The sequence below is a fragment of the Oncorhynchus gorbuscha genome, linkage group LG22 (genome assembly GCF_021184085.1).
Source record: "Oncorhynchus gorbuscha isolate QuinsamMale2020 ecotype Even-year linkage group LG22, OgorEven_v1.0, whole genome shotgun sequence".
Lineage (NCBI taxonomy): Eukaryota > Metazoa > Chordata > Actinopteri > Salmoniformes > Salmonidae > Oncorhynchus > Oncorhynchus gorbuscha.
The window spans coordinates 49,526,976-49,599,064 of record NC_060194.1 but is presented as its reverse complement, the minus strand read 5'-3'; the positions used below and the strand labels follow the sequence as shown (position 1 = coordinate 49,599,064).

General features: G+C 44.5%; 2 protein-coding genes across 3 annotated transcripts; both read left to right on the top strand.

Moving 5' to 3' along the window:
* The first annotated feature begins 8,955 nt into the window (after window positions 1-8,955).
* On the top strand, window positions 8,956-22,516 carry LOC124009750 (uridylate-specific endoribonuclease C-like). Its single transcript, XM_046321895.1, has 8 exons — window positions 8,956-9,093; window positions 13,204-13,303; window positions 16,069-16,180; window positions 16,678-16,799; window positions 18,354-18,466; window positions 19,670-19,823; window positions 20,662-20,802; window positions 22,303-22,516. The coding sequence occupies exons 1-8, from the start codon at window positions 9,083-9,085 to the stop codon at window positions 22,420-22,422; spliced, it is 873 nt and encodes a 290-aa protein (XP_046177851.1). The 5' UTR covers window positions 8,956-9,082; the 3' UTR covers window positions 22,423-22,516.
* Window positions 22,517-39,535: 17,019 nt separating this feature from the next.
* On the top strand, window positions 39,536-62,271 carry pak1ip1 (PAK1 interacting protein 1). Of its 2 annotated transcripts, XM_046322461.1 has the most exons (10): window positions 39,536-39,850; window positions 40,359-40,521; window positions 41,522-41,642; window positions 43,803-43,877; window positions 43,974-44,026; window positions 45,380-45,525; window positions 46,040-46,137; window positions 46,285-46,381; window positions 48,577-48,706; window positions 61,369-62,271. In XM_046322461.1, the coding sequence occupies exons 1-10, from the start codon at window positions 39,773-39,775 to the stop codon at window positions 61,497-61,499; spliced, it is 1,092 nt and encodes a 363-aa protein (XP_046178417.1). In that variant the 5' UTR covers window positions 39,536-39,772; the 3' UTR covers window positions 61,500-62,271. The 2 variants fall into 2 exon arrangements, with proteins under 2 accessions (XP_046178417.1, XP_046178418.1); XM_046322462.1 differs by lacking the exons at window positions 39,536-39,850; window positions 40,359-40,521 and adding an exon at window positions 40,929-40,993.
* The last annotated feature ends 9,818 nt before the right edge of the window (window positions 62,272-72,089 follow it).

The window sequence follows — 72,089 nt, the reverse complement described above, 5'->3', positions numbered from 1 at the left end:
ACCGACACCCCTATCAGACCACAGTCAGCCCACTGACACCCCTATCAGACCACAGTCAGCCCACCCCTATCAGACCACAGTCATTCCACTGACACCCCTATCAGATCACAGTCAGCCCACTGACACCCCTATCAGACCACAGTCAGCCCACTGACACCCCTATCAGACCACAGTCAGCCCACTGACACCCCTATCAGATCACAGTCAGCCCACTGACACCCCTATCAGACCACAGTCAGCCCACTGACACCCCTATCAGACCACAGTCAGCCCACCCCTATCAGACCACAGTCAGTCCACTGACACCCCTATCAGATCACAGTCAGCCCACTGACACCCCTATCAGACCACAGTCAGCCCACTGACACCCCTATCAGATCACAGTCAGCCCACTGACACCCCTATCAGACCACAGTCAGCCCACCCCTATCAGACCACAGTCAGTCCACTGACACCCCTATCAGATCACAGTCAGCCCACTGACACCCCTATCAGATCACAGTCAGCCCACTGACACCCCTATCAGACCACAGTCAGCCCACTGACACCCCTATCAGACCACAGTCAGCCCACTGACACCCCTATCAGACCACAGTCAGTCCACTGACACCCCTATCAGATCACAGTCAGCCCACTGACACCCCTATCAGATCACAGTCAGCCCACTGACACCCCTATCAGACCACAGCAAAATCACAGGCTACTTGAACAGAGCAATACTCAATCATGAGGCATCAAAGCCAAAGGAACTGAATAATATCAAGAAATGCTATAGATAGAAGGAAAGTAGTGTGGAAACCAAAACACAATTAGGCAACAACAAATTCAATCCCTTTTAGACAACTTCCTGGGTAAAACATTCCACTGTAATAGTGAAGGTGTAAACTTGGCAGTAGAAAACCTAAACAGTATATTTGACCTCTCAGCTTCCCTATCAAAGCAGACAACCTAAGAAAATTAACATCAATGACAAATGGTTTGATGAAGAATGCAAAAAGCCTAAGAAAGAAATTGAGAATCCTGTCCAACCAAAAACATAAACCCAGAGAGTCTACGCCTTCATTATAGTGAATCACTAAAAATATAACCCCTTTGGGAAAATTGGAAAACACTAAACAAACAACAACATGGAGAGTTATCTACACCTCCCTCACTGTGTCTACCTCTCTCTATATCCTGTCTTTCTCTCCATGCTAACAACATTTGCACAAGTAATGCAAATTTCCATGGAGGCTGCTGGCTAAATATGGAAATGAGCGCAAAGGAAAATAAATGAATTGCAAAGACAGGCAGTCTTAAAGTTATACATCTATAGGTATGAGATACCGAATGTTATTTTTTGGTGAGTTTAGACATTTTACAAGCGAATGTGAACGAGAGACATTATGCAAATTACCAAAGTTTTGAAGGAAGAACAGTACTGGCTCTGGAGGACACGCTGTGTGTGTGTGTCGAGTCGCTATGGCAACAAGCCTGCTCTGAGAAGAGGGCGGAGGAGCAGAGAACGGAAAGGAGAAAAAAACACGGAAGTAAACGGATAACAGCTGCACAGATAACCAATCCGAAGGGCTTTGACTTCTCAAACACGGCAGGAAGCTAACGCAACATGATGCCCCATCACCTTATTAATTCAGCCACTTAAACTAGATAGAAAGTTCAACGTAGGGGTCGTGTTAATGCAGAAACTGCGTTATCTTACGCAGGAAATATGGTAAAACACAAAATACATTTCTTGCTGCGTTTTGTAAACGCAGATCTTAAAAGCGTCTTATTGTAATTTCTGCTCGGTTTCAGACTGATTTTGTGCTTCAGTAGCACTTCTCCACTCAGATGGCAATTCATGAACAATCATTTTCTCAGCAGACAGACTGATGTGGAGCTACTGTTCTCCATCATTTTCTCAGCAGACAGCGCTCTGAATGATGTGGAGATACTTGTTCTTTTCTCCTGTAAAATGCACTCCATTCACCTGGTATATACAGTATACCACCCAAACCTACTCCCTTCACCTGGTATATACAGTATACCACCCAAACGTACTCCCTTCACCTGGTATATACAGTATACCACCCAAACCTACTCCCTTCACCTGGTATATACAGTATACCACCCAAACCTACTCCCGTCACCTGGTATATACAGTATACCACCCAAACCTACTCCCTTCACCTGGTATATACAGTACACCACCCAAACCTACTCCCTTCACCTGGTATATAGAGTATACCACCTAAATGTACTCCCATCCCATACTGTATCTCTGTCTCTCCGGGTTGTGTTCAGTTGGGCACAAATTATTCTTTTTTACAAATGTATTTTACTTTTATTTAACTAGGCAAGTCAGTTAAGAACAACTTCTTTTTTACAATGACGGCCTTCCCCGGCCAAACTCCGGTAACGCTGGGCCAATTGTGAATCGCCCTATGGGACTCCCAATCGCGGCCGGATGTGATACAGCCTGGATTTGAACCAGAGACTGTAGCGACGCCTCTTACACTAAGATGCAGTGCCTTAGACTGATGCGTCTCTGTATTCTGGTCTAGGTGGAGGTCACCAGTCCTGATGTGTCTCTGTCCTCTCACTGGTCTAGATGGAGGTCACCAGTCCTGATGTGTCTCTGTATTCTGGTCTAGGTGGAGGTCACCAGTCCTGATGTGTCTCTGTATTCTGGTCTAGGTGGAGGTCACCAGTCCTGATGCGTCTCTGTATTCTGGTCTAGATGGAAGTCACCAGTCCTGATGTCTCTGTATTCTGGTCTAGATGGAGGTCACCAGTCCTGATGTGTCTCTATTCTGGTCTAGGTGGAGGTCACCAGTCCTGATGTGTCTCTGTATTCTGGTCTAGATGGAGGTCACCAGTCCTGATGTGCCTCTGTATTCTGGTCTAGGTGGAGGTCACCAGTCCTGATGTGTCTCTGACCTCTCACTGGTCTAGATGGAGGTCACCAGTCCTGATGTATCTCTGACCTCTCACTGGTCTAGGTGGAGGTCACCAGTCCTGATGTGTCTCTGTATTCTGGTCTAGGTGGAGGTCACCAGTCCTGATGTGTCTCTGTATTCTGGTCTAGATGGAGGTCACCAGTCCTGATGTGTCTCTGTATTCTGGTCTAGATGGAGGTCACCAGTCCTGATGTGTCTCTGTATTCTGGTCTAGGTGGAGGTCACCAGTACTGATGTGTCTCTGTTTTCTGGTCTAGGTGGAGGTCACCAGTCCTGATGCGTCTCTGTATTCTGGTCTAGGTGGAGGTCACCAGTCCTGATGTGTCTCTGTATTCTGGTCTAGGTGGAAGTCACCAGTCCTGATGTGTCTCTGTATTCTGGTCTAGATGGAGGTCACCAGTCCTGATGTGTCTCTGTATTCTGGTCTAGATGGAGGTCACCAGTCCTGATGCGTCTCTGTATTCTGGTCTAGATGGAGGTCACCAGTCCTGATGCGTCTCTGTATTCTGGTCTAGATGGAGGTCACCAGTCCTGATGTGTCTCTGTTTTCTGGTCTAGGTGGAGGTCACCAGTCCTGATGTGTCTCTGTATTCTGGTCTAGATGGAGGTCACCAGTCCTGATGTGTCTCTGTATTCTGGTCTAGATGGAGGTCACCAGTCCTGATGCGTCTCTGTATTCTGGTCTAGATGGAGGTCACCAGTCCTGATGCGTCTCTGTATTCTGGTCTAGGTGGAGGTCACCAGTCCTGATGTGTCTCTGTCCTCTCACTGGTCTAGATGGAGGTCACCAGTCCTGATGTGTCTCTGTATTCTGGTCTAGGTGGAGGTCACCAGTCCTGATGCGTCTCTGTATTCTGGTCTAGGTGGAGGTCACCAGTCCTGATGCGTCTCTGTATTCTGGTCTAGGTGGAGATCACCAGTCCTGTGTGAAATAAACATATTGACACCTAAGTACACCACACCTCCAGTCTTTTTAGTCCAAACCTGAAAGTTGCTGAATTAGCAAACAACAAGATGGAGGTGTATTTAGGTCAGATATCAGCTCTTAGGATCTGGATAATTTAACTTCCTTAACACCAACTGTTGTCAGTAGGTCAACCATGTCAAACAGTGTCAATATGTTTATTTCACACTTTGCTTCCTCAGCAAACATAACGGTGGACGTGTCGCGTGTCCCATTAGAGAAAACATATGGTAACATATTTGTCAAGTAATGTTGCAATAAGGGTTTGGAAACAGGAATTGACCAGCTGTCTGTATAGATTCCCAATGAAGCTCGACACGGTATGTGTCTGGTCATACTGCCCCCCCTGACTGGAGTATTGGTCGTCACCCCCCGACCCTACCCTCTGCTTCATGGTCGGGGATGTTGTTCTTCAGCTTGCAAGCCTCCCCCTTTTTCCTCCAAACATAACGATGGTCATTATGGCCAAACAGTTCTATTTTTGTTTCATCAGACCAGAGGACATTTATCCAAAAAGTATCATCTTTGTCCCCATGTGCAGTTGCAAACCGTAGTCTGGCTTTTTTATGGTGGTTTTGGAGCAGTGGCTTCTTCCTTGCTGAGTGGCCTTTCAGGTTCCGTTGATATAGGACTCATTTTACTGTGGATATAGATACTTTTGTACCTGTTTCCTCCAGCATCTTCACAAGGTCCTTTGCTGTTGTTCTGGGATTGATTTGCACTTTTCACACCAAATTACGAACGCGTCTCCTTCCTGAGCGGTATGACGGCTGCGTGGTCCCATGGTGTTTATACTTGCTTAGTATTGTTTGTACAGATGAACGTGGTACCTTCAGGCATTTGGACATTTCTCCCAAGGATGAACCAGACTTGTGGAGGTCTACAATTTGTTTTCAGAGGTCTTGGCTGATTTCTTTGGATTTTCCAATGATGTCAATCAAAGAGGCACTGAGTTTGAAGGTGGACCTTGAAATGCATCCACAGGTACACTCCAAATGGACTCAAATGATGTCAATTAGCCTATCAGAAGCTTCTAAAGCCATGCCATCATTTTCTGGAATTTTCCAAAGCTGTTTAAAGGCACAGTCAACTTAGTGTATGTAAACTTCTGAACCACTGGAATTCTGATGCAGTGAATTATAAGTGAAATAATCTGTCTGTAAACAATTGTTGGAAAAATGACTTGTGTCATGCACAAAGTAGATGTCCTAATCGATTTGCCAAAACTATAGTTTCTTCACAAGAAATTTGTGAAGTGGTTGAAAAACGAGTTTTAATGACTCCAACATAAGTGTTTGTAAACTTCCGACTTCAACTGTATACAATACAACTACATGCCATAAAGCCAGTCACAGGACCAGGTAATGACTTCCCTCAGGCCTACAACAGCACAGGCATACATTTTCTACTTACATTCTTGTTTTTACATGTCTAGTGATTAACTCCATGTTGACCCAGCTCTCATTCACCTGAGCTCAGCCTTTATTCTGCTTGCACATGTCTCTAAATTAACCTTATGTTGATTCTGCTTACTACTTCTGGGAGAACAGTCTAGATACAGGAAAAATCACCCATAAGTCATGAATTTTCTCCTACAATATGCTACATGCTTTACGGGCACACACACACACACGCGCACACACACACAGCACCAAGAATAGCTGCTCCTCCTCTCATTAAAACTCCCAGAATGCATCATCTCTGTGCTAACAGGCTGCAGACACTGGTCAATCAGAGGGCTATAAATGTGAAGATTTTTTTTTTTTTTAAACTACAAAAAAAATGTGTTGTTTTAACAAATACATGTGAATCACATTTTCATTTGGCCTACCCCCAACGGCTTTGTGCGTACCCCTGGGGGGAAATACCTGCCCTAGAGCACACAAACTATACATACCTCGGCCTAAACATCAACTCCACACGTAACTTCCACAAAGCTGTGAACAATCTGAGAGGCAAGGCAAGAAGCTTTCAAAAGGAACATAAAATTCAACATATCAATTAGGATCTGGCTAAAAAAATACTGGAATCAGTTATAGAACCGATTGCCCTTTATGGTTGTGAGGTCTGGGGTCCGCTCACCAACCATAAATTCACAAAATGGGACAAACACCAAATTGAGACTGTGTGTACAATGTAAAACACCAAATAATGCATGCAGAGCAGAATTAAGCTGATACCTGCTAATTATCAAAATCCAGAAAAGAGTCGTTAAATTCTACAACCACCTAAAAGGAAGCGATTCCCAAACCTTCCATAACAAAGTCATTACCTGCAGAGAGATGAACCTGGAGAAGAGTCCCCTAAGCAAGCTGGTCCTGGGGCTCTGTTCACAAACGAATCAAAATGTATTGGTCACATACACATGGTTAGCAGATGTTAATGCGAGTGTAGTGAAATGCTTGTGCTTCTAGTTCCGACCATGAAGTAATATCTAACAATTTTACAACAACTACCTTATACACACAAGTGTAAAGGAATGAATAAGAATATGTACTTATAAATATATGGATGAGTGATGCCGAACGGCATAGGCAAGATGCAGTAGATGGTATAGAGTACAGTATATACATATGAGATGAGTAATGTAGGGCATGTAAACATTATATAAAGTGGCATTGTTTAAAGTGACTCGTGATTTAATACATCCAATTTTTTATTATTAAATTGGCTAGAGATTTGAGTCAGTATGTTGTCATCAGCCACTCAATGTTAGTGGTGGCTGTTTAACAGTCTGATGGCCTTGAGATAGAAGCTGTTTTTCAGTCTCTCGGTCCCAGCTTTGATGCACCTGTACTGACCTCGCCTTCTGGATGATAGCGGGGTGAACAGGCAGTGGCTCGGGTGGTTGATGTCCTTGATGATCTTTATGGCCTTCCTGTAACATCGAGTGGTGTAGGTGTCCTGGAGGGCAGGTAGTTTGCCCCCGGTGATGCGTTGGGCAGACCTCACTACCCTCTGGAGAGCCTTACGGTTGTGGGCGGAGCAGTTGCCGTACCAGGCGGTGATACAGCCCGACAGGATGCTCTCGATTGTGCATCTGTAAAAGTTTGTGAGTGCTTTTGTTGACAAGCCGAATTTCTTCAGCCTCCTGAGGTTGAACTCGCACACCGAATCAGCTGCTGCGCTTTCTTCACCACACTGTCTGTGTGGTGGACCATTTCAGTTTGTCGTTGATGTGTACGCCGAGGAGCTTAACTTGCTGTCCCGTCGTTGTGGATTGGGGGGTGTTCCCTCTGCTGTTTCCTGAAGTCCACGATCATCTCCTTTGTTTTGTTGACGTTGAGTGTGAGGTTATTTTCATAACACCACACTCAGAGTGCTCTCGTCGTTCGTTGTTGTTGGTAATCAAGCCTACCACTGTAGTGTCGTCTGCAAACTTGATGATTGAGTTGGAGGCGTGCGTGGCCACGCAGTCGTGGGTGAACAGGGAGTACAGGAGAGGGCTGAGAACGCACCCTTGTGGGGCCCCAGTGTTGAGGATCAGTGGGGTGGAGATGTTGTTTCCTACCCTCACCACCTGGGGGCGGCCCGTCAGGAAGTCCAGGACCCAGTTGCACAGGGTGGGGTTGAGACCCAGGGCCCTGAGCTTAATGATGAGTTTGGAGGGTACTATGGTGTTGAATGCTGAGCTGTAGTCGATGAACAGCATTCTCACATAGGTATTCCTCTTGTCCAGATGGGTTAGTGTGCAGTGCGATGGCGATTGCATCGTCTGTGGATCTATTGGGGCTGTAAGCCAATTGAAGTGGGTCTAGGGTGTCAGGTAAGGTAGAGGTGATATGATCCTTGACTAGCCTAAAACCCCAAACAGCAAACTCAAAGCACTTCAAAATAGGAAGAAATGACGGAAGTGAGTGCGGGTAGAGATTATAACAGAACATGGGCAAATGTTCATAAATGACCAGCAGTAATAAGGCAGAACAGTTTAGCTCAAACAGACCCCACAGAGCCCCAGGATAGAAAACACAATTAGACCCAACCAAATAATGAGAAAACAAAAAGAGAATTACTTGACACATTGGAAATAATTAACAAAAAAACAGAGCAAACTAGAATGCTATTTGGCCCTAAACAGAGAGTACACAGCGGCAGAATACCTGACCACTGTGACTGACCCAAAATGAAGGAAATCTTACTGAGCTGCAGTTCCTAACCTCTTGCCAAATGTATAACCATATTAGAGGCACATATTTCCCCCAGATTACACATACCCACAAATAATTTGAAAACAAACCCAATTTTGATAAACTCCCATATCTATTGGGTGAAGTACCACAGTGTTCCATCACAGCAGCAAGATCTGTTGCCACAAGAAAAGAAAAAAAGAAAAGAAAAGGGCAACCAGTGAAGAACAAACACCATTGTAAACACAACCCATAATTTAGGTCGATTTATTTTCCCTTTTGTGCTTGAACTATTTGTACATTGTTACAACACTGTATATAGTAATAATATGACATTTGAAATGTGTCTATTCCTTTGGATCTTTTGTGAGTGAAATGTTTACTGTACATTTTGTATTGTTTATTTCACTTTTGTTTATCTATTTCACTTGCTTTGGCAATTTAAACATGTTTCCCATGCTCTTGAATGGATTTGTACCCACCGTTAAAGCGGAGAGTATTTCCTCACAGCCGTTCCTCCTCAAACCGAACAGTGTCACGTGATCAGGCCTATACGTTCTGCAGGGAGCGGATTAGGTTCATCTGGCTCGGGCGCCCGTGGAGGCGGGTTTTGCACCAGGTGAACATTGATTGCATTCGTTTTGGAATAAAAAAAGAAATATATATTATTTAAAATAGAAGTTATATTTGTTGCTGAAAAATGCACCATGCCTTATTGATAACATGACCGAGCAGCGCAGATGACTGTTCGCTTTGAGAGGGTGTTCCTCCCTCACCGTTTCTTTCCCCGCGGATCAGCACAATCAAATTCGCCCAATGCCTGGTGCACAAGGTAGATGGAGACTTCACTTAAGGACCAATGGAATGGTCTACAATGTGCAAACCCCGCCTCCACGCCCCGCCCAGACGCGTTTTCATATGTCTGTCATGTTATTGGACAAACATCAGGGACTTTTTGGCCGACAGCTCAGATAACCGTCTTCATGCAAACTGTTTATTGCTGAAGAAGGGATGCGAGGTCGGAAGTAACTTTACTTACTGAAGAATTAACTATGGCACGGAGGTGAGTTACATTTTAGCCTAAATTCTCGCATACATGCTGTTGAATTATAGTGATCAACCGCAAATAATGATAGATTTACTTTTGGCAACAAAAAAATATATAGTTTTAGTGCATGTTGATTGCTCAATTGTATCTTTTTTTGTGATGTTATTTTTGTGTTTGATCTTTAAATCAAACAGCCTGCTACGAAAAATATTAGTTAGTTGAACACTAATGTAAATCAAATTTGATTTGTCACATGCGCCGAATACAGCAGGTGGAGACCTTACAGCACATGTTTTTTAAAGTGCAAAGGTTGTTATTTTAATTGTAAAATGGATTCCTGATTAATAACGGCAGGCAGGGTAGCCTAGTGGTTTGAGCGTTGGGACAGTAACTGAAAGGTTGCTAGATTGAATCCCCGAGCTGACAAGGTACAAATCTATCATTCTGCCCCTGAACAAGGCAGTTAACCCACTGTTCCCAGGCCGTCAATGAAAATAAGAATTTGTTCTTATTAACTGAATTGCCTAGTTAAATAAAATAACAACAGGATCAGAAATGACGGTGATGGTACTGTTATTGAGTCTTTAAATAGAAGCCTGGATCTTTGGAAATGTTTCTTTGAAATGTGACTGTTTTTGTTTGTAGGGACCCGTTAGTGAAACTAACAGCATGACATGTAATTTCCTCCTGTTGAACTAAAACTGTTGGCGGACATGCAATGCAAGTGGTACGTGGAGTTTTATAACCGCAGGAACCATATACCGAATATTGACCTTGCGTCTCCATATGCAAACGTCATGTCAACTGCCACTACGTCTCCAAACGTCATGTCAACTGCCACTACGTCTCCAAACGTCATGTCAACTGCCACTACGTCTCCAAACGTCATGTCAACTGCCACTACGTCTCCAAACGTCATGTCAACTGCCACTACGTCTCCAAACGTCATGTCAACTGCCACTACGTCTCCAAACGTCATGTCAACTGCCACTACGTCTCCAAACGTCATGTCAACTGCCACTACTGACGTGGTTTTTATCTGGATCTGTCTTGGTTTCTGTTGACGCATCCTCCTGAATACTCAACAAAGGGTCTTGATTAGATACAGACAAAGACACATTCGCGACTATTATGCACGTGTGACAAATACAATTTGATTTGAATTCATCTCATACTATATAATTAATATTAGTCACAGCATGCTATGTTTTGATTGAAAGATCAAAACTCAAAAATAATAACATCACAAAAAAAACAGATAAAGTTGAGCAATCAACATGCACTAAAACGATAGTTTTTCTGCCAAACAACTGTTCTTTGCTAATTACTGAGTCAGCTAATTGTTGAAAAGTCCTTTTGATGTTCCAAGATGAAACAGCAGCAGGATATGGGGATGATATTCATTAGCTCACCAAACTACACTTCTGAAACCAACACAGGAAGTAGATCAGCTCAGGCCGCTGTCTGGCCCCGTTGGCTGTTCGCTGTCTGGCCCCAAAATTCTTATTTTCAATGACGGCCTAGGAATGAATGGTGGGTTAACTGCCTTGTTCAGGGGCAGAACGACAGATTTTCACCTTGTCAGCTCGGGGGACCCAATCGTGCAAACTTACAGTTAACTAGTCCAATGCTCTAACCACCTGATTACATTGCACTCCACGAGCAGCCTGCCTGTTACGCGAATGCAGTAAGCCAAGGTAAGTTGCTAGCTCGCATTAAACTTATCTTATAAAAAACAATCAATCAATCATAATCACTAGTTATAACTACACATGGTTGATATTACTAGTTTATCTAGCGTGTCCTGCGTTGCATATAATCGATGTGGTGCGTATCGTTGCTCCAATGTGTCCCTAACCATAAACATCAATGCCTTTCTTAAAATCAATACACAGAAGTATATATTTTTAACCCTGCATATTTAGCTAAAATAAATCCAGGTTAGCAGGCAATATTAACCAGGTGAAATTGTGTCACTTCTCTTGGGTTCATTGCACACAGAGTCAGTGTCTGCAACAGCAACAGTTTGGACTGCCTAATTTACCAAAATTTTACGTAATTATGACATAACATTGAAGGTTGTGCAATGTAACAGCAATATTTAGACTTAGGGACGCCACCTGTTAGATAAAATACGGAACGGTTCCGCATTTCACTGAAAGAATAAACATTTTGTTTTCTAAAAGGATAGTTTCCGGATTCGACCATATTAATGACATAAGGCTCGTATTTCTATGTGTTATTATGTTATAACTAAGTCTATGATTTGATAGAGCAGTCTGACTGAGCAGCAGCAGGCTCGTAAGCATTCATTCAAACAGCACCTTTGTGTGTTTTGCCAGCAGCTCTTCGTTGTGCGTCAAGCTTTGCGCTATTTATGACTTCAAGCCTATCAACTCCCGAGGTGGGGCTGGTGTAACCGATGTGAAATGGCTAGCTAGTTAGCGGGGTGCGCGCTAATAGCGTTTCAAACGTCACTCGCTCTGAGCCTTGGCGTGGTTGTTTCCCTTGCTCTGCATGGGTAACGCTGCTTCGAGGGTGGCTGTTGTCGATGTGTTCCTGGTTCGAGCTCAGGGAGGAGCGAGGAGAGGGACGGAAGCTATACTGTTACACTGGCAATACTAAAGTGCCTATAAGAACATCCAATAGTCAAAGGTTAATGAAATACAAATGGTAAAGAGAGAAATAGTCCTATAATTCCAATAATAACTACAACCTAAAACTTCTTACCTGGGAATATTGAAGACTCATGCTTCTACACCTGCATTGCTTGCTGTTTGGGGTTTTAGGCTGGGTTTCTGTACAGCACTTTGAGTTATCAGCTGATGTACGAAGGGCTATATAAATAAATTTGATTTGATTTGAAAAGGAACCACCAGCTTTCATATGTTCTCATGTTCTGAGCAAGGAACTGGAACGTTAGCTTTCTTACATGGCACATATTGCACTTTTACTTTCTTCTCCAACACTTTGTTCTTGCATTATTTAAACCAAATTGAACATGTTTCATTATTTATTTTAGGCTAAATTGATTTTATTGATGTATTATATTAAGTTAAAATAAGTGTTCATTCAGTATTGTTGTAATTGTCGTTATTACAAATAGCACAAAATAAATGGCCGATTAATCGATATCGGCTTTTTTTTGGTCCTCCAATAATCGGTATCGTCGTTGAAAAATCCTAATCGGTCGACCTCTATTCTGTAGTTATATTTGGTAGATGGTTTCCTGTCACAAGCGATTTCACAATATTTTGTGCCCCTGTTCTATCTGGGTTGTTTTAGACACTGAGGTTACGGGGTCCCCTGGTGAGGGGTTAAGAGTGACTCAAATAGCACCCGAATCAAAAACTCTTGGGCACTGGTCTTTTCTATGAGAATGAATAGTTACTTTTTTTTAAAGTGTCCCAGATGTTGTTATTTTAAGGGAAGTGAAGGCCACAGTGGTAACTGGCTGTGGCTATTAACAGGAAGTTAACATATCCACGGGCTATTGGTTTATCAAACCTCCACGGTATTGTCTCTGTTATAGTAGCCTCTGTCTCGGTCCCCAACAACCGGATTTTCCAGTTTTGGACATATTAACAAGACAACACTCCATCTCAACTCCTTCTCTAGTTTCAGGCGTTTTCTTTGTACGCCTGCTACATTAGGTTACCATTATAGCAATGCAGAGGCACCAGCTGAGTATCAACATAGATCTATGTAGGTTAATGGAAAGAGATGAACATAGATCCCTGTAGGTTAATGGAAAGAGATAATAATAATAATAATAATAATAATAATAATATAATAATAATAATAATAATAATAATAATAATAATAATAATAATATATGCCATTTAGCAGACGCTTTTGATGAACATAGATCTCTAGGTTACTGGAAAGAGATGAACATAGATCTCTAGGTTACTGGAAAGAGATGAACATAGATCTCTAGGTTACTGGAAAGAGATTAACATATATCTCCCTAGCAGTATCTCTATGCTTTTTGTGTCCCCCCCCCCCCCCCCCCCCAACAATTTTATACTGTAGCATTATATCTATAGCAAGGGTATTTTTCTTGCATTGCAATGTGAAAGAATGAGTTCATATCGATGTGTCTATTGCCTGTCTGTGTATTAGTCAAGGTGTGAACCACGAGCTCTCTGAGGTTCTGAACCAGCTGTGGAGTCGGGATACAAACCGTCTCAAACCTGGGACTGACTACACCATCTCCCTACAGGTACGGATGTCAGGGTTACCGTACTACGAATTGGCTTGTTAATGGTCTCTATCTGCAAAGCACTCTGGTAGAGAGAGAATGGCAACAGGAAACACACCTAGGACCCGATTCAGACTTAGGAGCAGGATACACACCTAGGACCCGATTCAGACATAGGAGCAGGATACACACCTCGGGACCCGATTCAGACATAGGAGCAGGATACACACCTAGGACCCGATTCAGACATAGGAGCAGGATACACACCTAGGACCCGATTCAGACATAGGAGCAGGATACACACCTCGGGACCCGATTCAGACATAGGAGCAGGATACACACCTAGGACCCGATTCAGACATAGGAGCAGGATACACACCTCGGGACCCGATTCAGACATAGGAGTAGGATACACACCTAGGACCCGATTCAGACATAGGAGCAGGATACACACCTAGGACCCGATTCAGACTTAGGAGCAGGATACACACCTAGGACCCGATTCAGACTTAGGAGCAGGATACACACCTAGGACCCGATTCAGACTTAGGAGCAGGATACACACCTAGGACCCGATTCAGACATAGGAGCAGGATAGGACCCATTCAGACTTAGGAGCAGGATACACACCGGACCCGATTCAGACATAGGAGCAGGATACACACCTAGGACCCGATTCAGACATAGGAGCAGGATACACACCTAGGACCCGATTCAGACTTAGGAGCAGGATACACACCTAGGACCCGATTCAGACTTAGGACATTTTTTCCTACGTGTTTTGATGTAAGCTCTTCTCAGTATTTGGTATTCAGATTTACCTTGTGCAGGTGATCAACCATCTCTATAGGAATGGTTACCTCAAGCACACATTTAATGAAACCACCAAACCCTCCCACTTGATTCAGTTTTTGTAAACTGGGGGTTCAGTACTTTAATCTAAAGCCACCCCTTTAAATACGGTGTACCTTATTTAATTCAAACTTTGTCGACAGACTATATACTATATCAAGAGAACAGGTTCAGAATATTAGGGATCCATGAAAGGAAGACATCAAAATACTGTATAAGCATATCTCAGTTTCAGCACCAATTGGTGGTTTAAAAAAAAAATCTGATTTTGTAGATTATTAAGGGGTAGGAATGTAACAACTGCCTGAAAGGCCCTAGAGGGTTCCCTAACAACCGTCTGAAATGCCCTACAGGGTTCCCTAACAACTGTCTGTAATGCCCTAGAGGGCTCCCTAACAACCGTCTGTAATGCCCTAGAGGGTTCCCTAACAACCGTCTGTAATGCCCTAGAGGGTAATGCCCTACAGGGTCCCCTAACAACCGTCTGTAATGCCCTAGAGGGCTCCCTAACAACCGTCTGTAATGCCCTAGAGGGTTCCCTAACAACCGTCTGTAATGCCCTAGAGGGTCCCCTAACAACCGTCTGTAATGCCCTACAGGGTTCCCTAACAACCGTCTGTAATGCCCTAGAGGGCTCCCTAACAACCGTCTGTAATGCCCTAGAGGGCTCCCTAACAAACGTCTGTAATGCCCTACAGGGTTCCCTAACAACCGTCTGTAATGCCCTAGAGGGCTCCCTAACAACCGTCTGTAATGCCCTAGAGGGCTCCCTAACAAACGTCTGTAATGCCCTACAGGGTTCCCTAACAACCGTCTGAAATGCCCTAGAGGGTTCCCTAACAACCGTCTGAAAGGCGCTAGAGGGTCCCCTAACAAACGTCTGAAATGCCCTACAGGGTTCCCTAACAACCGTCTGAAATGCCCTAGAGGGTTCCCTAACAACCGTCTGAAAGGCGCTAGAGGGCTCCCTAACAAACGTCTGTAATGCCCTAGAGGGCTCCCTAACAACCGTCTGTAATGCCCTAGAGGGCTCCCTAACAAACGTCTGTAATGCCCTAGAGGGCTCCCTAACAAACGTCTGTAATGCCCTACAGGGTTCCCTAACAACCGTCTGAAATGCCCTAGAGGGTTCCCTAACAACCGTCTGAAAGGCGCTAGAGGGTTCCCTAACAACCGTCTGTAATGCCCTACAGGGTTCCCTAACAACCATCTGAAATGCCCTAGAGGGCTCCCTAACAAACGTCTGTAATGCCCTACAGGGTTCCCTAACAACCGTCTGGGTTCCCTAACAACCTGAAATCTACAGGGAAATGTCTGAAAGGCGCTAGAGGGCTCCCTAACAAACGCCTGTAATGCCCTAGAGGGCTCCCTAACAACCGTCTGTAATGCCCTACAGGGTTCCCTAACAACCATCTGAAATGCCCTAGAGGGCTCCCTAACAAACGTCTGAAATGCCCTACAGGGTTCCCTAACAACCGTCTGAAATGCCTAGAGGGTTCCCTAACAACCGTCTGAAAGGCGCTAGAGGGTCCCCTAACAACCGTCTGAAAGGCGCTAGAGGGTCCCCTAACAACCGTCTGCTTTTGTGGAGCGATGGGTAACGATGCTTCGTGGGTGACTGTTGTTGATGTGAGCAGAGGGTCCCTGGTTCGCGCCCGGGTATGGGCGAGGGGGCGGTCTAAAGTTATACTGTTACACATGCTTCAGTTCAAGGTCAGAATACCCATAGAAAGGTTAACGAAGTTGCCACTACGTGTAACTCTGGTCTGACTCCCCCCTAGAGAGGCAGGTAACGTGACTGAGAGCTAGCTATCCAAATAAAGACAGGAAGGAATTTAGCTTATTCAGGGTTGAGGTCAGGCCCACAGAGTAGTTTTCATGGTGTTGTTGGGAGATGTGATGGTCTTATTCATATAGTATGTTTGTCTATCCAGGGAAAGGCAGGTTACGTGGCCCAGGGTAGTAACACTGCCAGAGACATGGCTAGGGCTCCTCTGTTCGCCTATGTCAACGAGGGAAAACTGAAAAACATCAAGACCTACGCCTGTAAGTCCTTTCTCCCTCCACTCCTCCCTTCCTTCAGTCCTCCCTTCCTTCACTCCTCCCTTCCTTCACTCCGCCCTTCCTTCAGTCCTCCCTTCCTTCACGCCGCCCTTCCTTCACTCCTCCTTTCCTTCACTCCTCCTTTCCTTCACTCCTCCTTTCCTTCACTCCTCCTTTCCTTCACTCCTCCCTTCCTTCACTCCTCCCTTCCTTCACTCCTCCCTTCCTTCACTCCTCCTTTCCTTCACTCCTCCCTTCCTTCACTCCTCCCTTCCTTCACTCCTCCCTTCCTTCACTCCTCCCTTCCTTCACTCCTCCCTTCCTCCACTCTCTCTACCTCCTCTCCTCTCTTCCTGTTATTCGAGGCATTACCTCCTCTCCTCTCTTCCTGTTATTGAAGACATATTCTGTCGACCTCCTCTCCTCTCTTCCTGTTATTGAAGGCATAGCCAGTATTTCACAAAGCATTCTTCAGAGTGATATATGCTTCTTGTGTGCAGTGTTCATGCGTCTCCTGGACAACTATGAGATGTCTACAGGCGTGTCGGAGACCGTCACCTCTGAGGAGCTGATAGAGAACGATCTCTTCCTCAATGCCATTCTGGAGACCGAGGTCATGAAGGTAGTGTGTGTGTGTGTGTGTGATCTGTCTCTGTGTGTCCACAGGTAAAAGTGTGGGTTATAGTCCTTATTGCTTGGTTGAGCACATTTAGCTATGTTCTGTCGTCATTTAGATCCATAGGCCCTTAACCTGTCTGTTCTGGAGACAGGCCCTTGACCTGTCTGTTCTGGAGACAGGCCCTTGACCTGTCTGTTCTGGAGACAGGCCCTTGACCTGTCTGTTCTGGAGACAGGCCCTTGACCTGTCTGTTCTGGAGACAGGCCCTTGACCTGTCTGTTCTGGAGACAGGCCCTTGACCTGTCTGTTCTGGAGACAGGCCCTGTCTGTTCTGGAGACAGGCCCTTGTTCTGACCTGTCTGTTCTGGAGACAGGCCCTTGACCTGTCTGTTCTGGAGACAGGCCCTTGACCTGTCTGTTCTGGAGACAGGCCCTTGACCTGTCTGTTCTGGAGACAGGCCCTTGACCTGTCTGTTCTGGAGACAGGCCCTTGACCTGTCTGTTCTGGACAGGACTCCTGGAGACAGGCCCTTGACCTGTCTGTTCTGGAGACAGGCCCTTGACCTGTCTGTTCTGGACAGGACTCCTGGAGACAGGCCCTTGACCTGTCTGTTCTGGACAGGACTCCTGGAGACAGGCCCTTGACCTGTCTGTTCTGGAGACTGGAGACAGGCCCTGTTCTGACCTGTCTGTTCTGGAGACAGGCCCTTGACCTGTCTGTCCTGGAGACAGGCCCTTGACCTGTCTGTTCTGGAGACAGGCCCTTGACCTGTCTGTTCTGGACAGGACTCCTGGAGACAGGCCCTTGACCTGTCTGTTCTGGAGACAGGCCCTTGACCTGTCTGTTCTGGAGACAGGACCCCTTGGAGACCTGTCTGTTCTGGACAGGACTGGAGACAGGCCCTTGACCCTGTTCTGGAGACAGGCCCCCTTGACCTGTCTGACAGGCCAGTAACCTGTCTGTTCTTCTGGAGACAGGCCCTTGACCTGTCTGTTCTGGACAGGACTCCTGGAGACAGGCCCTTGACCTGTCTGTTCTGGAGACAGGCCCTTGACCTGTCTGTTCTGGAGACAGGCCCTTGACCTGTCTGTTCTGGACAGGACTCCTGGAGACAGGCCAGTAACCTGTCTGTTCTGGACAGGACTCCTGGAGACAGGCCAGTAACCTGTCTGTTCTGGACAGGACAGGATAAGGGCCTGTCTGTTCAGGTCTGGACTCCTGAAGACAGGCCCTTAACCTCCATGAGTTAGTCAGATGGTGTTCTGTCATTGTGGACATGTGTTTTGTCTTGTTATTTAGTCTCAGGTGGGACTCCACAACACACAAAGCAATGTGTACTGATGTGACAGGTCTAATCTCTGTGTGTGTGTGTGTTATTTGTGTGCAATGTGTACTGATGTGCCAGTCTAATCTCTGTGTGTGTGTGTGTGTGTGTGTGTGTGTGTGTGTGTGTGTGTGTGTGTGTGTGTGTGTGTGTGTGTGTGTGTGTGTGTGTGTGTGTGTGTGTGTGTGTGTGTGTGTGTGTGTGTGTGTGTGTGTGTGTGTGTGTGTGTCAGTGTGCCCACAAGTACCTGGTGAGTAAGGGTCACTCCCCGTCAGACCAGCAGCAGTTCAAGAGGCAGCTCTATAACATGTGGTTCAGACTCTATCACCGAGACCACAGTGGAGGGTGAGTGTGTGTGTGTATTTTATGATGCCCACATACAGTGAGCAGTTTGAGCTTGTTTTAGTTGTATCAAATCAAATGTATTTATAAAGCCCTTCGTACATCAGCTGATATCTTAAAGTGCTGTACAGAAACTCAGCCTAAAACCCCAAACAGCAAGCAATGCAGGTGTAGAAGCACGGTGGCTAGGAAAAACTCCCTAGAAAGGCCAAAACCTAGGAAGAAACCTAGAGAGGAACTAGGCTATGAGGGGTGGCCAGTCCTCTTCTGGCTGTGCCGGGTGGAGATTATAACAGAACATGGCCAAGATGTTCAAATATTCATAAATGACCAGCATGGTCAAATAATAATAAGGCAGAACAGTTGAAACTGGAGCAGCAGTACGGCCAGGTGGTCTGGGGACAGCAAGGAGTCATCATGTCAGGTAGTCCTGAGGCATGGTCCTAGGGCTCAGGTCCTCTGAGAGAAACAGAGAATTCGAGAGAGCATACTTCAATTCACACAGGACACCGAATAGGACAGGAGAAATACTCCAGATATAACAAACTGACCCTAGCCCCCCGACACATAAACTACTGCAGCATAAATACTGGAGGCTGAGACAGGAGGGGTCAAGAGACACTGTGGCCCCATCCGACGACTCCCCCGGACAGGGCCAAACAGGAAGGATATAACCCCACCCACTTTGCCAAAGCACAGCCCCCACACCACTAGAGGGATATCTTCAACCACCAACTTACCATCCTGAGACAAGCCCGAGTATAGCCCACAAAGTTCTCCGCCCACGGCACAACCCAACTGTTCTGACCAGTTGCACCTGTATGTGTGTGAAAGAGACAGACACGCAGAGGGAGAGAGAGGGAGATTTGCAAATAATAGGACATTTTAAAATGTCTTTTATTCTTTTGGAACTTTTGTGAGTGTAATGTTTAATGTTAATTTGTCTATTTCACTTGCTTTGGCAATGTTAACATATGTTTCCCATGCCAATAAAGCCCTTAAATTGAATTGAGAGACACACACACACACACACACACACACACACACACACACACACACACACACACACACACACACACACACACACACACACACACACACACACACACACACACACACACACACACACACACACACACACACACACACTGAGACAGAGAGAGAGACATATTTTCTTTTTCATATTTTCTCATGTTTCCAATACAGTGAGGACTCCTGTGGTTTTGAGCATGTGTTTGTTGGTGAGTCTAAGAAAGGGAAGGAGATCACGGGGTTCCACAACTGGGTTCAGTTCTATCTGCAGGAGAAGCATGGCAATGTGGACTACAAGGGTTACAAGGCCCAGGGCAACAGGAATACTGTAAGACATTCTAGAACAATCTCCCTATCTTATCAGCAGAGTTACATTTCACACAGGTCCATACACAAGATACTTGTTTTCAGAAATGTAGCTCTATGGTTGTTGTCTTGCTCTGGTAATTAGTTCAACTTTTGTGTGTGTTTTTTTAGTGTTTACATTTTACTGACTGATTTCAAGACACCCAAAACTGTGGCCACCACTGTAAAACTTCCCAAATCATACATTATATTTAACCATATGTTATGGGCGGCAGGGTAGTGGTTAGAGGGGAGGGGCGGCAGGGTAGTGGTTAGAGGGGAGGGGCAGGGTAGTGGTTAGAGGGGAGGGGGCAGGTAGCCTAGTGGTTAGAGGGGAGGGGCGGCAGGTAGCCTAGTGGTTAGAGGGGAGGGGCGGCAGGTAGCCTAGTGGTTAAAGGGGAGGGGCGGCAGGTAGCCTAGTGGTTAGAGGGGAGGGGCGGCAGGTAGCCTAGTGTTAGAGGGGAGGGGCGGCAGGTAGCCTAGTGGTTAGAGGGGGGCGGCAGGTAGCCTAGTGGTTAGAGGGGAGGGGCGGCAGGTAGCCTAGTGGTTAGAGGGGAGGGGCGGCAGGTAGACTAGTGGTTAGAGCGTTGGACTAGTAACCGAAAGGTTGCAAGATCAAATCCCTGAGCTGACAAGGTACAAATCTGTCGTTCTGCCCCTGAACAAGACAGTTAACTAATGAACTAATGACCTAGGCCGTCATTAAAAATAAGAAGTAGCCTTGTGGGTAGAGAGTTGGGCCTATAACCGGAAGGTTGCTGGGTCGAATCCCCGAGCTGACAAGGTTAAAAAAAAACTGTTGTTTTGACCTCTCTGTGCAGCCAGATGAGGATGACCACGTTCTGAACCTGCAGTTCAGCTGGAAGGGCCTGGTCAAGCCTGTGGGAAGCTCCTTCATCGGGGTCAGCCCAGAGTTCGAGGTCGCCCTCTTCACTATTCTCTTCCTCGCGTCGACTGAGAAGGTGAGCGGTTGCGTGATTGACCACACGGGGTTCAAACCTGGGTCTATTAGATAACCATGAGACTGTGTTGACCTGTAGTGCTGAAGCCTAGGAAGACATTATCTTGGGGAGCTAGTGCTCGATCTCAGATCTCAGGCTGGGTTACTCATGGTTCCCTGAACCACCCTGATGACACGTCTTATCAACCAGAAGTCATCATAGCTAACAGGACCCCTCCAGTCTGAATACATAACATGACCCCTCCAGACTGAATACATAACATGACCCCTCCAGTCTGAATACATAACATGACCCCTCCAGTCTGAATACATAACATGACCCCTCCAGTCTGAATACATAACATGACCCCTCCAGTCTGAATACATAACAGGACCCCTCCAGACTGAATACATAACATGACCCCTCCAGGCTGAATACATAACATGACCCCTCCAGGCTGAATAACTACTGTTCTGACCAGTATAACATGACCCCTCCAGTCTGAATACATAACATGACCCCTCCAGGCTGAATACATAACATGACCCCTCCAGGCTGAATACATAACATGACCCCTCCAATCTGAATACATATGACCCCTCCAGGCTGACTGTTCTGACCCATGACCCCTCCAGTCTGAATACATAACAGGACCCCTCCAGTCTGAATACATAACATGACCCCTCCAGGCTGAATACATAACATGACCCCCCAGTCTGGACCCCTCCAGTCTGAATACATAACATGACCCCTCCAGTCTGAATACATAACAAGACCCTCCAGACTGAATAACTACTGTTCTGACCAGCATAACATGACCCCTCCAGTCTGAATAAACTACTGTTCTGACCAGCATAACATGACCCCTCCAGTCTGAATAAACTACTGTTCTGACCAGCATAACATGACCCCTCCAGTCTGAATAAACTACTGTTCTGACCAGGATAAAACCCCTCCAGTCTGAATAACTACTGTTCTGACCAGTATAACATGACCCCTCCAGTCTGAATACATAACATGACCCCTCCAGTCTGAATACATAAATGACCCCTCCAGTCTGAATACATGACTCCTCCAGGCTGAATAACTACTGTTCTGACCAGTATAACATGACCCCTCCAGGCTGAATAACTACTGTTCTGACCAGTATAACTGACCCCTCCAGTCTGAATACATAACATGACCCCTCCAGTCTGAATACATAACATGACCCCTCCAGTCTGAATACATAACATGACCCCTCCAGGCTGAATAACTGACCCCTCCACTGAATTCTGACCAGTATAACATGACCCCTCCAGACTGAATAACTACTGTTCTGACCAGTATAACATGACCCTTCCAGACTGAATCAGCACAGTTCTGACCAGCATAACATGACCCCTCCAGACTGAATCAGCACAGTTCTGGAAAAGGGTTGTGAATTGGGATGCAGCCCAACGTTGGTGTTGATGAGAACCCTAGCCAGTATATAAATGGGTGGATGTATTGGCTAACGTTAGCCTTGTGGTTTATGTACAGGTGACCACGGCCGTGGTGAAGGTGGACGAGTACCTGCTAGAGATGGTGGTGTATCGTCAGGGGCGATCCATCGGAACCTCCTACCCCAAACTTCTCAGCAGCAACAACCGGGACCTGTAGTGGGGAGATTTACGCACCCTGATTCTGAAATCAGGCCCAAATGGAACCCTAATCCCTATGTAGTGCACTGCTTTCAACCAGGGCCCATAGGGCTAAAGTAGTGCACTATATAGGGAATAGGGTGCCATAGGGCTCTGGTCTAAAGTAGTGCACTATATAGGGAATAGGGTTCCATAGGGCTCTGGTCTAAAGTAGTGCACTATATAGGGAATAGGGTTCCATAAGACTCTGGTCTAAAGTAGTGCACTATATAGGGAATAGGGTTCCATAAGACTCTGGTCTAAAGTAGTGCACTATATAGGGAATAGGGTTCCATAGGGCTCTGGTCTAAAGTAGTGCACTATATAGGGAATAGGGTGCCATTTGGGGCTTAGCCAGAATAATCTGTCATGTCGTGTACTGTGTTTTTGACTCCATATTGTTATTAGGTTGTGTTCTCCTCCATCAAATCCTTAACCTCGTTCCCAGGTTCAATTACTAATTACAGATCCTGGATCATTCATTCATTTTCGCTAAACTATTATATTAGAGATTACAGTTGATCCAGGACCAGGATTGTGTCTCTCTCTGCTACCAGCTCTCCTTTCTGTCCTGAATATTCAGTTCTGGTCCTTGGTCCTTCACAAAGCAGAGGGCTGTTTCCTGTTAAGAAAACTACTAAAACATTTTGACAATCGATTAAAACCTAGATTTACTATGTCAGGAACCTGATTGTCTAACATTATGTTAACAGTGTTGTTCACTTGTTTTTAACATATTACTACTTTGTTACGATTATTAAGTTTAATTTCTGCTTGAAGAAAATAAAACGTGTTTACAAGTATACTATCTTATTTATTTATCCTTTATTTAACCAGGTATTTATATATATATATAACCCTTTATTTAACCAGGTATTTATATATATATAACCCTTTATTTAACCAGGTATTTATATATATATATAACCCTTTATTTAACCAGGTATTTATATATATATAACCCTTTATTTAACCAGGTATTTATATATATATATAACCCTTTATTTAACCAGGTATTTATATATATATAACCCTTTATTTAACCAGGTATTTATATATATATAACCCTAACCCTTTATTTAACCAGGTATTTATATATATATATATATATAACCCTTTATTTAACCAGGTATTTATATATATATAACCCTAACCCTTTATTTAACCAGGTATTTATATATATATATAACCCTAACCCTTTATTTAACCAGGTATTTATATATATATAACCCTAACCCTTTATTTAACCAGGTATTTATATATATATATATATATATATATATATATAACCCTTTATTTAACCAGGTATTTATATATATATAATAACCCTAACCCTTTATTTAACCAGGTATTTATATATATATAACCCTTTATTTAACCAGGTATTTATATATTTATAACTTTATTTAACCTAACCCTAACCCTTTATTTAACCAGGTATATATATATATAACCCTAACCCTTTATTTAAGGTAGACCAGTTGAGAACAACTCATTACAAATATACTATCTAATTATATATCTTATTTATATATCTTATTTATTTATCCTTTATTTAACCAGATATTTATATATATATAACCCTTTATTTAACCAGGTATTTATATATATATAACCCTAACCCTTTATTTAACCAGGTATTTATATATATATATATAACCCTTTATTTAACCAGGTATTTATATATATATAACCCTAGCCCTTTATTTAACCAGGTATTTATATATATATATAACCCTAGCCCTTTATTTAACCAGGTATTTATATATATATAACCCTAACCCTTTATTTAACCAGGTATTTATATATATATATAACCCTAACCCTTTATTTAACCAGGTATTTTTATTATAACCCTTTATTTAACCAGGTATTTATTATATATATATAATAACTTTATTTAACCAGGTATTTATATATATAACCCTTTATTTAACCAGGTATTTATATATATATAACCCTAACTTTATTTAACCAGGTATTTATATATTTATAACCCTTTATTTAACCAGGTATTTATATATATTTATATATATATAACCCTAACCCTTTATTTAACCAGGTATTTTATATATATATAACCCTAACCCTTTATTTAACCAGGCATTTATATATATATAACCCTAACCCTTTATTTAACCAGGTATTTATATATATATATATAACCCTAACCCTTTATTTAACCAGGTATTTATATATATATATATATATATATATAACCCTTTATTTAACCAGGTATTTATATATATATAATAACCCTAACCCTTTATTTAACCAGGTATTTATATATATATACCCTTTATTTAACCAGGTATTTATATATTTATAACCCTTTATTTAACCAGGTATTTATATATATATATATATATATATATATATATATATATATATATATATATATATATATATAACCCTAACCGTTTATTTAACCAGGTATTTAGTTGAGAACAACTCATTACAAATATACTATCTAATTATATATCTTATTTATATATCTTATTTATTTATCCTTTATTTAACCAGGTATTTATATATATTTATATATATATATAACCCTAACCCTTTATTTAACCAGGTATTTATATATATATATAACCCTAACCCTTTATTTAACCAGGCATTTATATATATATAACCCTAACCCTTTATTTAACCAGGTAGACCAGTTGAGAACAACTCATTACAAATATACTATCTAATTATATATCTTATTTATATATCTTATTTATTTATCCTTTATTTAACCAGGTATTTATATATATATATATATATATATATATATATATATATATATAACCCTAACCCTTTATTTAACCAGGTATTTATATATATATATAACCCTAACCCTTTATTTAACCAGGTATTTATATATATATATAACCCTAACCCTTTATTTAACCAGGCATTTATATATATATAACCCTAACCCTTTATTTAACCAGGTATTTATATATATATAACCCTAACCCTTTATTTAACCAGGTATTTATATTTATAACCCTTTATTTAACCAGGTATTTATATATATATATATATATAACCCTAACCCTTTATTTAACCAGGTATTTATATATATATATAACCCTAACCCTTTATTTAACCAGGCATTTATATATATATAACCCTAACCCTTTATTTAACCAGGTATTTATATATATATATATAACCCTAACCCTTTATTTAACCAGGTATTTATATATATATATATATATAACCCTTTATTTAACCAGGTATTTATATATATAATAACCCTAACCCTTTATTTAACCAGGTATTTATATATATATAACCCTTTATTTAACCAGGTATTTATATATTTATAACCCTTTATTTAACCAGGTATTTATATATATATATATATATATATATATATATATATATATATATATAACCCTAACCCTTTATTTAACCAGGTAGACCAGTTGAGAACAACTCATTACAAATATACTATCTAATTATATATCTTATTTATATATCTTATTTATTTATCCTTTATTTAACCAGGTATTTATATATATATATATATATAACCCTAACCCTTTATTTAAGCAGGTATTTATATATATATATAACCCTAACCCTTTATTTAACCAGGCATTTATATATATATAACCCTAACCCTTTATTTAACCAGGTAGACCAGTTGAGAACAACTCATTACAAATATACTATCTAATTATATATCTTATTTATATATCTTATTTATTTATCCTTTATTTAACCAGGTATTTATATATTATATATATATATAACCCTAACCCTTTATTTAACCAGGTATTTATATATATATATAATAACCCTTTATTTAACCAGGCATTTATATATATATAACCCTAACCCTTTATTTAACCAGGTAGACCAGTTGAGAACAACTCATTACAAATATACTATCTAATTATATATCTTATTTATATATCTTATTTATTTATCCTTTATTTAACCAGGTATTTATATATATATATATAACCCTAACCCTTTATTTAACCAGGTATTTATATATATATATATAACCCTAACCCTTTATTTAACCAGGTATTTATATATATATATAACCCTAACCCTTTATTTAACCAGGCATTTATATATATATAACCCTAACCCTTTATTTAACCAGGTATTTATATATATATAACCCTTTATTTAACCAGGTATTTATATATATATAACCCTAACCCTTTATTTAACCAGGTATTTATATATATATATATATAACCCTTTATTTAACCAGGTATTTATATTATATAACCTAGCCCTTTATTTAACCAGGTATTTATATATATATATAACCCTAACCCTTTATTTAACCAGGTATTTATATATATATAACCCTAACCCTTTATTTAACCAGGTATTTATATATATATAACCCTAACCCTTTATTTAACCAGGTATTTATATATATTTATTTAACCAGGTATTTATATATATATAACCCTTTATTTAACCAGGTATTTATATATATATATAATAACCCTAACCCTTTATTTAACCAGGTATTTATATATATATAACCCTTTATTTAACCAGGTATTTATATATATATATAACCCTAACCCTTTATTTAACCAGGTATTTATATATTTATAACCCTTTATTTAACCAGGTATTTATATATATATATATATATATATATAACCCTAACCCTTTATTTAACCAGGTATTTATATATATATATATATATATATATATATATATATATATATATATATATATAACCCTAACCCTTTATTTAACCAGGTATTTATATATATATATAACCCTTTATTTAACCAGGCATTTATATATATATAACCCTAACCCTTTATTTAACCAGGTATTTATATATTATATATATATAACCCTAACCCTTTATTTAACCAGGTATTTATATATATATATATTATAACCCTTTATTTAACCAGGTATTTTATATATATATAACCCTAACCCTTTATTTAACCAGGCATTTTATATATATATAACCCTTTATTTAACCAGGTATTTATATATTTATAACCCTTTATTTAACCAGGTATTTATATATATATATATATATATATATATATATATATATATTAATATATATATATAACCCTAACCCTTTATTTAACCAGGTAGACCAGTTGAGAACAACTCATTACAAATATACTATCTAATTATATATCTTATTTATATATCTTATTTATTTATCCTTTATTTAACCAGGTATTTTTATATTATCCTTTATTTAACCAGGTATTATATATATAACCCTAACCCTTTATTTAATCAGGTATTTATATATATATATAACCCTAACCCTTTATTTAACCAGGTATTTATATATATATAACCCTTTATTTAACCAGGTATTTATATATATATAATTAACCCTTTATTTAACCAGGTATTTATATATATATAACCCTTTATTTAACCAGGTATTTATATTATATATACCCTTTATTTAACCAGGTCTTTATATATTTATAACCCTTTATTTAACCAGGTATTTATATATATATATATATAACCCTAACCCTTTATTTAACCAGGTATTTATATATATATATAACCCTAACCCTTTATTTAACCAGGCATTTATATATATATAACCCTAACCCTTTATTTAACCAGGTATTTATATAATATATAACCCTTTATTTAACCAGGTATTTATATATATAACCCTTTATTTAACCAGGTATTTATATATATATAACCCTTTATTTAACCAGGTATTTATTATATATATAACCCTAACCCTTTATTTAACCAGGCATTTATATATATATATAACCCTAACCCTTTATTTAACCAGGTATTTATATATATATAACCCTAACCCTTTATTTAACCAGGTATTTATATATATATAACCCTTTATTTAACCAGGTATTTATATATATATAACCCTAACCCTTTATTTAACCAGGTATTTATATATATATATAACCCTTTATTTAACCAGGCATTTATATATATATAACCCTAACCCTTTATTTAACCAGGTATTTATATATATATATAACCCTTTATTTAACCAGGTATTTATATATATATAACCCTAACCCTTTATTTAACCAGGTATTTATATATATATAACCCTTTATTTAACCAGGTATTTATATATATATATAACCCTTTATTTAACCAGGTATTTATATATATATAACCCTTTATTTAACCAGGTATTTATATATATAACCCTTTATTTAACCAGGTATTTATATATATATAACCCTAACCCTTTATTTAACCAGGTATTTATATATATATAACCCTTTATTTAACCAGGTATTTATATATATATAACCCTTTATTTAACCAGGTATTTATATATATATAACCCTAACCCTTTATTTAACCAGGTATTTATATATATAACCCTTTATTTAACCAGGTATTTATATATATATAACCCTAACCCTTTATTTAACCAGGTATTTATATATATATAACCCTAACCCTTTATTTATTATAACCCTAACCCTTTATTTAACCAGGTATTTATATATATATAACCCTAACCCTTTATTTAACCAGGTATTTATATATATATAACCCTTTATTTAACCAGGTATTTATATATATAATAACCCTTTATTTAACCAGGTATTTATATATATATATAACCCTAACCCTTTATTTAACCAGGTATTTTATATATATATAACCCTAACCCTTTATTTAACCAGGTATTTATATATATATAACCCTAACCCTTTATTTAACCAGGTATTTATATATATATATAACCCTAACCCTTTATTTAACCAGGTATTTATATATATATAACCCTAACCCTTTATTTAACCAGGTATTTATATATATATAACCCTTTATTTAACCAGGTATTTATATATATATAACCCTAACCCTTTATTTAACCAGGTATTTATATATATATAACCCTTTATTTAACCAGGTATTTATATATATATAACCCTTTATTTAACCAGGTATTTATATATATATAACCCTAACCCTTTATTTAACCAGGTATTTATATATATAACCCTTTATTTAACCAGGTATTTATATATATATAACCCTTTATTTAACCAGGTATTTATATATATATAACCCTTTATTTAACCAGGTATTTATATATATAACCCTTTATTTAACCAGGTATTTATATATATATAACCCTTTATTTAACCAGGTATTTATATATATATAACCCTAACCCTTTATTTAACCAGGTATTTATATATATATAACCCTTTATTTAACCAGGTATATATAACCCTTTATTTAACCAGGTATTTTATATATATAACCCTTTATTTAACCAGGTATTTATATATATAACCCTTTATTTAACCAGGTATTTATATATATATAACCCTTTATTTAACCAGGTATTTATATATATATAACCCTTTATTTAACCAGGTATTTATATATATATAACCCTTTATTTAACCAGGTATTTATATATATATAACCCTTTATTTAACCAGGTATTTATATATATATAACCCTTTATTTAACCAGGTATTTATATATATATAACCCTTTATTTAACCAGGTATTTATATATATATAACCCTTTATTTAACCAGGTATTTATATATATATAACCCTTTATTTAACCAGGTATTTATATATATATATAACCCTTTATTTAACCAGGTATTTATATATATATAACCCTTTATTTAACCAGGTATTTATATATATATAACCCTTTATTTAACCAGGTATTTATATATATATAACCCTTTATTTAACCAGGTATTTATATATATATAACCCTTTATTTAACCAGGTATTTATATATATATAACCCTTTATTTAACCAGGTATTTATATATATATAACCCTTTATTTAACCAGGTATTTATATATATATAACCCTTTATTTAACCAGGTATTTATATATATATAACCCTTTATTTAACCAGGTATTTATATATATATAACCCTTTATTTAACCAGGTATTTATATATATATAACCCTTTATTTAACCAGGTATTTATATATATATAACCCTTTATTTAACCAGGTATTTATATATATATAACCCTTTATTTAACCAGGTATTTATATATATATAACCCTTTATTTAACCAGGTATTTATATATATATAACCCTTTATTTAACCAGGTATTTATATATATATAACCCTTTATTTAACCAGGTAGACCAGTTGAGAACAACTCATTACAAGTATACTATCTTATTTATATATCTTATTTATATATCTTATTTATATATCTTATTTATATATCTTATTTATTTATCCTTTATTTAACCAGGTATTTATATATATATATAACCCTAATCCTTTATTTAACCAGGTAGACCAGTTGAGAACAACTCATTTACAACTGTGACCTGCCAAGATAAAGCAAAGCAGTGTGACACAAACAACACAGTTACACATGGAGTAAACAAACATACAGTCAATAACACAGTAGAAAAGCTCCTCCTGTGCTTTTATTTTGAAGATTAAAACAAACAATGGTTACAGTGAGTCTCCTTGGCAGAAAACTATACAATCATGTCAGACTAGCGCATGTTAAACTACAATTACCATGGAAAGATCTCAGGTTTATTTGACTCAATAGTAGAAGGTTACATGAATGATGCATCGAACTTAATCATGATCTGCCTAAGAGCAGGTCTGTATTGAGGAATGTAATCATGATCTGCCTAAGAACAGGTCTGTATTGAGGAATGTAATAATGATCTGCCTGAGAACAGGTCTGTATTGAGGAATGTAATCATGAAATATAAACTAATTAATATATGAAAACATAATAATCCAGTTTAGATTAAAAGTATGGATTTTAATAATATACACGTCACTACTTTCATTAATCATTATCATCAGTGGTGTAAAGTACTTAAGTAAAAATACTTTAAAATAAACTTAAGTTGTTTTATGGGATACCTGTAGCTTACTTTACTGTTTATATTTTACTTTTACTGAGTGGACAAAACATTAAGAACACCTGCTCTTTCCATGACCGATTGACCGGGTGAAAGCTATAATCCCTTATTAATGTTAATTTCTTGTTCAATCCACTTCAATCAGTGTAGATGAAGGGAGAGGAGACTGATTTAAAATAGGATTTCAGCCTTGAGACCATTGAGACATGGATTGTGTCTGTGTACCATTCAGAGGGATGTCTGGGTAAGACTAAAGATTTAAGTGCCTTTGAACGGGGTACAGTAGTAGGTGCCAGGCGCAACGGTTTGTGTCAAGAACTGCAACGATGCTGGGGGTTTTTCCACTCTCAACAGTTTCCTGTGTATCCAGAATGATCCACCACACAAAGGACATCCAGCCAACTGGACGCAACTGTGGGGAAGCATCGGAGTCAACATGGACCAGCATCCCTGTGGAAGCATCTGAGTCAACATGGACCAGCATCCCTGTGGAAGCATTGGAGTCAACATGGACCAGCATCCCTGTGGAAGCATTGGAGTCAACATGGGCCAGCATCCCTGTGGAAGCATTGGAGTCAACATGGACCAGCATCCCTGTGGAACACTTTCAACACCTTGTAGAGTCAACATGGGCCAGCATCCCTGTGGAACACTTTCAACACCTTGTAGAGTCAACATGGGCCAGCATCCCTGTGGAAGCATCGGAGTCAACATGGGCCAGCATCCCTGTGGAAGCATCGGAGTCAACATGGACCAGCATCCCTGTAGAAGCATCGGAGTCAACATGGGCCAGCATCCCTGTGGAAGCATCGGAGTCAACATGGACCAGCATCCCTGTGGAAGCATCGGAGTCAACATGGGCCAGCATCCCTGTGGAAGCATCGGAGTCAACATGGGCCAGCATCCCTGTGGAAATGCTTTCAACACCTTGTAGAGTCAACATGGGCCAGCATCCCTGTGGAAATGCTTTCAACACCTTGTAGAGTCAACATGGGCCAGCATCCCTGTGGAACGCTTTCAACACCTTGTAGAGTCAACATGGACCAGCATCCCTGTTGAACACTTTCAACACCTTGTAGAGTCCATGCCCCCGACGAAGTAAGGCTGTTCTGGGGGCACAAGGGGAGGGCAAAGGGTATTCCTAATCTTTTGTCCACTCAGTAATCATTTCTGTGTTCCTCAGTAGATGTGTGTTGATGTCCCATTTCTCCTCAAAATATCTGTTGTTTATGACATGTAAAAATTCCTCATTTTCTGTTCCATGTTTTTCTACAGCTTGTTTACGATCTCCATGTTGAATGATAAAGCAGGGGTCTTTCTTTTTCACCCCGCCCTCGGGGTGGCCGATGATGCAGATTCCACCCTCTAGAGATGGAAAGCTGAAGGTGTCAAGCAAGCTTGAAGGCAAGGTGATGTCAGGATCTGAGCTAAGCTCCAGCAGAGCAAAGTCAACACAACCCGAATCAACTTTTCCATAGGCTACAACCTCACTTTGCACTGATATCTGCTGCGTTCTCTCATCCAGGTCTTCAAAGTCGAACGTGACTGTTACCGATTGGTGCAGCTGGTTAGTTATCGGCTCATAGATTTGATGGACAACATGGGCGTTTGTAAGGATGAACTTTTCAAACAGAAGGAAGCCAGTTCCTTTTGGTGTCCCTTCAATTCTCACCTGACAAACAGAAGCACTCAGCTCCATCTTTTCCTGCCTCTTTTGACTGCAACTGTGTTTTAACTGTGTCTGTTGTGGTAGGACTCTGAGGAGAAAAATGTCTGAAAACACAACAGCCAGCTGGTCTGCACATGCTCTGAAGGGTGCGGCTAGGGATGCCGTCTAATTCGGCAGCTTTGCGAGGGTTAACGCGTTGGAATGACTTACATACATCTTCCGTGGAGACAGGAAGTACACAGCCCACTTCATCCTCAGTGGCTCTCCTCGGCAGTTCACAGTCTTCGTTGAGAAAATGGTGTTCCGTTCATCCGGTAGCCCCGATGACATCTTTGCACACACTCTTGGCATTCTCTCAACCAGCTTCATGAGGTAGTCACCTGGAATGCATTTCAATTAACAAGTGTGACTTGTTAAAAGTTCATTTGTGGAATTTCTTTCCTTCTTAATGCGTTTGAGCCAATCAGTTGTGTTGTGACAAGGTTGGGGTGGTATACAGAAGATAGCCCTATTTGGTAAAATACCAAGTCCATATGATGGCAAGAACCACTCAAATGAGCAAAGAGAAATGACATTCCATTATTACTTTAAGACATGAAGGTCAGTCAATGCGGAAAATGTAAAAAATTTAGAAAATGTATTCAAGTGCAGTCACAACAACCATCAGGTACTAAGATGAAACTGGCTCAGGTAGATGAAACTGGCTCTCATGAGGACCACCACAGGAAAGGAAGACCCAGAGTTGCCTCTGCTGCAGAGGATAAGTTCATTAGAGTTACCAGCCTCAGAAATCCCAGCACAAATGAGAATGCTCTGGGAACTGCTCGTTGATTCCCCACTGGGCCAGGTGTAAATGCACTAGGAGGCGTAAGTCTACCCCCCCACCAGTTTGATTACAATGTTGGATTTCAATCCCCCCTTCCCCCAAAAAAGACACCCCTTTCAAAAACAGTTGCTACAGGCCACCAACCAAAATCCCTAAACACCAAAAGTGTTTCTACATGCCCAACCAAACCCCCCCATCCTCTCCACCTACAAACTAGATCAAAAGTCACAATAGTCCTTAGCCTCCCCAAATGTCGTGCCCCATTACCACTGATCAAGGGCGTAACACATGTATTTTGTTTTTCCATATAGCCCACTACACAGGATTATACAACAAGCCCTCATACATGTCTCCAGGGTCAGAATAAATAACCACAGACTCAGCTGTCTGAAATTATCCCCTCGTGCCCCAACATGTCTGGATATAACTGAAGAACTCCTGGCAAACTTCATGTCTTCTTCATTTGGTCTGACCCGCTTGGTGGTACTGGGTGGACCAGACCTGTTGACCTGGTTGGTGGTACTGGGTAGACCAGACCTGTTGACCTGCTTGGTGGTACTGGCTGGACCAGACCTGTTGACCCGCTTGGTGGTACTGGGTGGACCAGACCTGTTGACCTGGTTGGTGGTACTGGGTAGACCAGACCTGTTGACCTGCTTGGTGGTACTGGGTGGACCAGACCTGTTGACCTGGTTTGTGGTACTGGGTAGACCAGACCTGTTGACCTGGTTGGTGGTACTGGGTAGACCAGACCTGTTGACCTGGTTGGTGGTACTGGGTGGACCAGACCTGTTGACCCGCTTGGTGGTACTGAGTAGACCAGACCTGTTGACCTGGTTGGTGGTACTGGGTAGACCAGACTTGTTGACCTGCTTGGTGGCACTGGATAGACCAAACCTGTTGATAGATTTCTCAGGTGCTTCGACCTTTAACCTCCATAGCGGATGCTTGACCGACTGGGTATACCTTATAATCTCCACCCTGCACAGCCAGAAGAGGACTGGTTACCCCTCATAGCCTGGTTCCTCTCCAGGTTTCTTCCTAGGTTTTGGCCTTTCTAGTGAGTTTTTCCTAGCCACCGTTCTTCTACATCTGCATTGTTTGCTGTTTGGGGTTTTAGGCTGCGTTTCTGTACAACACTTTGAGATATCAGCTGATGTAAGAAGGGCTTTATAAATACATTTGATTTTGATTGATTGATTGATTGATTGATTGATTGATTGATTGATTGATTGATTGATTGACCTAGTTTCAGTCAGACCCTGAGTATCACCGTGGTGGAATGTGAAAAACCGGTATGTGTGGTTTGAACTCTTAAGCCAATCAGGACAGTGGGTGTGATATCTACATCCTGGTGTGAAGTCCCGCCCACTCATAAATCACAAGATTAGCATTTCTTTTTTAAAGTTGAACTGTCCGGACCCACATCACCAGCCCCTCCCCACCAATACACACCGACACACAACCCCACCCCTTCCTGACGAGCCCATCGCAAATTTAAACATTCTCACTGGTTAATGAAATTGGACAATGGAGTATAGGAGTTATGCCCAGACATACTCCCATTCTAACTGACTCATCACCATAGGTCCCAGTACAAGACCCTTGATCAACACAATAGTCTCTGTCACTCCAACCAGAGCGACTTACACCTTTCACAACATGTCTGCATACAGACACTAGGACCCCTCCTCCCATCTAAAACACTGTAATAAGAACAGTGGGTGTGATATTTACATTCAACATGTGGTAATGCCCCAGCCACTCAGAACAGTGGGTGTGATATTTACATTCAACATGTGGTAATGCCCCAGCCACTCAGAACAGTGGGTGTGATATTTACATTCAACATGTGGTAATGCCCCAGCCACTCAGAACAGTGGGTGTGATATTTACATTCAACATGTGGTAATGCCCCAGCCACTCAGAACAGTGGGTGTGATATTTACATTCAACATGTGGTAATGCCCCAGCCACTCAGAACAGTGGGTGTGATATTTACATTCAACATGTGGTAATGCCCCAGCCACTCAGAACAGTGGGTGTGATATTTACATTCAACATGTGGTAATGCCCCAGCCACTCAGAACAGTGGGTGTGATATTTACATTCAACATGTGGTAATGCCCCAGCCACTCAGAACAGTGGGTGTGATATTTACATTCAACATGTGGTAATGCCCCAGCCACTCAGAACAGTGGGTGTGATATTTACATTCAACATGTGGTAATGCCCCAGCCACTCAGAACAGTGGGTGTGATATTTACATTCAACATGTGGTAATGCCCCAGCCACTCAGAACAGTGGGTGTGATATTTACATTCAACATGTGGTAATGCCCCAGCCACTCAGAACAGTGGGTGTGATATTTACATTCAACATGTGGTAATGCCCCAGCCACTCAGAACAGTGGGTGTGATATTTACATTCAACATGTGGTAATGCCCCAGCCACTCAGAACAGTGGGTGTGATATTTACATTCAACATGTGGTAATGCCCCAGCCACTCAGAACAGTGGGTGTGATATTTACATTCAACATGTGGTAATGCCCCAGCCACTCAGAACAGTGGGTGTGATATTTACATTCAACATGTGGTAATGCCCCAGCCACTCAGAACAGTGGGTGTGATATTTACATTCAACATGTGGTAATGCCCCAGCCACTCAGAACAGTGGGTGTGATATTTACATTCAACATGTGGTAATGCCCCAGCCACTCAGAACAGTGGGTGTGATATTTACATTCAACGTGTGGTAATGCCTCAGCCACTCAGAACAGTGGGTGTGATATTTACATTCAACGTGTGGTAATGCCCCAGCCACTCAGAACAGTGGGTGTGATATTTACATTCAACATGTGGTAATGCCCCAGCCACTCAGAACAGTGGGTGTGATATTTACATTCAACATGTGGTAATGCCCCAGCCACTCAGAACAGTGGGTGTGATATTTACATTCAACATGTGGTAATGCCCCAGCCACTCAGAACAGTGGGTGTGATATTTACATTCAACATGTGGTAATGCCCCAGCCACTCAGAACAGTGGGTGTGATATTTACATTCAACGTGTGGTAATGCCCCAGCCACTCAGAACAGTGGGTGTGATATTTACATTCAACGTGTGGTAATGCCCCAGCCACTCAGAACAGTGGGTGTGATATTCAAATCCTAGGTCGGAAGTCCCACCCCCTCATCAACCACAATATTTGATTGATAGTTTGACAGTTGAAGCCCAATACTAACCACCACTACCACTATTACTACTAAGCGCAAACCAGATGGGATGGAATATCACTGCAGAATGCTGTGGTAGCCATGCTGGTTAAGTGTGCCTTGAATTCTAAATAAATCACCAGCAAAGCACCCCCACACCATCACACCTCCTCCTCCATGCTTCACAGTGGGACCCACACATGCAGAGATCATCCGTTCACCTACTCTGCGTCTCACAAAGACACGGCGGTTGGAACCAAAAATCTCTCATTTGGACTCATCAGATCAAAGGACAGATTTCCACCGGTCTAATGTCCATTGCTTGTGTTTCTTGGCCCAAGCAAGTCTCTTATTATTATTGGTGTCCTTTAGTAGTGGTTTCTTTACAGCCATTCGACCATGAAGGCCTGATTCACGCAGTCTCCTCTGAACATGTTGATGTTGAGATGAGTCTGTTACTTGAACTCTGTGAAGCATTTATTTGGGCTGGGATTTCTGAGGCTGGTATCTCTAATGAACTTGTCCTCTGCAGCAGAGGGAACTCTGGGTCTTCCTTTCCTGTGGCGGTCCTCACGAGAGCCAGTTTCGTCATAGTGCTTGATGGTTTTCCAGACTGCACTTGAAGAAACTTTAAAAGTTCTTGAAATTTTCCGTATTGACTGACCATGTCTTAAAGTAATGATGGACTGTCGTTTCTCTTTGCTCATTTGAGCTGTTCTTGATATAATATGGACTTGGTCTTTTACCAAATAGGGCTACCTTCTGTATACCCCCCCTACCTTGTCACAATACAACTGATTGGCTCAAATGTATTAAGAAGGAAAGGAATTACACAAATTAACAAGGCACACCTGTTAATTGAAATTCATTCCAGGTGACGACCTCATTAAGCTGGTTGAGAGAATGCTAAGAGTGTACTGTCATCAAGGCAAAGGGTGGCTACTTTCAAGAATCTCAAATATAAAATATATTTAGATTGGTTTAACACTTCATTATTCCATATGTGTTATTTTATAGTTTTTATGTCTTCACTGAAAATAGTAAAAATAAAGAAAAACCCTTGAATGAGCAGGTGTGTCCACATTTTTTGACTGGTACTGTAGGAAAATGTGTTTTTAGTTTTAATACTCCACATTTTTGGATTTGTTTACAAAATTAATTCCCTGATTTCCTGGTCCCACTGGGCAGTTTAAAACCCTGAAGATTAATGATATTTTGATTGATTGACTTGAATAATGTGTTTTTATGATGTTCTAATGTAATGGCCTTGTTATTGTATCTTGTTATTCTTGTTTCTTGTCGAATTATATTTTATTTGATATCCTCAGGGCACCATTGCAAATGAGACCCTGGTCTCAGTTGGGCTCCCGTGGTTATATAAAACTTAATGAACACGTATTTTAGATGCTTTTCAATGACAGCCACAGCTCAATAATCAGCCTATTGCCACACATTGCCCAAATTGTGGGCTTCCCAATATAGGCATAGACCCGCCTTTGTGATTTGAATCCACACCTATGTTCTTACAGAAGCTAATGATGCTCTGTGTTTTCTGGTGCAAGTATTTTCAATGGTTTTATTTAGACAGGTGTTACCATATAGTTTTGGCAAAAACATCCATTTAGTTTTAGTGGAAGCAGGGACCTGAACAGTGTACCGTGCACCAGCAAACCTTCCTTTCCAATTCGTTACGAGTGGGATATCATATAATTCATTTCACCGACACAAAAATAACCCACCTTGTCTAACTTATTTTGTTTATGACATTTATAAAGTTTACCCGCAAATGTTCTGTTTACCAACAGGTCTGTCACGACATGTATTATCCCACGTACTTTACTCGTATAAAAAGGTTGGCTAGAAACCTGGTTATTTTGAATATTTTATTTGGACAAGCCCCCCTAAGGCCCGCCACATAATACCATCCCATAATACCAGGCCTTCTTCAATGCGGGGGTAGCGATGTCACAAGGATCCAGAACAGTAAGGACGGTGAGATGACTTTAAGCCCGTTTAACCAAAGCTGAGTTAGGCTTTTGTATTAGTTTCTTCGTGAGTAAAATCCTGCTGTCAATTCCAGTCATGAGATTGCACATGATATCTGAGTCAGAAGTGTGTATAAATTGTAATTACTACGCTACTATGGCCTATTTATTGCCTTACCTCCTCACGCCATTTGCAGTTTGTCTATTGTGTTATTGACTGTATGTTTGTTTACTCCATGTGTAACTCTGTGTTGTTTGTGTCGCACTGCTTTGCTTTATCTTGGCCAGGTCGCAGTTGTAAGTGAGAACTTCTCAACTAGCCTACCTGGTTAAATAAAGGTGAAATAAATACATAATTATTAAATTCACTTCATTATATTTTATTCTATGTATTGTATTATTTCATTATTATAGGCCTGATTTACTTGTAGGCAAACGAAATTAGGACTGCATGAAACATCACTGAGAAGAAACGCACCCGACATGATTTGGACTTATATTTTGAAATCCCAGAATGTCGAACTCGGAAGTGAATATTACCCTCACGCATGCGCGTACCGTCAATCTGGGGGACATGTGTTTTCAAGCACGACATCGTTTTTCTAGCTAGTTAAAATCATATTTCTTTCAGCTCATGTTTTGCACGTAAATTACAACAGTTACCCTTTACTGGTTTAGATTGTTTCCGGTGACAGAGTCGGAATAATCTCAACAGAAACACGTGAGAAAGGTTATTTGTTAGTTACTGTAGCATTCATCGTTAGGACAGCATGGGGCCCGTAATAGAGCTCATTGCTGGAAGTTACGAGCAGATCGCCTTTGGTTACCGGGTGTCTACAGGTGAAGAGGTATGTTGCTTTAGTCACTCAGCTTGGATTTTGATACCTGATTGTCCTGTATATATGACAAACTATACTGTTTACCTTTTGCGAACCGATTAACGTTAGAGTTGGGGAGTATGTAACGGATGACACCGAAACGAACTAATCCGTGACGTTACCAGCAAACATATTGTAATAAGATTACAAATACTTGAAAAAAATAAGGTGTACACCAATACTTCTAGGATTCATTTTAAATTAAATAATGTTGGCGAGGCTGTAACGTTACAAGTCCCATGACTCTTCCAGTAACATTGGGGGGGGGGGTGTTGATCTTTAAACAGTTTTTCAGTTTAACCCAAACTCACTGTCAACCTAATGGTAATGTTATTCATCACTCTATTGCCCCTTTGATAAAGGGCGTTAGCTTCCACCGCTAAACTGCTAATTTAATGACCTGTATTGCCTCTATTGATCAAACCTCCATTGCCAGATGTTTGGAAGCAGGTCTCATTGCTGTGTTGTGTATCTGCAGGAGTGGACAGCCACGGCAGACTTCACCCACCATGCCCACACTGCCTCAGTGTGCGCGGTGGCCACCAGCGAGAGGTATATCGCTACAGGAAGCAGAGACGAGACCATCCAGATCTACGACATGAAGAAGAGGGTTGAACATGGAGCTCTGCTGCATCACGACGGTAAGAGATGTATGACATGAAGAAGAGGGTTGAACATGGAGCTCTGCTGCATCACGACGGTAAGAGGTGTATGACATGAAGAAGAGGGTTGAACATGGAGCTCTGCTGCATCACGACGGTAAGAGATGTATGACATGAAGAAGAGGGTTGAACATGGAGCTCTGCTGCATCACGACGGTAAGAGGTGTATGACATGAAGAAGAGGGTTGAACATGGAGCTCTGCTGCATCACGACGGTAAGAGGTGTATGACATGAAGAAGAGGGTTGAACATGGAGCTCTGCTGCATCACGACGGTAAGAGGTGTATGACATGAAGAAGAGGGTTGAACATGGAGCTCTGCTGCATCACGACGGTAAGAGATGTATGACATGAAGAAGAGGGTTGAACATGGAGCTCTGCTGCATCACGACGGTAAGAGGTGTATGACATGAAGAAGAGGGTTGAACATGGAGCTCTGCTGCATCACGACGGTAAGAGATGTATGACATGAAGAAGAGGGTTGAACATGGAGCTCTGCTGCATCAGGGGTGTATTCATAGTCGAACACTGTAGCAAAACGTTTAGCAATGGAACCATTTACTCCAGTAGGGGAAAACATTTTTGTAAGGGAAAGAGCATAGAAAATGTTTCTGCATCGTGACGGTGAGTTCAGGAAAACCACTTTTTGGAAATCAGTCTAGTAGGTTTTGAGAGCTGCAGAATCTCACCTGCTACAGCAACAATCGGTTCCCAATCTGACGATCTTGAAGATACCTCACTAACTGCCTCCAACGTTAATTTATGACTTCAATGGCTAAGTTTTGACTGTCTATTCCTTCGACATGCCGGTTTGATTAAGTCACTGACACGGTCAACAACATTATTTTGTGGCCCATGGTCTTTAGGCATGTGGCAAGCCACTAATATCGATTGAAATATTGTTCCCCTAAGTGTTGCGGCTGCTGTAAGAGGACTTTAGTACCTCTGACCCAGGTTTCATTGTTATAATCGTTGTTCAGGTACCATTTCATGTCTGGAGTTCTATGGCTCCTCCCACCTGCTGAGTGGAGGACAGGACGGGCTGCTGTGTGTTTGGAGCACCAGGAACTGGGAGTGTCTTAAGTCCATCAGAGCACACAAGTAAGTTGTCACTCTCTCAGAAATGATTAGGTTTTTCCAGGAATCCCGGTTGGAAGATTCTGGATGTCTGGTTATTCCATTCTGAATCCTGGAATCTTCGAAACCTGGGATTTCTGGGAAGTCAGCAGAATTTTGCAACCGACAGACATGATTCACAATATATTTTGCAAACTAAGCATGTTTCCATCCACGGTTTTTAATGTTTTTATAAATGTGAGTAAAGTCATGACATATATAAAATAAATAATAATCACGTCAAATGACATTTTATTTGTCACATGGGCCGATTACAACAGACAGTTGGTTATTTACTAAATAAACAAAAGTAACACAATAAAATAACGAGGCTATGTACCAGGGGTACAGGTTAGTTGAGGTGATTTGTACATGTAAGTAGGGGTACAGAGTCAATGTGCGGGGGTACAGGTTAGTTGAGGTGATTTGTACATGTAAGTAGGGGTACAGAGTCAATGTGCGGGGGTACAGGTTAGTTGAGGTGATTTGTACATGTAAGTAGGGGTAAAGAGACTATGTGCGGGGGTACAGGTTAGTTGAGGTGATTTGTACATGTAAGTAGGGGTACAGAGACTATGTGCGGGGGTACAGGTTAGTTGAGGTGATTTGTACATGTAAGTAGGGGTACAGAGACTATGTGCGGGGGTACAGGTTAGTTGAGGTGATTTGTACATGTAAGTAGGGGTAACGTGACCATGCATAGATAAACAGCGAGTAGCAATTTTGCGATTGCGTCATCTGTGTTGGGGCGGGATGTTAATTAGTGTGTCAAGGGTTTCCGGGATGATGGTGGTGTTGATGTGAGCCACGACCAGCCTTTCAAAGCACTTCATGGCTACTGACTTGAGTGATATGGGTCAGTAGTCATTTAGGCAGGTTACCTTCGCTTTCTTGGGCAAAGAGACTGTGGTGGTCTGCTTGAAACATGTATGTATTACAGACTCGGTCAGGGAGAGGTTGAAAATGTCAGTGAAGTGAATTTGTTTGTCCCGAGTTGGTGGGATATTTTTTTTGTGTATCAGTACACATGCAGCACAACACATCATTGACCATTTGCCTCATGCAGCGTGACACATCTCCTTCACATAGAGTTGATGCAGGCCATGGAAGAACTGGGACATTTTCAGCTTCCAGGAATTGTGTCCAGATCCTTGTGACATGGGGCTGTACATTATCATACTGAAACACGAGGTGAATGTGGATGAATGGCACAACAATGGGCCTCAGGATCTCATCACGGTATCTCTGTGCATTCAAATTGCCATCAATAAAATGCAGATTGTGTTAGTTGTCCGTAGCTTATGCCTGCCCATACCATAATCCAAAGGGGCACTCTGTTCACAACGTTGACATCAGCAAACCGCTCGCCCACAAGACGCCGTACACATGGTCTGTGGATGTGAGGCCGTGGTCTGTGGGAGCGAGGCCGTGGTCTGTGGTCTGTGGGCGCGAGGCCGTGGTCTGTGGGCGCGAGGCCGTGGTCTGTGGGCGCGAGGCCGTGGTCTGTGGGCGCGAGGCCGTGGTCTGTGGGCGCGAGGCCGTGGTCTGTGGGCGCGAGGCCGTGGTCTGTGGGCGCGAGGCCGTGGTCTGTGGGCGCGAGGCCGTGGTCTGTGGGCGCGAGGCCGTGGTCTGTGGATGTGGCAACAGCTCTGATGGACATTCCTGCAGTCAGCATGCCAATTGCACGCTCCAACAAAACTTGGGACATCTGTGGCATTGTGTTGTGTGACAAAACTGCACATTTTAGTGGCCTTTTATTGTCCCCAGAAGAAGGTGTGTAATTAATGATCATGCTGTTTAATCAGCTTCTTGATATGCCACACCTGTCAGGTGGATGGATTATCTTGCAAAAGGAACAATGCTCACTAAACAGGGATGTAAAACTAATTTGTGCCGTATGGAACATTTCTGGGATGTTTTATTTCAGCTCATAAAACACGAGACCAACACTTACCATGTTGCTTTTATATTCTGGTTCAGTGTATTTATAATGCAGATACTATTGGATGGAAACCTAATGACTAACAGGATTAACACGTTGATCCATTAAGGTCGCCAACTCTAGGGGTCATGGGAAGCTAAGGGAATGTGCAGATCTTTGTTCCATCCCAGCACTAACGTACATGTTTTATTTCTTCTCCTCAGAGGTCAAGTTACGTCACTGTCCGTCCATCCCTCGGGGAAACTGGCCCTGACTGTCGGCACAGACAAGACACTTCGGTTTGCTTTCTGTTTTGAGTACATTTTTGGTTCTTGTTGTAGCTGTTCGAAACATTCTCTAGGAACTAAGTTGACTGACGTTTTTTGTGGTTGCAGAACGTGGAATCTAATCGACGGAAGATCGGCTTTCATCAAAAACATTAAACAGAGTAAGTTATCACTCAATTACACATTTAATTTATTTTACCTTTATTTTACTAGGCAAGTCAGTTAAGAACACATTCTTATTTTCAATGACGGCCTAGGAACAGTGGGTTAACTGCCTGTTCAGGGGCAGAACGACAGATTTTGTACCTTGTCAGCTCGGGGATTTGAACTCGCGACCTTCCGGTTACTAGTCCAACGCTCTAACCACTAGGCTACCCTGCCTCCTCTACACTCTAACCACTAGGCTACCCTGGCTCCTCTACACTCTAACCACTAGGCTACCCTGCCTCCTCTACACTCTAACCACTAGGCTACCCTGTCACCTCTACACTCTAACCACTAGGCTACCCTGCCACCTCTACACTCTAACCACTAGGCTACCCTGCCACCTCTACACTCTAACCACTAGGCTACCCTGCCACCTCTACACTCTAACCACTAGGCTACCCTGCCACCTCTACACTCTAACCACTAGGCTACCCTGCCACCTCTACACTCTAACCACTAGGCTACCCTGCCACCTCTACACTCTAACCACTAGGCTACCCTGCCACCTCTACACTCTAACCACTAGGCTACCCTGCCACCTCTACACTCTAACCACTAGGCTACCCTGCCACCTCTACACTCTAACCACTAGGGTACCCTGCCACCTCTACACTCTAACCACTAGGCTACCCTGCCACCTCTACACTCTAACCACTAGGCTACCCTGCCACCTCTACACTCTAACCACTAGGCTACCCTGCCACCTCTACACTCTAACCACTAGGCTACCCTGCCGCCTCTACACTCTAACCACTAGGCTACCTGCCACCTCTACACTCTAACCACTAGGCTACCTTGCCACCTCTACACTCTAACCACTAGGCTACCTTGCCACCTCTACACTCTAACCACTAGGCTACCCTGCCGCCTCTACACTCTAACCACTAGGCTACCTGCCACCTCTACACTCTAACCACTAGGCTACCTTGCCACCTCTACACTCTAACCACTAGGCTACCTTGCCACCTCTACACTCTAACCACTAGGCTACCTGCCACCTCTACACTCTAAACACTAGGCTACCTGCCACCTCTACACTCTAAACCACTAGGCTACCCTGCCACCTCTACACTCTAACCACTAGACTACCCTGCCACCTCTACACTCTAACCACTAGGCCTCCCTGCCACCTCTACACTCTAACCACTAGGCTACCCTGCCGCCTCTACACTCTAACCACTAGGCTACCCTGCCACCTCTACACTCTAACCACTAGGCTACCCTGCCGCCCCAAGCTTCAGTATTTGACACATTTTGTATATGTAAAATAGTCACGGCCATTTTGTCTCTAACTCCCTCTCCTCCAGATGCGGTGATAGTGAAGTGGTCTCCCGAGGGGGATAAGTATGTGGTAGTGATCGGCGACAAGGTGGACGTTTATGACCTAGAAACAGCGACTCTGACATCAACCATAATCAACCCCAAGAGGATCTCATCCATCAAGTTCCTCACTGTGAGTTCTGTTCTTTACCCAGAAGGCTAGGGGTTCTGGGCTCTTATCGAGAAGGCTGGGGTTCTGGGCTCTTATCGAGAAGGCTGGGGGGGTTCTGGGCTCTTATTGAGAAGGCTGGGGGGGTTCTGGGCTCTTATTGAGAAGGCTGGGGGGGTTCTGGGCTCTTATCGAGAAGGCTGGGGGGGTTCTGGGCCCTTATTAAGGATAATGTAAGATCACTAAAGGTTTTTTATATTTAGTTCAGAGTGATCAACACAATGGTGAGCAATATTTAGAGTAATGCTTAATACACATGGTATATTTGTGACAGTCAAGATGCAGGTTAATGGTGGTCACTACACTTGATACACACTACACTCTAGGTAAAATCAAAGTAGAACACACACAGAACAGTAAAGAAACAGGATGGATGAATATGAGATGTGAGAAGGGAAGCAAACCTTTATCCACTTACAAGTAGCCGTTAGTTTTGTTGTCCCTTTTTGTACGGAGTAATTGGTTTGTTTGTCATCAGAATTCCATCCTGGCCATAGCTGGGGACGACGAGACAGTCAGGCTGTGTGACATCAACACTCAGAAGGTGCTCTGTGAGTTCGAGGCTCATGAAACCAGGTACGTAGAATTAATATCTCTGGTTTCGCTGCTTCCTTCCTGTAATCATTATGGGCATTGTAATTGTATGATTTAATAGAATTATTTGATGTTTTCTTGGTAATTTTGTGAAAAAGTTGTGCTGAATCTAGTCTTCACCTCTGTCAGGGTGAAATCGGTGGACAGTTTCACCGTGGACGACTTCTGTGTTCTGGTGACGGCGTCAAACGATGGCTTCATCAAAATGTGGAAACTTAACCTTGAGGTATGTACCACCTGTCTACCTGTCCTTGAGGTGTGTACCACCTGTCTACCTGTCCTTGAGGTGTGTACCACCTGTCTACCAGTCCTTGAGGTGTGTACCACCTGTCCTTGAGGTGTGTACCAACCTGTCTTTGAGGTGTGTACCACCTGTCCTTGAGGTGTGTACCACCTGTCCTTGAGGTGTGTACCATCTGTCCTTGAGGTGTGTACCATCTGTCCTTGAGGTGTGTACCACCTGTTCTTGAGGTGTGTACCACCTGTCCTTGAGGTGTGTACCACCTGTCCTTGAGGTGTGTACCACCTGTCCTTGAGGTGTGTACCACCTGTCCTTGAGGTGTGTACCACCTGTCCTTGAGGTGTGTACCACCTGTCCTTGAGGTGTGTACCACCTGTCCTTGAGGTGTGTACCACCTGTCCTTGAGGTGTGTACCACCTGTCCTTGAGGTGTGTACCACCTGTCATTGAGGTGTGTACCACCTGTCATTGAGGTGTGTACCACCTGTCATTGAGGTGTGTACTACCTGTCTACCTGTCCTTGAGGTGTGTACTACCTGTCCTTGAGGTGTGTACCACCTGTCTACCTGTCCTTGAGGTGTGTACTACCTGTCCTTGAGGTGTACCACCTGTCTACCCGTCCTTGAGGTGTGTACCACCTGTCTACCCGTCCTTGAGGTGTGTACCACCTGTCTACCCGTCCTTGAGGTGTGGACCACCTGTCTACCCGTCCTTGAGGTGTGGACCACCTGTCTACCCGTCCTTGAGGTGTGGACCACCTGTCTACCCGTCCTTGAGGTGTGGACCACCTGTCTACCCGTCCTTGAGGTGTGGACCACCTGTCTACCCGTCCTTGAGGTGTGGACCACCTGTCTACCCGTCCTTGAGGTGTGGACCACCTGTCTACCCGTCCTTGAGGTGTGGACCACCTGTCTACCCGTCCTTGAGGTGTGGACCACCTGTCTACCCGTCCTTGAGGTGTGGACCACCTGTCCTTGAGGTGTGTACCACCTGTCCTTGAGGTGTGTACCACCTGTCTACCTGTCGTTCACTGTGGCCCTCAACGGCCTGTCGGTGGAATTTGTATTTTATTTAGGCAGGGGTGTCCCATTGAGACCAAGGGATGTCCCATTGAGACCAAGGGGTGTCCCATTGAGACCAAGGGGTGTCCCATTGAGACCAAGGGGTGTCCCATTGAGACCAAGGGGTGTCCCATTGAGACCAAGGGGTGTCCCATTGAGACCAAGGGGTGTCCCATTGAGACCAAGGGGTGTCCCATTGAGACCAAGGGGTGTCCCATTGAGACCAAGGGGTGTCCCATTGAGACCAAGGGGTGTCCCATTGAGACCAAGGGGTGTCCCATTGAGACCAAGGGGTGTCCCATTGAGACCAAGGGGTGTCCCATTGAGACCAAGGGGTGTCCCCTTGAGACCAAGGGGTGTCCCCTTGAGACCAAGGGGTGTCCCCTTGAGACCAAGGGGTGTCCCCTTGAGACCAAGGGGTGTCCCCTTGAGACCAAGGGGTGTCCCCTTGAGACCAAGGGGTGTCCCCTTGAGACCAAGGGGTGTCCCCTTGAGACCAAGGGGTGTCCCCTTGAGACCAAGGGGTGTCCCCTTGAGACCAAGGGGTGTCCCCTTGAGACCAAGGGGTGTCCCCTTGAGACCAAGGGGTGTCCCCTTGAGACCAAGGGGTGTCCCCTTGAGACCAAGGGGTGTCCCCTTGAGACCAAGGGGTGTCCCATTGAGACCAAGGGGTGTCCCCAAGGGGTGTCCCATTGAGACCAAGGGGTGTCCCATTGAGACCAAGGGGTGTCCCATTGAGACCAAGGGGTGTCCCATTGAGACCAAGGGGTGTCCCATTGAGACCAAGGGGTGTCCCATTGAGACCAAGGGGTGTCCCATTGAGACCAAGGGGTGTCCCATTGAGACCAAGGGGTGTCCCAAGAGCCCTGCAGGACTAGACCAAGCATTTACACACTGTCTCTGGTAGGACCAAGCATTTACACACCGTCTCTGATAGGACTAGAGGGTTCCCAGGGTTGATGACGACATTGTATTTTTCATCGGTGATGTCATCTATATTCACGGTTGTCTGTGTTGCTACTCGTCTTTTTAAGTAACCATGACGATTCCAAGAGTTGACACGATGGCACTAAACACTGTGTTCTCTTCTCTGATCCGGTGGTCGTCTGTCGTGTTCCAGTCCTTGGAGCCTCCGGTCCTCCTGGGGAAGGTGAATACTACAGCTAGGTTGACCTGTCTGGCCGTGTGGAAGCCCACCACTCTACAGGAGTCTCCCCCGGAGGTCAAAACAGAACCTACTACGTCTCACGGTACTGGACTGTCTAGTTCTTAATCAATAATAATAATAATAATAATATGCCATTTTAACATTTTTTTTTCTCCCAAAGTGACTGTCATGCACACACATCCTGGTCCCGGTGACCCAAAATGGCGCACATGGTAGTTTTTGCCCCAGTACTAAACACCTGATTCTATTAATCAGTTATGTAGTAGAAAAATAAACAACATTTTGGGTCACCAGGGTGAGGAACCACTGGTCAAATGGTGTTACCCCAGTCCTGGTATGGCTTTTCATCATTATTAGTGTTGGAATAGTTTAAAATGTATTTTGTTATTTGATTTTTTTTAACCTTTTTTTATATTTTTTTAACATTTATTTTACCTTATTTAACCGGGCAAGTCAGTTAAGAACAAATTGTTATTTTCAATGATGGCCTGGGAACAGTGGGTTAACTGCCTTGTTCAGGGGCAGAACGAGTCCCGGAACATGTTCCAGAAGAGAAACTCAGCCCGTCAACTTCCAAACCATTCGATAATGAGACCGGGCTGAAATCCAAAGTTGTGCTATATATTTATTGGCTATGTCATAGCTCCTTTTAGAAGATAAATATTGATACGTTACGAGCTGTGACACTTTTAAAGGGGGGGGGGGGGGGGGCAAAAAACAAACGCTAAGTTATACTGGGGGTTCCCCTCGTGGCTCCGGTGCCTTCAGAAACGTATTTAGACCTCTTGATTTATTCCACATTTTGTTGTTACAAAATTCAAAATGGATTAAATATATATATATATTTTCTACACACGATACCCCATAGTGACAAAGTGAAAACAGAATTCACACCTGAGTCAATCTGGATGGAGGAGCCCTGCTAGTCTAATATGGCTTGGTCCTACTGGGTGGAGGAGCCCTGCTATTCTAATATGGCTTGGTCCTACTGGGTGGAGGAGCCCTGCTATTCTAATATGGCTTGGTTCTACTGGGTGGAGGAGCCCTTGCTAGTCTAATATGGGTTGGTCCTACTGGGTGGAGGAGCCCTGCTAGTCTAATATGGCTTGGTTCTACTGGGTGGAGGAGCCCTGCTAGTCTAATATGGGTTGGTCCTACTGGGTGGAGGAGCCCTGCTAGTCTAATATGACTTGGTCCTACTGGGTGGAGGAGCCCTGCTAGTCTAATATGGCTTGGTCCTACTGGGTGGAGGAGCCCTGCTAGTCTAATATGGCTTGGTCCTACTGGGTGGAGGAGCCCTGCTAGTCTAATATGACTTGGTCCTACTGGGTGGAGGAGCCCTGCTAGTCTAATATGGCTTGGTCCTACTGGGTGGAGGAGCTGGGTGGAGGAGCCCTGCTAGTCTAATATGGCTTGGTCCTACTGGGTGGAGGAGCCCTGCTAGTCTAATATGACTTGGTCCTACTGGGTGGAGGAGCCCTGCTAGTCTAATATGGCTTGGTTCTACTGGGTGGAGGAGCCCTGCTAGTCTAATATGGCTTGGTCCTACTGGGTGGAGGAGCCCTGCTAGTCTAATATGGGTTGGTTCTACTGGGTGGAGGAGCCCTGCTAGTCTAATATGACTTGGTTCTACTGGGTGGAGGAGCCCTGCTAGTCTAATATGGGTTGGTTCTACTGGGTGGAGGAGCCCTGCTAGTCTAATATGGGTTGGTTCTACTGGGTGGAGGAGCCCTGCTAGTCTAATATGACTTGGTTCTACTGGGTGGAGGAGCCCTGCTAGTCTAATATGGGTTGGTTCTACTGGGTGGAGGAGCCCTGCTAGTCTAATATGGGTTGGTTCTACTGGGTGGAGGAGCCCTGCTAGTCTAATATGGGTTGGTCCTGGGTGGAGGAGCCCTGCTAGTCTAATATGACTTGGTCCTACTGGGTGGAGGAGCCCTGCTAGTCTAATATGACTTGGTCCTACTGGGTGGAGGAGCCCTGCTAGTCTAATATGGGTTGGTCCTGGGTGGAGGAGCCCTGCTAGTCTAATATGGGTTGGTTCTACTGGGTGGAGGAGCCCTGCTAGTCTAATATGGCTTGGTTCTACTGGGTGGGGGAGCCCTGCTAGTCTAATATGGGTTGGTCCTACTGGGTGGAGGAGCCCTGCTAGTCTAATATGGCTTGGTTCTACTGGGTGGAGGAGCCCTGCTAGTCTAATATGGGTTGGTCCTGGGTGGAGGAGCCCTGCTAGTCTAATATGGGTTGGTCCTACTGGGTGGAGGAGCCCTGCTAGTCTAATATGGGTTGGTTCTACTGGGTGGAGGAGCCCTGCTAGTCTAATATGACTTGGTTCTACTGGGTGGAGGAGCCCTGCTAGTCTAATATGGGTTGGTTCTACTGGGTGGAGGAGCCCTGCTAGTCTAATATGACTTGGTTCTACTGGGTGGAGGAGCCCTGCTAGTCTAATATGGGTTGGTTCTACTGGGTGGAGGAGCCCTGCTAGTCTAATATGGCTTGGTTCTACTGGGTGGAGGAGCCCTGCTAGTCTAATATGGGTTGGTTCTACTGGGTGGAGGAGCCCTGCTAGTCTAATATGACTTGGTTCTACTGGGTGGAGGAGCCCTGCTAGTCTAATATGGGTTGGTTCTACTGGGTGGAGGAGCCCTGCTAGTCTAATATGACTTGGTTCTACTGGGTGGAGGAGCCCTGCTAGTCTAATATGGGTTGGTTCTACTGGGTGGAGGAGCCCTGCTAGTCTAATATGGCTTGGTCCTACTGGGTGGAGGAGCCCTGCTAGTCTAATATGGCTTGGTTCTACTGGGTGGAGGAGCCCTGCTAGTCTAATATGGCTTGGTCCTGGGTGGAGGAGCCCTGCTAGTCTAATATGGCTTGGTCCTGGGTGGAGGAGCCCTGCTAGTCTAATATGGGTTGGTCCTGGGTGGAGGAGCCCTGCTAGTCTAATATGGGTTGGTTCTACTGGGTGGAGGAGCCCTGCTAGTCTAATATGGCTTGGTCCTGGGTGGAGGAGCCCTGCTAGTCTAATATGGCTTGGTCCTGGGTGGAGGAGCCCTGCTAGTCTAATATGGCTTGGTCCTGGGTGGAGGAGCCCTGCTAGTCTAATATGGGTTGGTTCTACTGGGTGGAGGAGCCCTGCTAGTCTAATATGGCTTGGTCCTACTGGGTGGAGGAGCCCTGCTAGTCTAATATGGCTTGGTCCTGGGTGGAGGAGCCCTGCTAGTCTAATATGGCTTGGTCCTGGGTGGAGGAGCCCTGCTAGTCTAATATGGCTTGGTCCTGGGTGGAGGAGCCCTGCTAGTCTAATATGGCTTGGTCCTGGGTGGAGGAGCCCTGCTAGTCTAATATGGGTTGGTTCTACTGGGTGGAGGAGCCCTGCTAGTCTAATATGGGTTGGTTCTACTGGGTGGAGGAGCCCTGCTAGTCTAATATGGCTTGGTCCTACTGGGTGGAGGAGCCCTGCTAGTCTAATATGGCTTGGTCCTGGGTGGAGGAGCCCTGCTAGTCTAATATGGCTTGGTCCTGGGTGGAGGAGCCCTGCTAGTCTAATATGGCTTGGTCCTGGGTGGAGGAGCCCTGCTAGTCTAATATGGCTTGGTCCTGGGTGGAGGAGCCCTGCTAGTCTAATATGGGTTGGTTCTACTGGGTGGAGGAGCCCTGCTAGTCTAATATGGGTTGGTTCTACTGGGTGGAGGAGCCCTGCTAGTCTAATATGACTTGGTCCTACTGGGTGGAGGAGCCCTGCTAGTCTAATATGGGTTGGTCCTACTGGGTGGAGGAGCCCTGCTAGTCTAATATGGGTTGGTCCTACTGGGTGGAGGAGCCCTGCTAGTCTAATATGGGTTGGTCCTACTGGGTGGAGGAGCCCTGCTAGTCTAATATGGGTTGGTCCTACTGGGTGGAGGAGCCCTGCTAGTCTAATATGGGTTGGTCCTACTGGGTGGAGGAGCCCTGCTAGTCTAATATGGGTTGGTCCTACTGGGTGGAGGAGCCCTGCTAGTCTAATATGGGTTGGTTCTACTGGGTGGAGGAGCCCTGCTAGTCTAATATGACTTGGTTCTACTGGGTGGAGGAGCCCTGCTAGTCTAATATGGGTTGGTTCTACTGGGTGGAGGAGCCCTGCTAGTCTAATATGACTTGGTTCTACTGGGTGGAGGAGCCCTGCTAGTCTAATATGGGTTGGTTCTACTGGGTGGAGGAGCCCTGCTAGTCTAATATGGCTTGGTTCTACTGGGTGGAGGAGCCCTGCTAGTCTAATATGGGTTGGTTCTACTGGGTGGAGGAGCCCTGCTAGTCTAATATGACTTGGTTCTACTGGGTGGAGGAGCCCTGCTAGTCTAATATGGGTTGGTTCTACTGGGTGGAGGAGCCCTGCTAGTCTAATATGACTTGGTTCTACTGGGTGGAGGAGCCCTGCTAGTCTAATATGGGTTGGTTCTACTGGGTGGAGGAGCCCTGCTAGTCTAATATGGGGTCCTACTGGGTGGAGGAGCCCTGCTAGTCTAATATGGGTTGGTTCTACTGGGTGGAGGAGCCCTGCTAGTCTAATATGGGTTGGTCCTGGGTGGAGGAGCCCTGCTAGTCTAATATGGCTTGGTCCTGGGTGGAGGAGCCCTGAGTCTAATATGGCTTGGTCCTGGGTGGAGGAGTCTAATATGGGTTGGTCCTGGGTGGAGGAGCCCTGCTAGTCTAATATGGGTTGGTTCTACTGGGTGGAGGAGCCCTGCTAGTCTAATATGGCTTGGTCCTGGGTGGAGGAGCCCTGCTAGTCTAATATGGCTTGGTCCTGGGTGGAGGAGCCCTGCTAGTCTAATATGGCTTGGTCCTGGGTGGAGGAGCCCTGCTAGTCTAATATGGGTTGGTTCTACTGGGTGGAGGAGCCCTGCTAGTCTATGGGTTGGTTCTATGGAGGAGCCCTGCTAGTCTAATATGGCTTGGTCCTACTGGGTGGAGGAGCCCTGCTAGTCTAATATGGCTTGGTCCTGGGTGGAGGAGCCCTGCTAGTCTAATATGGCTTGGTCCTGGGTGGAGGAGCCCTGCTAGTCTAATATGGCTTGGTCCTGGGTGGAGGAGCCCTGCTAGTCTAATATGGCTTGGTCCTGGGTGGAGGAGCCCTGCTAGTCTAATATGGGTTGGTTCTACTGGGTGGAGGAGCCCTGCTAGTCTAATATGGGTTGGTTCTACTGGGTGGAGGAGCCCTGCTAGTCTAATATGGCTTGGTCCTACTGGGTGGAGGAGCCCTGCTAGTCTAATATGGCTTGGTCCTGGGTGGAGGAGCCCTGCTAGTCTAATATGGCTTGGTCCTGGGTGGAGGAGCCCTGCTAGTCTAATATGGCTTGGTCCTGGGTGGAGGAGCCCTGCTAGTCTAATATGGCTTGGTCCTACTGGGTGGAGGAGCCATGCTAGTCTATGACTTGGTTCTACTGGGTGGAGGAGCCCTGGTTCTACTGGGTGGAGGAGCCCTGCTAGTCTAATATGGCTTGGTTCTACTGGGTGGAGGAGCCCTGCTAGTCTAATATGGCTTGGTTCTTGGGTGGAGGAGCCCTGCTAGTCTAATATGGCTTGGTTCTACTGGGTGGAGGAGCCCTGCTAGTCTAATATGGGTTGGTTCTACTGGGTGGAGGAGCCCTGCTAGTCTATGGCTTGGTTCTAGTCTAATATGGCTTGGTTCTACTGGGTGGAGGAGCCCTGCTAGTCTAATATGGCTTGGTTCTACTGGGTGGAGGAGCCCTGCTAGTCTAATATGGCTTGGTTCTACTGGGTGGAGGAGCCCTGCTGGAGGAGTCTAATATGGCTTGGTTCTACTGGGTGGAGGAGCCCTGCTAGTCTAATATGGCTTGGTTCTACTGGGTGGAGGAGCCCTGCTAGTCTAATATGGCTTGGTTCTACTGGGTGGAGGAGCCCTCTAGTCTAATATGGGTTGGTTCTACTGGGTGGAGGAGCCCTGCTAGTCTAATATGGCTTGGTCCTACTGGGTGGAGGAGCCCTGCTAGTCTAATATGGCTTGGTTCTACTGGGTGGGAGGAGCTAATATGGCTTGGTTCCTGGAGGAGCCCTGCTAGTCTAATATGGCTTGGTCCTACTGGGTGGAGGAGCCCTGCTAGTCTAATATGGCTTGGTTCTACTGGGTGGAGGAGCCCTGCTAGTCTAATATGGCTTGGTTCTACTGGGTGGAGGAGCCCTGCTAGTCTAATATGGCTTGGTTCTACTGGGTGGAGGAGCCCTGCTAGTCTAATATGGCTTGGTTCTACTGGGTGGAGGAGCCCTGCTAGTCTAATATGGGTTGGTTCTACTGGGTGGAGGAGCCCTGCTAGTCTAATATGGGTTGGTCCTACTGGGTGGAGGAGCCCTGCTAGTCTAATATGACTTGGTCCTACTGGGTGGAGGAGCCCTGCTAGTCTAATATGACTTGGTCCTACTGGGTGGAGGAGCCCTGCTAGTCTAATATGGCTTGGTCCTACTGGGTGGAGGAGCCCTGCTAGTCTAATATGGGTTGGTTCTACTGGGTGGAGGAGCCCTGCTAGTCTAATATGGGTTGGTTCTACTGGGTGGAGGAGCCCTGCTAGTCTAATATGGGTTGGTTCTACTGGGTGGAGGAGCCCTGCTAGTCTAATATGGGTTGGTTCTACTGGGTGGAGGAGCCCTGCTAGTCTAATATGGGTTGGTTCTACTGGGTGGAGGAGCCCCTAGTCTAATATGCTAGTCTAATATGGGCCCTTGGTAATCTACTGGTTCTACTGGGTGGAGGAGCCCTGCTAGTCTAATATGGGTTGGTCTAATATGGGTTGGTTCTACTGGGTGGAGGAGCCCTGCTAGTCTAATATGGGTTGGTTCTACTGGGTGGAGGAGCCCTGCTAGTCTAATATGGGTTGGTTCTACTGGGTGGAGGAGCCCTGCTAGTCTAATATGGGTTGGTTCTACTGGGTGGAGGAGCCCTGCTAGTCTAATATGGGTTGGTTGGTTCTACTGGGTGGAGGAGCCCTGCTAGTCTAATATGGGTTGGTCCTACTGGGTGGAGGAGCCCTGTCTAATATGGGTTGGTCTACTGGGTGGAGGAGGCTTGGTCCTACTGGGTGCATATATTTTATATTATATATTATAATATGGCTTGGTCCTACTGGGTGGTTCTAGGAGCCCTGCTAGTCTAATATGGCTTGGTCCTACTGGGTGGAGGAGCCCTGCTAGTCTAATATGGCTTGGTCCTACTGGGTGGAGGAGCCCTGCTAGTCTAATATGGCTTGGTCCTACTGGGTGGAGGAGCCCTGCTAGTCTAATATGGCTTGGTCCTACTGGGTGGAGGAGCCCTGCTAGTCTAATATGGCTTGGTCCTACTGGGTGGAGGAGCCCTGCTAGTCTAATATGGCTTGGTCCTACTGGGTGGAGGAGCCCTGCTAGTCTAATATGGCTTGGTCCTACTGGGTGGAGGAGCCCTGCTAGTCTAATATGGCTTGGTCCTACTGGGTGGAGGAGCCCTGCTAGTCTAATATGACTTGGTCCTACTGGGTGGAGGAGCCCTGCTAGTCTAATATGGCTTGGTCCTACTGGGTGGAGGAGCCCTGCTAGTCTAATATGGCTTGGTCCTACTGGGTGGAGGAGCCCTGCTAGTCTAATATGGGTTGGTCCTGGGTGGAGGAGCCCTGCTAGTCTAATATGGGTTGGTCCTGGGTGGAGGAGCCCTGCTAGTCTAATATGGGTTGGTCCTACTGGGTGGAGGAGCCCTGCTAGTCTAATATGGGTTGGTCCTGGGTGGAGGAGCCCTGCTAGTCTAATATGGGTTGGTCCTGGGTGGAGGAGCCCTGCTAGTCTAATATGGGTTGGTCCTGGGTGGAGGAGCCCTGCTAGTCTAATATGGGTTGGTCCTGGGTGGAGGAGCCCTGCTAGTCTAATATGGGTTGGTCCTGGGTGGAGGAGCCCTGCTAGTCTAATATGGCTTGGTTCTACTGGGTGGAGGAGCCCTGCTAGTCTAATATGGGTTGGTTCTACTGGGTGGAGGAGCCCTGCTAGTCTAATATGGGTTGGTTCTACTGGGTGGAGGAGCCCTGCTAGTCTAATATGGGTTGGTTCTACTGGGTGGAGGAGCCCTGCTAGTCTAATATGGCTTGGTCCTACTGGGTGGAGGAGCCCTGCTAGTCTAATATGGCTTGGTCCTACTGGGTGGAGGAGCCCTGCTAGTCTAATATGGCTTGGTTCTACTGGGTGGAGGAGCCCTGCTAGTCTAATATGGCTTGGTCCTACTGGGTGGAGGAGCCCTGCTAGTCTAATATGGCTTGGTCCTACTGGGTGGAGGAGCCCTGCTAGTCTAATATGGCTTGGTCCTACTGGGTGGAGGAGCCCTGCTAGTCTAATATGGCTTGGTCCTACTGGGTGGAGGAGCCCTGCTAGTCTAATATGGCTTGGTCCTACTGGGTGGAGGAGCCCTGCTAGTCTAATATGGCTTGGTCCTACTGGGTGGAGGAGCCCTGCTAGTCTAATATGGCTTGGTCCTACTGGGTGGAGGAGCCCTGCTAGTCTAATATGGCTTGGTCCTACTGGGTGGAGGAGCCCTGCTAGTCTAATATGACTTGGTCCTACTGGGTGGAGGAGCCCTGCTAGTCTAATATGGCTTGGTCCTACTGGGTGGAGGAGCCCTGCTAGTCTAATATGGCTTGGTCCTACTGGGTGGAGGAGCCCTGCTAGTCTAATATGGCTTGGTCCTACTGGGTGGAGGAGCCCTGCTAGTCTAATATGGGTTGGTTCTACTGGGTGGAGGAGCCCTGCTAGTCTAATATGACTTGGTTCTACTGGGTGGAGGAGCCCTGCTAGTCTAATATGGGTTGGTTCTACTGGGTGGAGGAGCCCTGCTAGTCTAATATGGGTTGGTCCTACTGGGTGGAGGAGCCCTGCTAGTCTAATATGGGTTGGTTCTACTGGGTGGAAGAGCCCTGCTAGTCTAATATGGGTTGGTCCTGGGTGGAGGAGCCCTGCTAGTCTAATATGGGTTGGTCCTGGGTGGAGGAGCCCTGCTAGTCTAATATGGGTTGGTCCTGGGTGGAGGAGCCCTGCTAGTCTAATATGGGTTGGTTCTACTGGGTGGAAGAGCCCTGCTAGTCTAATATGGGTTGGTTCTACTGGGTGGAGGAGCCCTGCTAGTCTAATATGGGTTGGTTCTACTGGGTGGAAGAGCCCTGCTAGTCTAATATGGCTTGGTTCTACTGGGTGGAGGAGCCCTGCTAGTCTAATATGGGTTGGTTCTACTGGGTGGAGGAGCCCTGCTAGTCTAATATGGGTTGGTTCTACTGGGTGGAGGAGCCCTGCTAGTCTAATATGGGTTGGTTCTACTGGGTGGAGGAGCCCTGCTAGTCTAATATGGGTTGGTTCTACTGGGTGGAGGAGCCCTGCTAGTCTAATATGGGTTGGTCCTACTGGGTGGAGGAGCCCTGCTAGTCTAATATGGGTTGGTCCTGGGTGGAGGAGCCCTGCTAGTCTAATATGGCTTGGTCCTACTGGGTGGAGGAGCCCTGCTAGTCTAATATGACTTGGTTCTACTGGGTGGAGGAGCCCTGCTAGTCTAATATGGGTTGGTTCTACTGGGTGGAGGAGCCCTGCTAGTCTAATATGACTTGGTCCTGGGTGGAGGAGCCCTGCTAGTCTAATATGGGTTGGTCCTGGGTGGAGGAGCCCTGCTAGTCTAATATGACTTGGTTCTACTGGGTGGAGGAGCCCTGCTAGTCTAATATGACTTGGTTCTACTGGGTGGAGGAGCCCTGCTAGTCTAATATGACTTGGTTCTACTGGGTGGAGGAGCCCTGCTAGTCTAATATGGGTTGGTTCTACTGGGTGGAGGAGCCCTGCTAGTCTAATATGGGTTGGTTCTACTGGGTGGAGGAGCCCTGCTAGTCTAATATGGCTTGGTCCTACTGGGTGGAGGAGCCCTGCTAGTCTAATATGGGTTGGTCCTACTGGGTGGAGGAGCCCTGCTAGTCTAATATGGGTTGGTTCTACTGGGTGGAGGAGCCCTGCTAGTCTAATATGACTTGGTCCTACTGGGTGGAGGAGCCCTGCTAGTCTAATATGACTTGGTCCTACTGGGTGGAGGAGCCCTGCTAGTCTAATATGGCTTGGTCCTACTGGGTGGAGGAGCCCTGCTAGTCTAATATGGGTTGGTTCTACTGGGTGGAGGAGCCCTGCTAGTCTAATATGGCTTGGTCCTACTGGGTGGAGGAGCCCTGCTAGTCTAATATGGCTTGGTCCTACTGGGTGGAGGAGCCCTGCTAGTCTAATATGACTTGGTCCTACTGGGTGGAGGAGCCCTGCTAGTCTAATATGGCTTGGTCCTACTGGGTGGAGGAGCCCTGCTAGTCTAATATGGCTTGGTCCTACTGGGTGGAGGAGCCCTGCTAGTCTAATATGGGTTGGTTCTACTGGGTGGAGGAGCCCTGCTAGTCTAATATGACTTGGTCCTGGGTGGAGGAGCCCTGCTAGTCTAATATGGCTTGGTCCTACTGGGTGGAGGAGCCCTGCTAGTCTAATATGGGTTGGTTCTACTGGGTGGAGGAGCCCTGCTAGTCTAATATGGCTTGGTCCTACTGGGTGGAGGAGCCCTGCTAGTCTAATATGGCTTGGTCCTACTGGGTGGAGGAGCCCTGCTAGTCTAATATGGCTTGGTCCTACTGGGTGGAGGAGCCCTGCTAGTCTAATATGGCTTGGTCCTACTGGGTGGAGGAGCCCTGCTAGTCTAATATGGCTTGGTCCTACTGGGTGGAGGAGCCCTGCTAGTCTAATATGGCTTGGTCCTACTGGGTGGAGGAGCCCTGCTAGTCTAATATGGCTTGGTCCTACTGGGTGGAGGAGCCCTGCTAGTCTAATATGGCTTGGTCCTACTGGGTGGAGGAGCCCTGCTAATATGGCTTGGTCTAATATGGTCTTGGTCCTACTGGGTGGAGGAGCCCTGCTAGTCTAATATGGCTTGGTCCTACTGGGTGGAGGAGCCCTGCTAGTCTAATATGGCTTGGTCCTACTGGGTGGAGGAGCCCTGCTAGTCTAATATGGCTTGGTCCTACTGGGTGGAGGAGCCCTGCTAGTCTAATATGGCTTGGTCCTACTGGGTGGAGGAGCCCTGCTAGTCTAATATGGGTTGGTCCTGGGTGGAGGAGCCCTGCTAGTCTAATATGGGTTGGTCCTACTGGGTGGAGGAGCCCTGCTAGTCTAATATGGGTTGGTCCTACTGGGTGGAGGAGCCCTGCTAGTCTAATATGGCTTGGTCCTACTGGGTGGAGGAGCCCTGCTAGTCTAATATGACTTGGTCCTACTGGGTGGAGGAGCCCTGCTAGTCTAATATGGCTTGGTCCTACTGGGTGGAGGAGCCCTGCTAGTCTAATATGACTTGGTCCTACTGGGTGGAGGAGCCCTGCTAGTCTAATATGACTTGGTCCTACTGGGTGGAGGAGCCCTGCTAGTCTAATATGGCTTGGTCCTACTGGGTGGAGGAGCCCTGCTAGTCTAATATGGCTTGGTCCTACTGGGTGGAGGAGCCCTGCTAGTCTAATATGGCTTGGTCCTACTGGGTGGAGGAGCCCTGCTAGTCTAATATGGCTTGGTCCTACTGGGTGGAGGAGCCCTGCTAGTCTAATATGGCTTGGTCCTACTGGGTGGAGGAGCCCTGCTAGTCTAATATGGCTTGGTCCTACTGGGTGTCTAATATGGCTTGGTCCTACTGGGTGGAGGAGCCCTGCTAGTCTAATATGGCTTGGTCCTACTGGGTGGAGGAGCCCTGCTAGTCTAATATGGCTTGGTCCTACTGGGTGGAGGAGCCCTGCTAGTCTAATATGGCTTGGTCCTACTGGGTGGAGGAGCCCTGCTAGTCTAATATGGCTTGGTCCTACTGGGTGGAGGAGCCCTGCTAGTCTAATATGGCTTGGTCCTACTGGGTGGAGGAGCCCTGCTAGTCTAATATGGGTTGGTCCTGGGTGGAGGAGCCCTGCTAGTCTAATATGGGTTGGTCCTACTGGGTGGAGGAGCCCTGCTAGTCTAATATGGGTTGGTCCTACTGGGTGGAGGCCCTGCTAGTCTAATAGCTTGGTCCTACTGGGTGGAGGAGCTAGTCTAATATGACTTGGTCCTACTGGGTGGAGGAGCCCTGCTAGTCTAATATGACTTGGTCCTACTGGGTGGAGGAGCCCTGCTAGTCTAATATGACTTGGTCCTACTGGGTGGAGGAGCCCTGCTAGTCTAATATGACTTGGTCCTACTGGGTGGAGGAGCCCTGCTAGTCTAATATGACTTGGTCCTACTGGGTGGAGGAGCCCTGCTAGTCTAATATGGGTTGGTCCTACTGGGTGGAGGAGCCCTGCTAGTCTAATATGACTTGGTCCTACTGGGTGGAGGAGCCCTGCTAGTCTAATATGACTTGGTCCTACTGGGTGGAGGAGCCCTGCTAGTCTAATATGACTTGGTCCTACTGGGTGGAGGAGCCCTGCTAGTCTTTGAATGATAAATTGGTTCTTGTGACATATGTTTTATCTCCTATGGCATTTGTGTGAACTCAAGTTATTCTGTTTCTATTATATTATTATATTATGTTGGACAATATCTAATATGTGGAATTGCTGGATGTAAACGTCTTGAATACTAGAGAAACCCTTAACGTTAAGGTGTCTCTTTATAGAAAGTATGTACAAAAATATTTAGTGTGGTTTTAAAATGCGTATTTTTTTTCTGCCAATATAGCATGAGAATATCACGTGGTTGTTTTTCCTTCATCCCCGACAGACTTCAAGGATGTCCTGGAACTTGAGAAGAAGAGGAAGAGGGTCAGGATCTCGACTGTAGAAGTGGTCCAAGAGGAAGATGCTTCACCCAAGAAGAAAAAAGATGGTGGGAAAAAAAAGCTGAAAACTTAATTTAAAAAAAATAAATATTTTTTTAAAATTGTAGTTTCAACCTGGTGTCAGGTCATTTTGTATTATTCTGTACGTAAATCTGAGCTGTACATTTTTAGTATGATATGTTACGTTTCGTATGGTATGTATTAATTTGTGGATGTCCATCACCCATTTTGTGTATGTTATGAATTTGCTAAATAAATGATATGTTACATTCTAGCTAGATGGCTAACATTAGCTAGTCTAGGGGTTAGGGTTATGTTTAGGAGTTAGGTTAAAGGTTTAGGGGAAGGGTTAGCTAACATGCTAAGTAGCTAGAAAGTAGTTGCTAAAGTTGTCCAGGATGAGATTCAAACCCACAACCTTTGGGTTGCTAGATGTTTGCGTTATATGCCCACCCATCTATATGGTCCTTCTGTAGCTCAGTTGGTAGAGCATGGCGCTTGTAACGCCAGGGTAGTGGGTTCGATCCCCGGGACCACCCATACATAGAATGTATGCACACATGACTAAGTCGCTTTGGATAAAAGCATCTGCTAAATAGCATTTATATTATCTTGATCAACCACCCTACTTTTGTTTTTTTGCCTTAAGTAACGATCCATATTATGTAACCGTAACATATAATACTAATTTGAGTGTTCCGGATTTACATTTACTATGTTACGCCTAGTCTGAGACCAGGCTGGTATTTTTGGTGTGTATATGATGTGGTCTTATAGATCTATGTGACAATGACATTTGGCCACTAGGGGGTGACAGACCTACTTTATAAACAGCTTGTAAGTCCTTTTACTGTCTGTAGTCAAGTTATTTATGATCCCAATAACAATGGACTCTTATCAATCTAAATTTTCCTATCGAAACATAACAATAAGTTACAATACAAAGTGAAAATAGCTTAGTCTGTAGGTGAGTGGATGGGAGTTGGATTGTCCAATAACATGAGGAAGAGCCTTTTTGCATTGGCCTTTTGGGCCTTTTAAAAAACTTTTTACTGAACAAAAATAAATGCAACATGCAACAATTAAAGTTCATATTAGGAAATCGGTCAATTGAAATAAATAAATTTGGTCCTAATCTATGGATTTCACGACTGGGAATACAGATATACATCTGTCGGTCACATATGTTTTAAAGTAGGAGCGTGGATCAGAAAACCAGTCAGTATCTGGTGTGACCATTTGCCTCATCTCCTTCACATAGAGTTAATCAGGCTGTTGATTGTGGCCTGTGGCACGTTGTCCCACTCTTCAATGGCTGTGTGAAGTTGCTGGATATCGGCGGAAACTGGAACGTGCTGTCGTACACGTCAATCCAGAGCATCCCAAACATGCTTAATGGGTGACATGTCTGGTGAGTATGCAGGCCATGGAAGAACTGGGACATGTTCAGCTTCCAGGAATTGTGTACAGATCCTTGCAACATGGGGCCGTGCATTATCATGCTGAAACATGAGGAGATGGATAAATGGCACAGCGATGTCAGAACTAACAGGTGGTGAAAGATTGGGATGTCTGGGTACACACAGAAACACGATGTTACTGTAAAACAAGATGTCTGGGTACACACAGAAACACGATGTTACTGTAAAACAAGATGTCTGGGTACACACAGAAACACGATGTTACTATAAAACAAGATGTCTGGGTACACACAGAAACACGATGTTACTGTAAAACAAGATGTCTGGGTACACACAGAAACACGATGTTACTGTAAAACAAGATGTCTGGGTACACACAGAAACATGATGTTACTGTAAAACAAGATGTCTGGGTACACACAGAAACATGATGTTACTATAAAACAAGATGTCTGGGTACACACAGAAACACGATGTTACTGTAAAACAAGATGTCTGGGTACACACAGAAACACGATGTTACTGTAAAACAAGATGTCTGGGTACACACAGAAACACTATGTTACTATATAACAGAGGCACATGGTAAACAAATAAGCAAATTAGCAATTCAGGGAAATGCACTTGTATGCACAACAAACAAACGATCTAAATGTAGATGATAAATACCTTGGCCACCACACTCATGCAAAACAGTCAATAATGTAATTCTCCAGTAGTCCATGCTGGTTTGGGTTGAAATATAATATTCTCTGTTGGGGATTTATGGCCGTGTGCATACTAGTATCAGGTAAATTACTGCCACCTACCTACCGAGGTGGAGTCTGTACTACCAGGCTAGAGTCTGATGCTAAGGAGGTGTATTATATTCTGTGCTACCAGGCTAGAGTCGGAGACTATGGAGCTGTATTAGATTCTGTACTACCAGGCTAGAGTCAGACTATGGAGCTGTATTAGATTCTGTACTACCAGGCTAGAGTCAGACTATGGAGCTGTATTAGATTCTGTACTACCAGGCTAGAGTCAGACTATGGAGCTGTATTAGATTCTGTACTACCAGGCTAGAGTATGAGACTATGGAGCTGTATTAGATTCTGTACTACCAGGCTAGAGTCTGAGACTATGGAGCTGTATTAGATTCTGTACTACCAGGCTAGAGTCAGACTATGGAGCTGTATTAGATTCTGTACTACCAGGCTAGAGTCTGAGACTATGGAGCTGTATTAGATTCTGTACTACCAGGCTAGAGTCTGAGACTATGGAGCTGTATTAGATTCTGTACTACCAGGCTAGAGTCTGAGACTATGGAGCTGTATTAGATTCTGTACTACCAGGCTAGAGTCAGACTATGGAGCTGTATTAGATTCTGTACTACCAGGCTAGAGTCAGACTATGGAGCTGTATTAGATTCTGTACTACCAGGCTAGAGTCAGACTATGGAGCTGTATTAGATTCTGTACTACCAGGCTAGAGTCAGACTATGGAGCTGTATTAGATTCTGTACTACCAGGCTAGAGTCTGAGACTATGGAGCTGTATTAGATTCTGCACTACCAGGCTAGAGTCTGAAATGTGTTTCTGGGATAGTGAAGGCTGCTGAAACGTGTTTCTGGGATAGTGAAGCCTGCCGAGTCGTGTTTATGGGATAGTGAAGGCTGCTGAGTCATGTTTCTGGTATAGTGAAGGCTGCTGAAACGTGTTTCTGGGATAGTGAAGACTGGTGAGTCATGTTTCTGGGATAGTGAAGGCTGCTGAGTCATGTTTCTGGTATAGTGAAGGCTGCTGAAACGTGTTTCTGGGATAGTGAAGGCTGCTGAAACGTGTTTCTGGGATAGTGAAGACTGGTGAGTCATGTTTCTGGGATAGTGAAGGCTGCTGAGTCGTGTTTCTGGGATAGTGAAGGCTGCTGAGTCATGTTTCTGGGATAGTGAAGGCTGCTGAGTCATGTTTCTGGGATAGTGAAGGCTGCTGAAACGTGTTTCTGGGATAGTGAAGGCTGCTGAAACGTGTTTCTGGGATAGTGAAGGCTGCTGAAACGTGTTTCTGGGATAGTGAAGGCTGCTGAGTCGTGTTTCTGGGATAGTGAAGGCTGCTGAAACGTGTTTCTGGGATAGTGAAGACTGCTGAGTCATGTTTCTGGGATAGTGAAGGCCATACATCCACAGGCCATACATCCACAGGCCATACATCCACAAGCCATACATCCACAAGCCATACATCCACAGGCGATACATCCACAGGCCATACATCCAAAGGCCATACATCCATAGACCATACATCCATAGGCCATACATCCACAGGCCATACATCCACAGGCCATACATCCACAGGCCATACATCCACAGGCCATACATCCATAGACCATGCATCCATAGACCATACATCCATAGACCATACATCCATAGACCATGGACCATACATCCACAGGCCATACATCCATAGACCATGCATCCATAGACCATACATCCATAGACCATGGACCATACATCCACAGACCATACATCCACAGACCATGCATCCACAGACCATACATCCATAGACCATACATCCATAGACCATACATCCATAGACCATACATCCACAGACCATACATCCACAGGCCATACATCCATAGACCATGCATCCATAGACCATACATCCATAGACCATGGACCATACATCCACAGACCATGCATCCACAGACCATACATCCATAGACCATACATCCATAGACCATACATCCATAGACCATACATCCATAGTCAATTGTGGATGTGATGAGAGCGAAATAGACATTCATAAGTTATGTGGATGCCCCCCATGTGTGCCCGGTTAAACATCTCATTGCCCCTCATCAGTACCCGGTTAAACATCTCATTGCCCCTCATCAGTACCCGGTTAAACATCTCATTGCCCCTCATCAGTACCCGGTTAAACATCTCATTGCCCCTCATCAGTACCCGGTTAAACATCTCATTGCCCCTCATCAGTACCCGGTTAAACATCTCATTGCCCCTCATCAGTATCTGGTTAAACATCTCATTGCCCCTCATCAGTACCTGGTTAGACATCTCATTGCCCCTCATCAGTACCTGGTTAGACATCTCATCTCTGTTCTGAGACCATACTGCTGGTGTCCTTTAGGAGGGGAGCTGGTCTGAGACCATACTGCTGGTGTCCTTTACAAAGGAGGGGAGCTGTTCTGAGACCATACTGCTGGTGTCCTTTAGGAGGGGAGCTGGTCTGAGACCATACGGCTGGTGTCCTTTACAAAGGAGGGGAGCTGTTCTGAGACCATACTGCTGGTGTCCTTTAGGAGGGGAGCTGTTCTGAGACCATACGGCTGGTGTCCTTTACAAAGGAGGGGAGCTGTTCTGTGACCATACTGCTGGTGTACTTTACAAAGGAGGGGAGCTGTTCTGTGACCATACTGCTGGTGTCCTTTACAAAGGAGGGGAGCTGTTCTGAAACCATACTGCTGGTGTCCTTTACAAAGGAGGGGAGCTGTTCTGAGACCATACTGCTGGTGTCCTTTAGGAGGGGAGCTGTTCTGAGACCATACTGCTGGTGTCCTTTAGGAGGGGAGCTGTTCTGAGACCATACTGCTGGTGTCCTTTACAAAGGAGGGGAGCTGTTCTGAGACCATACTGCTGGTGTCCTTTAGGAGGGGAGCTGTTCTGAGACCATACTGCTGGTGTCCTTTAGGAGGGGAGCTGTTCTGAGACCATACTGCTGGTGTCCTTTAGGAGGGGAGCTGTTCTGAGACCATACGGCTGGTGTCCTTTACAAAGGAGGGGAGCTAGTCTGAAACCATATGGCTGGTGTCCTTTAGGAGAGGAGCTGTTCTGAGACCATACTGCTGGTGTCCTTTAGGAGGGGAGCTGTTCTGAGACCATACGGCTGGTGTCCTTTACAAAGGAGGGGAGCTGTTCTGAGACCATACTGCTGGTGTCCTTTAGGAGGGGAGCTGTTCTGAGACCATACGGCTGGTGTCCTTTACAAAGGAGGGGAGCCGTTACTGCACCAATGATAGAGGGGCCGTTACTGCACCAATGATAGAGGGGCCTGTTACTGCACCAATGATAGAGGGGCCGTTACTGCACCAATGATAGAGGGGCCGTTACTGCACCAATGATAGAGGGGCCTGTTACTGCACCAATGATAGAGGGGCCTGTTACTGCATCAATGATAGAGGGGCGTTACTGCACCAATGATAGAGGGGCCGTTACTGCACCAATGATAGAGGGGCCGTTACTGCACCAATGATAGAGGGGCCGTTACTGCATCAATGATAGAGGGGCCGTTACTGCATCAATGATAGAGGGGCCGTTACTGCACCAATGATAGAGGGGCCTGTTACTGCACCAATGATAGAGGGGCCGTTACTGCATCAATGATAGAGGGGCCGTTACTGCACCAATGATAGAGGGGCCGTTACTGCACCAATGATAGAGGGGCCTGTTACTGCATCAATGCCCGCTACAATAGGGGCTGTTACTGCATCAATGCCCGCTACAATAGGGGCTGTTACTGCATCAATGCCCGCTACAATAGGGACTGTTACTGCATCAATGCCCGCTACAATAGGGGCTGTTACTGCATCAATGCCCGCTACAATAGGGCCTGTTACTGCATCAATGCCCGCTACAATAGGGCCTGTTACTGCATCAATGCCCGCTACAATAGGGCCTGTTACTGCATCAATGCCCGCTACAATAGGGCCTGTTACTGCATCAATGCCCGCTACAATAGGGCCTGTTACTGCATCAATGCCCGCTACAATAGGGCCTGTTACTGCATCAATGCCCTCTACAATAGGGCCTGTTACTGCATCAATGCCCGCTACAATAGGGCCTGTTACTGCATCAATGCCCTCTACAATAGGGCCTGTTACTGCATCAATGCCCGCTACAATAGGGCCTGTTACTGCATCAATGCCCCTCTACAATAGGGCCTGTTACTGCATCAATGCCCTCTACAATAGGGCCTGTTACTGCATCAATGCCCGCTACAATAGGGCCTGTTACTGCATCAATGCCCTCTACAATAGGGCCTGTTACTGCATCAATGCCCGCTACAATAGGGCCTGTTACTGCATCAATGCCCGCTACAATAGGGCCTGTTACTGCATCAATGCCCTCTACAATAGGGCCTGTTACTGCATCAATGCCCTCTACAATAGGGCCTGTTACTGCATCAATGCCTCTACAATAGGGCCTGTTACTGCATCAATGCCCTCTACAATAGGGCCTGTTACTGCATCAATGCCCTCTACAATAGGGGCTGTTACTGCATCAATGCCCACTACAATAGGGGCTGTTACTGCATCAATGCCCTCTACAATAGGGGCTGTTACTGCATCAATGCCCTCTACAATAGGGCCTGTTACTGCATCAATGCCCTCTACAATAGGGCCTGTTACTGCATCAATGCCCTCTACAATAGGGCCTGTTACTGCATCAATGCCCCTCTACAATAGGGGCTGTTACTGCATCAATGCCCTCTACAATAGGGGCTGTTACTGCATCAATGCCCACTACAATAGGGCCTGTTACTGCATCAATGCCCTCTACAATAGGGCCTGTTACTGCATCAATGCCCTCTACAATAGGGCCTGTTACTGCATCAATGCCCTCTACAATAGGGCCTGTTACTGCATCAATGCCCGCTACAATAGGGCCTGTTACTGCATCAATGCCCGCTACAATAGGGCCTGTTACTGCATCAATGCCCTCTACAATAGGGCCTGTTACTGCATCAATGCCCTCTACAATAGGGCCTGTTACTGCATCAATGCCCGCTACAATAGGGCCTGTTACTGCATCAATGCCCTCTACAATAGGGGCTGTTACTGCATCAATGCCCCTCTACAATAGGGGCTGTTACTGCATCAATGCCCTCTACAATAGGGGCTGTTACTGCATCAATGCCCTCTACAATAGGGCTGTTACTGCATCAATGCCCTCTACAATAGGGGCTGTTACTGCATCAATGCCCTCTACAATAGGGCCTGTTACTGCATCAATGCCCTCTACAATAGGGGCTGTTACTGCATCAATGCCCTCTACAATAGGGGCTGTTACTGCATCAATGCCCTCTACAATAGGGGCTGTTACTGCATCAATGCCCTCTACAATAGGGCCTGTTACTGCATCAATGCCCTCTACAATAGGGCCTGTTACTGCATCAATGCCCTCTACAATAGGGCCTGTTACTGCATCAATGCCCTCTACAATAGGGCCTGTTACTGCATCAATGCCTCTACAATAGGGCCTGTTACTGCATCAATGCCCTCTACAATAGGGCCTGTTACTGCATCAATGCCCTCTACAATAGGGCCTGTTACTGCATCAATGCCCTCTACAATAGGGCCTGTTACTGCATCAATGCCCTCTACAATAGGGCCTGTTACTGCATCAATGCCCTCTACAATAGGGCCTGTTACTGCATCAATGCCCTCTACAATAGGGGCTGTTACTGCATCAATGCCCTCTACAATAGGGCCTGTTACTGCATCAATGCCCTCTACAATAGGGCCTGTTACTGCATCAATGCCCTCTACAATAGGGGCTGTTACTGCATCAATGCCCTCTACAATAGGGCCTGTTACTGCATCAATGCCCTCTACAATAGGGCCTGTTACTGCATCAATGCCCGCTACAATAGGGCCTGTTACTGCATCAATGCCCGCTACAATAGGGCCTGTTACTGCATCAATGCCCTCTACAATAGGGCCTGTTACTGCATCAATGCCCTCTACAATAGGGCCTGTTACTGCATCAATGCCCTCTACAATAGGGCCTGTTACTGCATCAATGCCCTCTACAATAGGGCCTGTTACTGCATCAATGCCCTCTACAATAGGGCCTGTTACTGCATCAATGCCCGCTACAATAGGGCCTGTTACTGCATCAATGCCCGCTACAATAGGGCCTGTTACTGCATCAATGCCCGCTACAATAGGGCCTGTTTACTGCATCAATGCCCTCTACAATAGGGCCTGTTACTGCATCAATGCCCGCTACAATAGGGCCTGTTACTGCATCAATGCCCACTACAATAGGGCCTGTTACTGCATCAATGCCCGCTACAATAGGGGCTGTTACTGCATCAATGCCCTCTACAATAGGGCCTGTTACTGCATCAATGCCCTCTACAATAGGGCCTGTTACTGCATCAATGCCCTCTACAATAGGGCCTGTTACTGCATCAATGCCCTCTACAATAGGGCCTGTTACTGCATCAATGCCCTCTACAATAGGGGCTGTTACTGCATCAATGCCCTCTACAATAGGGCCTGTTACTGCATCAATGCCCTCTACAATAGGGCCTGTTACTGCATCAATGCCCTCTACAATAGGGCCTGTTACTGCATCAATGCCCCTACAATAGGGCCTGTTACTGCATCAATGCCCTCTACAATAGGGCCTGTTACTGCATCAATGCCCTCTACAATAGGGCCTGTTACTGCATCAATGCCCTCTACAATAGGGGCTGTTACTGCATCAATGCCCTCTACAATAGGGCCTGTTACTGCATCAATGCCCTCTACAATAGGGGCTGTTACTGCATCAATGCCCTCTACAATAGGGCCTGTTACTGCATCAATGCCCTCTACAATAGGGCCTGTTACTGCATCAATGCCCGCTACAATAGGGCCTGTTACTGCATCAATGCCCGCTACAATAGGGCCTGTTACTGCATCAATGCCCTGTTACTGCATCAATAGGGCCTGTTACTGCATCAATGCCCTCTACAATAGGGCCTGTTACTGCATCAATGCCCTCTACAATAGGGCCTGTTACTGCATCAATGCCCGCTACAATAGGGCCTGTTACTGCATCAATGCCCGCTACAATAGGGCCCGCATCAACAATAGGGCCTGTTACTGCATCAATGCCCTCTACAATAGGGCCTGTTACTGCATCAATGCCCTCTACAATAGGGCCTGTTACTGCATCAATGCCCTCTACAATAGGGCTGTTACTGCATCAATGCCTCTACAATAGGGCCTGTTACTGCATCAATGCCCTCTACAATAGGGGCTGTTACTGCATCAATGCCCTCTACAATAGGGGCTGTTACTGCATCAATGCCTCTACAATAGGGCCTGTTACTGCATCAATGCCCTCTACAATAGGGCCTGTTACTGCATCAATGCCCGCTACAATAGGGCCTGTTACTGCATCAATGCCCGCTACAATAGGGCCTGTTACTGCATCAATGCCCTCTACAATAGGGCCTGTTACTGCATCAATGCCCTCTACAATAGGGCCTGTTACTGCATCAATGCCCTCTACAATAGGGCCTGTTACTGCATCAATGCCCTCTACAATAGGGCCTGTTACTTCATCAATGCCCTCTACAATAGGGGCTGTTACTGCATCAATGCCCTCTACAATAGGGCCTGTTACTGCATCAATGCCCTCTACAATAGGGCCTGTTACTGCATCAATGCCCTCTACAATAGGGGCTGTTACTGCATCAATGCCCTCTACAATAGGGCCTGTTACTGCATCAATGCCCTCTACAATAGGGGCTGTTACTGCATCAATGCCCTCTACAATAGGGCCTGTTACTGCATCAATGCCCTCTACAATAGGGCCTGTTACTGCATCAATGCCCTCTACAATAGGGCCTGTTACTGCATCAATGCCCTCTACAATAGGGCCTGTTACTGCATCAATGCCCTCTACAATAGGGGCTGTTACTGCATCAATGCCCTCTACAATAGGGCCTGTTACTGCATCAATGCCCTCTACAATAGGGCCTGTTACTGCATCAATGCCCTCTACAATAGGGGCTGTTACTGCATCAATGCCCCTCTACAATAGGGGCTGTTACTGCATCAATGCCCTCTACAATAGGGCCTGTTACTGCATCAATGCCCTCTACAATAGGGCCTGTTACTGCATCAATGCCCTCTACAATAGGGGCTGTTACTGCATCAATGCCCTCTACAATAGGGCCTGTTACTGCATCAATGCCCTCTACAATAGGGCCTGTTACTGCATCAATGCCCGCTACAATAGGGCCTGTTACTGCATCAATGCCCGCTACAATAGGGCCTGTTACTGCATCAATGCCCTCTACAATAGGGCCTGTTACTGCATCAATGCCCTCTACAATAGGGCCTGTTACTGCATCAATGCCCTCTACAATAGGGCCTGTTACTGCATCAATGCCCTCTACAATAGGGCCTGTTACTGCATCAATGCCCGCTACAATAGGGCCTGTTACTGCATCAATGCCCGCTACAATAGG

Coding starts and splice junctions, on each gene's coding strand:
- LOC124009750 (XM_046321895.1), top strand. Junction 16,181..16,677: donor AAACATCAAGACCTACGCCT/GTAAGTCCTTTC, acceptor TCTTGTGTGCAG/TGTTCATGCGTCTCCTGGAC. Junction 20,803..22,302: donor TCCTCGCGTCGACTGAGAAG/GTGAGCGGTTGC, acceptor GTTTATGTACAG/GTGACCACGGCCGTGGTGAA.
- pak1ip1 (XM_046322461.1), top strand. CDS start 39,773: ATGGGGCCCGTAATAGAGCTCATTGCTGGAAGTTACGAGCAGATCGCC. Junction 45,526..46,039: donor CATCCATCAAGTTCCTCACT/GTGAGTTCTGTT, acceptor GTTTGTCATCAG/AATTCCATCCTGGCCATAGC. Junction 46,382..48,576: donor TGTGGAAACTTAACCTTGAG/GTATGTACCACC, acceptor GTCGTGTTCCAG/TCCTTGGAGCCTCCGGTCCT.